This window comes from Ambystoma mexicanum, chromosome 1q (genome assembly GCF_040938575.1).
Source record: "Ambystoma mexicanum isolate Mex_15411 chromosome 1q, UKY_AmexF1_1, whole genome shotgun sequence".
Taxonomy (NCBI): domain Eukaryota; kingdom Metazoa; phylum Chordata; class Amphibia; order Caudata; family Ambystomatidae; genus Ambystoma; species Ambystoma mexicanum.
The window spans coordinates 1136222907-1136294995 of record NC_090922.1 but is presented as its reverse complement, the minus strand read 5'-3'; positions in this window follow the sequence as shown (position 1 = coordinate 1136294995).

Here is a 72089-nt window from a genome sequence, read left to right as displayed (position 1 = left end):
CATGTTGCTGCTGCTGCTGCTCTGCCTCTGCCCGTGCACTGCCTCCTGCTGCCTGCACATCCTCCGCCGGCTGGGGTGCACTTGTTGATGTGGCCACCCCTGCTGGACCTCCGACTCCCGACTGTGGCAGGGATGCCTCCTCCACCAGCCTGGCTGCACCGTCAGAGGCAGCTCCACAGGGCACCCAGGTGACTTATGGGTGGGAAGATGGCACAGAGGACCACTGGCGCGTAGGGGGTCCAGTTGAGCAGGGGGTCGGAGCAAGCCCCATCAGACGGAGGAATTCGGCCTGGGTGACCTGTCCCAGCAGGCTGACGTGGTCAACGAGCCATTCGAGATGACGTGCAGTCTCTCCATGAAAAGACTGCAGGTCACCTCGCATGGCCCGTTGACGCAACGCCACACCAGCCAGGACAGGCTCAACCCGGACCTGGATGGCCACGTCTGCAGGCAGAGGAAGGCCAGTTGACGTCAGCTCATCCCCTGCCTGAAAACGGGTCTGGACGTAGGCATCCCTGCTGGTGCAAGATGATGCAGGGACAGGATTGGGGACAGGATTGCACACAGGCACCTCCGCGGCCGCCTGTGCTGCCTCCTGTCCCTGGTCCTGCACTGTACCACTAGCACCAGTGGGATCCCCACCTCCAGACCCCGTCTCTGGTGCTTGCGCGGCCCCCTCCTCCACCAAACCCCCCACCAACCTGGATGACTCCGTGCCATCTTCCCCTGTTGGGCCCTGTGGGGTCCCAGCTGCCCCTTCTGCTGCCGAGGAGTCCAACTGCAACCTCCGCCTCTTGGACCTCCCCCCGGCAGCTGCGGCCTGGGACGCGGCACCGGACTCCTCACTCCCCGACGAGATGACAACACGGGAGGGGAGCCGGGCCTTGCATCTCCGGCTGGCGGTCGGATCCCCGCCGCTGTGCTCCACAGCACCTTCTCCGCCCTCTTCATCAGTTGACGCTGCAGACAGGGAGAAACAAAACACAGGCATCAGGGCACTGTACAATGGACACATACACGCATGACAGTTGCACATGAGTGGCATTGGCAAACCTCAGACATGTCATCACAATCCCCAACACACATGTCATTGCAACTGGCACACATGAGCCATACCACAGCCATATCGCAATTGCCAGCACCATCCCTACACATACAACAGCATCAGCAGCCAAAGGGGAGCCAGACATCACATGCAACACAGGAAGTGCACCACACATGTACACACACCACCACACTTGCATGCATGTCTACACCTCTGCCAAGTGTCGCACTGTTCAGACGGGCATCCATGTCACATCTGCCAATCAGGCTTCCACATACCGCTGTCACATGCATCCATGTTGCATCACTGTTGCACCCTTGACAAATACACACACATGCACATGTACACAGTGCTCATACATGCAGCCGAAAACAGCATACATGTCTGACATCACGAACATGTCTACTTACATACATTTTCATCCAAACATGTGTGCACGCACTACTGCATTTGCCATGCAAGCCCACACACACAAGCACCATCCATGTCTCACACATTACAGCCCTCGCATGTGTCAGCCCCACGGCCCTGTACACCCCCACCCATACTCGACCCCATACAAACAGATGTGCAACTGGCACAAAGGCGAATGATCACCACACGCACTGCTCACAACCAGGATGCATGTACACTCACCACTCGACTCCAGACGGGTCTGCTTCTCTAGGACCTGGACGTGGAGCGCTGGGGATATGCGTTCCAGGACCCCCATCTGTTCTTCCGACAAGTGGCCCCTTGGCATCCGCTGCCTTCAAGAGGCGCCGGGCCTTGTTCAGGGTCCTGGACCTGAAGTCATCCCAGCGCTTCCTGACATGTTGTAAATCCCGGACTGCCAACCCCTCCGCGTTGATGGCAGTCACGATGTCAGTCCAGATCCGAGTCCGTCCTTCCTTGTCGGCGCGGGAACTTCCAAAGAGGGCATCATACTGCCCCAGGACTTGCTCCACCAGGACACCAACTTCGGTGGCACTGAAGCTGGTGCCCCTCTTCCTCTCTGGCCGGGGGTTGTCAGTGGTCACAGATGATGTATGCCCCGACATGACAACCCCAGAGGCAGGAGTGTGTGGGCAACTGGGTCCTGGGGCTGGGCTGTGGAGCGATGGAATTCCAGTCGGGTGTCTTCGGTTCCAGCAGGGGTGGTCACAGCAACAGCACCCCTGGCTGATGTGCAGGCAGCAAATGGCAGTGCACGTGGCCAGCAGGCAGTCAGGCAGCAGCAGATGGCAGGTGGGAGCGTGCTCGGGGCTCTGGGGGGCAGTAGTTCGGCCTTCTGGGCAGGAGCGTGGTCTTCCGTGTGCTTACGCGTGGCCAGCTTGATACGGAGTGATTTAGCACGTGAAAATCCTGCACGTCAGCGTGAAAACCGAGGAAAGGCCCTTAGCGCGTAAGCGCGTCAGCACGCATACGCGAATCCATTGGACCAAAGGCCCTCAGCGCGTAAGCGCGTCTGTGACGTGACCCGCACGGGTGTTTCCCACACAGCACGTAATGACAGAGCACACGTGGAAAGACTGCACGTCAGAGTCTCATCGCGTGTAATTGGACAGCACGTCAGAGTCTCATCGCGTGTAATTGGACAAAAGTGCGTGTACACGCGATTGGCCTATGTACGTTTATATCAGGTGTGCGCGGACACTTACACACACAAGTACGTCAGCGCACCTGTATCCCGATGTGCGCGCCAATTTCCACACGCTATTGGACTGGGCACTGGATTTGAGGGGTGCGCGGGTCACACGCTCGCCTACAACACGCGCAATGCATTAATTTGCACGCTAACAAAATAACTAGCTCAGACCCAGGATGAACATACCGTTCCTAGCAGCAGTGGCCGTGGCCTACCAAAGGAGGAGGAGGAGGATAGTCAGGGCCACAATATTCACACCCAGAACCAGCCTTTTCGGGATGCCTGATGACCAGGTGCATGGGAGGTACAGGTTTCCACCACACATCATACTGGACCTGGTGAGTGAGTGGGAGGACGACCTCACATCACCCACCCTGTGCTCCCAAGCACTCAGCCCCCTGGAGAAGGTCCTCAATGTACTGCACTTCTTAGCCACTGGATCATTTCAGCGGACAAGTGCCATTGTGGGTGGTGTATCACAGGCCACCCAGTCACGCTGCCTACACCAGGTCTTGAACATCATCACTGCACGCCCATCAGTCCGCAGGCACATATACCTGCCCAGAACCCCTGCAGAAAGGCATGCTGCCGCCCTGGATTTCTACGCTGTGGCACGATTCCCCAAAGTGCTAGGTGCCATTGACTGCACCCATGTGGCTCTACGTCCCCCCAGGGCATCTGAGCACATCTATAGGAACCGCAAGCACTGGCATTCCATCAACGTGCAGGTAGTTTGTAATGCCAAGGGAATCATCACCTCAGTATATGCCAACTATCCTGGGTCAACCCACGACAGCTTCATTTACCGAATGTCCACCCTAAGCCGGGACCTAGAAGCTGGCCGGCATGGCGATACATGGCTGCTTGGTGAGTATAAATGCCACTGCACATGCATGCATGTCAGATACTGAGCAAGGTCACAACCCCACCAATGATACCAATCACCACCTCCACAGGGTGCCTACCCTCTCAGCCCCCACATGATGACGCCAATTCGGAACCCCACCATGCCACCCCAGGTAAGATATAACACAGCCCACATTACAACCCGGGGCATAGTGGAGCGCACATTTGGAGTGCTGAAGTCACGCTTTCGCTCCCTTGACCGTTCTGGCGGGCAGCTGTTGTACGCTCCCCCAGTAGTGTGCAGGATCATAGTGGCAGCATGTGTCCTGCACAACGTTGCAACACGCCGGGGCCTGGCCGTGGACATGGTGGTGCCCCCCCATCCCCAACCACATGCACAGCCGCTGCGCATGGGAGGGGAAAGGGCACGGGGGGAGGCAGCCCATACACAGCTAGTGGCTAATTACTTCACATAGAAATCACACCCCTGTGGAGTGCACACTGCCCTGGCACATTCCATCTGACAATCAATGATGACTCAACCTCACACTGATCCTGAATGTCTGGAGAAAGAACCGTGAAAACCATATCAGCCTGAGATTGTTCACCTGGAAGTGTCACAATGTGTGCATCCCTACCCACACTGACACCACCAATGCAGTTTTGTGAAGTTACACATTCAAGCAGCTGAAATGAATACCCACTTGCAAAATGCAACAAGAGGACAGTGCCATGTCAGCCAACCCAACCCCAGCACCGCCACACGACACACTGTGCCATGTCATGCTATTTGCACGTAAACAAAGTAATACCCACAACATGACACTAGTGTCACAATGTACAGTGTCCCTATTAGAAACTTGCAACACCTGAAATGCTCACAGTAATGACGGACCAACAACAAACTTTAGCACATACTACCATTAACATGACATCAGTAATGTATAATATTAGTAGTCTCACCACCTGGAAATGGCTGCACTCCCACCACTACCAACTGTGCAGTGTTGGCGCCTGTAGAGTTGTAGGTGCACTGCTGCCAACATGGACCACATCTCCAGACTAGAGGTCCTTGTGTAGACATGAGGAAGGGACCTGCAAATTGGGAGGTAGACACAGAAGATGAGTTACACATCAATGCAACATGCAGTGTACAACACAACAGCAATATGCACTAGGAATGTATACACAGTATTGACTACAGACTGCCCACACAGCTCATGGGAGTCCAACGTCACTGTGTAATTCACTGTCACTTGGGCACACCCTTTGCAAGCCCATGGAAACGGGAAGCAGGAGGGGTGTGTGTGACTCAAACCCAAGCATCTGAACCAAATACATTACAAGCCTGCATGTGCCCAGCCACAATGCAGCGTATGCCCACAGGAACCACGGAAGCCAACAAATCGTCCCAAAAAAATTGGGAATAAAAGAAATAAAAATTAAAAAAAAATAATAAAAATAAAAATCAAAAATGGCCATTGAGGCCCGGGGGGGTTGGGGAGGCCACCCAGGAGGTCCGAGGACAGAATGCACACCAGAACCCACCTGCGTGGATCCTGGGAAAAAAAACACCTCCATGGGCTCATGGCCCACACGGCTACCCTATTGTGGGAGTATCACTGCTGTCGCTATTATCACCCTGTGCAGCTGCATCAGGAGGTGGTTGCACTATGGGAGGCAGCCCACGCAAGGCCCTAGTCTGCTCCTCCATGGCTGCAAGCATGCGGGTGTGGTAGGTGTGGTTCTGGAGGATGAGTGTGCCGAGGTCCGCATGCAACAACTCACGGGATGCCCGGACCTCCGCCCTCGTTGCCTGCATCTCAGCTGAGAGCGTACGGGTGAGACGCTCCAGCTGCTTTTCTGTCCTTTGGTGTGTAGAAGCCTCAAGCTCAACAAGAGTCGTCCTGAGGTGAAGGAGCTCCTGCCTCAGGGCTTCCCTGTGGCCCTGGGACTCAATGGAGATGGCTTCCTGCAGATTCGCCAGTGCCGCCCGCCTGTCCCTGTTGGACCCCAACATGTCCTCCCTGTGTGACTGGCAGATGGTGTCGGTTGCCTGCTCTAGTCGCTCCATCAGCCTTTCAGGGGGGACAATGGAAGTGGCCACCCTATCCATGGCCTGAGCCATCATCTCGGATGATGCTGCCTGTTGGGTTGCCATACCGTAAATGGATTGCTCCCATGCAGTATTGCCAGGTGCCGTACGGCCACCACGTTGGCGGGCACCACACCTGTCTGGGGCAAGGCGAACTGCGCCTTGCTGTGCCGGCACTGCCTGAGGCTGCAGGACTGCATTCCCCCTCTGATGTGCTGGCCCATGAACAGGATCAGATGTCGCCCCTGCATCCGTAACAACCAAAGGAGTAGCTGCCAACACTGACATGCCCATTGAGGGTTCTGACCCTGGTGCAGGTGGGTGAGACAGAACAGAATCCCTCCCTGGAACACTCACCTGCGACGGCACGGAGGTCTCATCCGAATCAACACCTGAGTACAGCTCGGGGGAGGTGCAGACAGAGACACCCCTTGAGAGCAGGACCTGCAGCACTTGTGGGTTCTCACCCACCACCACACCACGTCCCTCACTGGTGGTTGGTCGGCCCTCGGGCCCCTCCTGGGTCTGCACCATCTCCACAACCCCAGCAGTATCAGGTGCGTCTTCCCCTGCAAAGACATAAAAACAAAGAAATGGAAACAGGCATTAGCACCATGGCACACAATGAGGGCTGAGAAGCAAGAGAAACAGTACTTGTTTGACACATGTCCCACATGACTAAAACCCTCCCATGCATGCACCCTCACTGCGTATGAAGGGCAGGCAAATGGCACACACTGATGACACCAAGATTGAAGATGAACACATTTTCTGCATGCTGCCTGGCAGTGGCATCACACATTGGCCTGTGATTGGCAGGTGAAACACACATGCCATCACACAGATGGCATGTACCATTGCTATTGAGTGAAGATGGAGAGGAGGGCAGCACCTATGCATACTGTCCAGTTCCCGCATGTAATAGCTTTTCTAATTCTAACAGGTCAGATTCTTCACCTGGAGCTGCCAGTCCGAAATGGTGCAATCGCACAGGGACATGTTTGAACAAATGATATCCAGGTAACAAAGTCACTCAACTTTACCATAGCCATGTCAGACATGTTACTAGAGGACTGCCACATGCCTAGTAAAAGTAGTGGAATGGAAAATATCTGACTAAATGAACTGTGCTAAATTTTGCAACAATGTTGTGGCAAGGTGACACTTCAAGGGCAACTGGCGTGCAGTTGGCCTACATGTCTACTGTTGGCAGAAGGGATACAGCTATGGCCAAATGCAGCTGCGCAGGATGTATTGCATGAAGCACATGGATGACCCATACGACTCAGGCGCACACACTCTCACCTGGCACACCAACAGAAGCCCTCACACACACCATGCACATGGATGACACACACATGCATGTGCACTCACCGGACAATGCCTCGTAATCAGGGAGATCTCCCACGCCTTGGATCTGTTCCTCCGTGACGTAGGTCCCAGCGACTGACTCATGTGGAGTGAGTTCCATGTCTACTACTGGAGACCCACCTCCAGTCACTAGAGTTGCGGCATGACTTGAGGCCAGCTTACTCTTTGCCCTGCGCTTTAGGTCATTCCAGCGCTTATAGCAATCATTGGCTGTGCGCCTCACGATTCCAAGGGCACTTACGATGTCCGCAACGGTCTGCCAGTGTGCCTGGCGTTGTGCAGGTGTGGTCTTGGATCCTGCAACAATGACCATCTCGTTGTCATGTGCGGACACATACTCGACAAGTGCATTCAGTTCGTCATCCGTGAAGCTGGGCTTCCTGGACGGGCCGGACTGTGTAGCCGTGTCTGGGGCATCAGCCTGTGCCGGACGAGCACTCTTCCTCTTCCGCTTGGAAGGTGGTGGTGATCCTGAGTGTCCTGCGCCGCTCTGGACACTAGGGGCAGGAGCCCTGGTGGACTCTTTATCAGGAGTGTGGGATTGCACACTCAGCATGGGAGTTGGTGCAGGCATTGGCTCTAGTGTGATGGTGTCAGGGGGAATATCAGCAGCATGGACTAGGACCGACACTGTCCGGGCTGGGTGTGTGAGGGCTGGGGTAGATGGAGCCGCAGCTGCCCCTGCAGCCTCTCCGCCCTGCCTACTTGGTGCAGCAGATGACCTTGCTGCCCCAGATGCACGTGGCATGGTGACATCAACGTGCACCAGCGCACGTGTCATAGGCCTGCTGACCTGGAAGTCAGCCATGGAGTCAGCCAGGTCTGGTGCCACAATGGGCTGGTCCAACAAGGGCTGAGCATGGATGGTGTCAGCCACATCAGCCTCAACCGGGGGGGGAGGGGATTATGGGTGCCCTTGACTGGTCCTCCACACATGGGGGGACAGGCTCACCCTGCAAGTAACGACCACGTCCCCTACCGGATCCACCACGGCCACCACTTGTGGCTCTTCCACCTTTGCCACCCTTACGGAATCCTCGCCTCCCAACCATGGCACTGATGTTGATGTGTGTATGGGAGTGGCTGTAAAATATTGTCCTGGGCAATTGGGGGTCAAAGGGGTTGGGTACCAGATGGTAATTGTACCCTAGTGCTCTTGCAAGGCTGATTGTAACCCCTGGGGAAAGATGACGGGTCACGCTACGCACAGGAGCCCCAAAAAAGGGAGATGACGTGCACGCAACCCCTCCTAGACCACGTGTGCAGAAAGAAAAACCTGCACTACGCTGTGGCACCCAGTAACACAAGAATGAACGTATGCGTGTCACACGCACCCTAGAATGACCTCTGAAGGGGTAGGCTACACACGGGGAAAGCACAGATGTTAGATACGTGCGTGACTCACCGTCTGCCAGGTAAAAGAGCGTGAAAAAGGAGCGCGTTTGGTTGGCAACACCCCCGCCAAAAGAAGATTTGTATGCTGTCTGAGGAGACAGGACAACAGTAGAAGGGAACACTGTTTGAGGGAACAGGCCCAGGTAAACCAGTAAAAGAGAAAAAATAGAAAAATCTGTCAGAGGTAACAGGGAATACGAACTTGAAACGCCGTGAAGTAAATCGCGTGTGAACCGACAAGAAGTACAGAATTCACCCACTCGCTCTCCACGAAAAGCACGTACAAGGAAATGGTGTTCTACGCGTACCTTTTATACAGGCCCACACGTCCAATGTCACTTACGCGGCGTGTACGCGCTAGGGCCATTTCCACCAATTACACGCTTTGTGACTTATGCGTGTACGGCCATTTCCACCAATTACACGCTTTGTGACTTCTGCGTGTACGGCCATTTCCACCAATTACACGCTTTGTCACTTCTGCGTGTACAGCCATTTCCACCAATCACACGCGATGAGACTCTGACGTGCAGTCTTTCTACGTGTGCTCTGTCATCACGTGCTGTGTGGGAAACACCCGTGCGGGTCACGTCACAGATGCACTTACGCGCTGAGGGCTTTTGGTCCAATAGAATCGCGTATGCGTGCTGACGCGCTTACGCGCTAATGGCCTTTCCTCGTTTTTCACGCTGACGTGCAGGATTTTCACGTGCCAAATCACTCCGTACCAAGCTGGCCACGCGTAAGCACACGGAAGACCACGCTCCTGCCCAGAAGGCCGAACTACTGCCCCCCAGAGCCCCGAGCACGCTCCCACCTGCTATCTGCTGCTGCCTGACTGCCTGCTGCCCACGTGCACTGCCATTTGCTGCCTGCACATCAGCCAGGGGTGCTGTTGCTGTGACCACCCCTGCTGGAACCGAAGACTCCCGACTGGAATTCCATCGCTCCACAGCCCAGCCCCAGGACCCAGTTGCCCACCCACGCCTGCCTCTGGGGTTGTCATGTCGGGGGAAAACACCATCTGTGACCACTGACAACCCCCGGCCAGAGAGGCAGAGGGGCACCAGCTTCAGTGCCACCGAAGTTGGTGTCCTGGTGGAGCAAGTCCTGGGGCAGTATGATGCCCTCTTTGAAGTTCCCGTGCCGATAAGGAAGGACGGACTCGGATCTGGATTGACATCGTGACTGCCATCAACGCGGAGGGGGTGGCAGTCCGGGACTTACAACATGTCAGGAAGCGCTGGGAGGACTTCAGGTCCCGGACCCTGAACAAGGCCCGGCGCCTCTTGAAGGCAGCGGATGCCAAGGGGCGCCGGGGCCACTTGTCGGAAGAACAGATGGGGGTCCTGGAACGCATATCCCCAGCGCTCCACGTCCAGGTCCTAGAGAAGCAGACCCGTCTGGAGTCGAGCAGTGAGTGTACATGCATCCTGGTTGTGAGCAGTGCGTGTGGTGATCATTCGCCATTGTGCCGGTTGCACATCTGTTTGTATGGGGTCGAGTATCGGTGGGGGTGTACAGGGCCGTGGGGCTGACACATGCGAGGGCTGTAATGTGTGAGACATGGATGGTGCTTGTGTGTGTGGGCTTGCATGGCAAATGTAGTTATGCGTGCACACATGTTTGGATGAATGTGTATGTAAGTAGACATGTCCGTGATGTCAGGCATGTATGTTGTTTTCGGCTGCATGTATGAGCACTGTGTACATGTGCATGTGTGTGTATTTGACAAGGGTGCAACAGTGATGCAACATGGAAGCATGTGACAGCGGTATGTGGAAGCCTGAATGGCAGATGTGACATGGATGCCCGTCTGAACAGTGCGACACTTGGCAGAGGTGTAGACATGCATGCAAGTGTGGTGGTGTGTGTAAATGTGTGGTGCACTTCCTGTGTTGCATGTGATGTCTGGCTCCCCTTTGGCTGCTGATGCTGTTGTATGTGTAGGGATGGTGCTGGCAGTTGCGATATGGCTGTGGTATGGCTCATGTGTGCCAGTTGCAATGACATGTGTGTTGGGGATTGTGATGACATGTCTGAGGTTTGCCAATGCCACTCATGTGCAACTGTCATGCGTGTATGTGTCCATTGTACAGTGCCCTGATGCCTGTGTTTTGTTTCTCCCTGTCTGCAGCGTCAACTGATGAAGAGGGCGGAGAAGGTGCTGTGGAGCACAGCGGCGGGGATCCGACCGCCAGCCGGAGACGCAAGGCCCGGCTCCCCTCCCGTGTTGTCATCTCGTCGGGGAGTGAGGAGTCCGGTGCCGCGTCCCAGGCTGCAGCTGCCGGGGGGAGGTCCAAGAGTCGGAGGTTGCAGTTGGACTCCTCGGCAGCAGAAGGGGCTGCTGGGACCCCACAGGGCCCAACAGCGGAAGATGGCACGGAGTCATCCAGGTTGGTGGGGTTTTGGTGGAGGAGTGGGCCGCGCAAGCACCAGAGACGGGGTCTGGAGGTGGGGATCCCACTGGTGCTAGTGGTGCAGTGCAGGACCAGGGACAGGAGGCAGCACAGGCGGCCGCGGAGGTGCCTGTGTGCAATCCTGTCCCCGATCCTGTCCCTGCATCATCTTGCACCAGCAGGGATGCCTATGTCCAGACCCGTTTTCAGGCAGGGGATGAGCTGACGTCAACTGGCCTTCCTCTGCCTGCGGATGTGGCCATCCAGGTCCGGGTTGAGCCTGTCCTGGCTGGTGTGGCGTTGCGTCAACGGGCCATGCGAGGTGACCTGCAGTCTTTTCATGGAGAGACTACACGTCATCTCGAATGGCTCGTTGACCACGTCAGCCTGCTGGGACAGGTCACCCAGGCCGGATTCCGCTGTCTGATGGGGCTTGCTCCGACCCCCTCCTCAACTGGACCCCCTATGCGCCAGTCGTCCTCTGTGCCATCTTCCCACCCATCAGTCACCTGGGTGCCCTGTGGAGCTGCCTCTGACGGTGCGGCCAGGCTGGTGGAGGAGGCATCCCTGCCACAGTCGGGAGTCGGAGGTCCAGCAGGGGTGGCCACATCAACAAGTGCACCCCAGCCGGCGGAGGATGTGCAGGCAGCAGGAGGCAGTGCACGGGCAGAGGCAGAGCAGCAGCAGCAGCAACATGGTGGGAGACATGAAGGCTCGGGGCTTTCGACATCAGAGGGGCAGGCATCGACCGGAGGGCAGGGGGACCCAGGACAGAGAGTGTCTTCCGTGTGGCAGCGGTTGGGCCACGCCATAGGTGCGGACGGCGGGGGGGGGGGAGAGGCGCGGCACACAATGGTCAGGGCGGAGAACTCCATGTGGAGGGCCCTGAGGCGGGCCGAGTGCCTCGAGGCAATCCGCAGGGGGTTGGAGGAGGACACAGCGTCGTCCCTGCGGACCCTCGGGGCCATGGAACTGGACCGCCTCCAGGACATGGAACAGGAGTTCGATGATGCCCTGGCCCGGGACACCACAGAGTGAGCCGCTGGACTTGCCCGCCGCCTTTGTATATAGTTCTTTAGTTTTAGGTTTCCTTTCGTTCTTATTATGATTTGGAGTCGACGGACACTGCTCCAGTTTTTGTATATAGTTGATATTTAGCTAGGTTTTTTAGTAGGTTTCCTTAGTTCAGTTGGGCTCATGGACCCTTGTTATTTTTGTACATAGTTCTTTGTTGCATGGAGAATTTTTTACATTTGACTTTGGACAAAATTTTTTAGGATTTGGATTTCCAGTTTTGTGTTTTTATGCGGACATGCAGCTTATTTTTTCACATTTACATTGTAGTTAGTTTTCTTTCTTTAGCATTATTTATTTTTTTCAATACAATTTTGTTGGCATAGTTCACTGTGTGGTATCATCTCATTGGTTTCATGCATGTCATGTTGTGTGTTTTCCCATTCAATTGCAAAAAATGTGTGTGACGGACATGGGTTCATTAGCTTCATGAACATTGGGGGTGTAACGTGATTTCCATTTCCATGTGGGTGAATGGGTTACTTGGTAGTGCTTTTTGGCTGTGGATGCTGACCATTACGCACATGATTGGGGATTGTGAGGACCTGGTGGGGGCTGCACATGGTGGCAGGGGGGTCGGGGTGGTGGGAGACATGAGTGGGGGCCTGGTGGGGGCTGCCCATGGTGGCAGGGGGGTGGGGGTGGTGGGAGACATGAGTGGGGGCCTGGTGGAGGCTGACCCTGGATGCCGGGGGAGTGGGGGTGCAGGGGGACATGAGTGGGGGCCTGGTGGCGGCTGCCCCTGCACTGCCGGGGGGTGGGGGTGGTGGGAGACATGAGTGGGGGCCTGGTGGAGGGTGACCCTGGATGCTGGGGGTGGGGGTGCAGGGGGACATGAGTGGGGGCCTGGTGGAGGCTGCCCCTGCACTGCCGGGGGGTGGGGGTGGTGGGAGACATGAGTGGGGGCCTGGTGGGGGCTGCCCATGGTGGCAGGGGGGTGGGGGTGGTGGGAGACATGAGTGGGGGCCTGGTGGTGGGTGACCCTGCACTGCCGGGGGGTGGGGGTGGTGGGAGACATGAGTGGGGGCCTGGTGGAGGGTGACCCTGCACTGCCGGGGGCAGGGGGTGGTGGGAGACATGAGTGGGGGCCTGGTGGGGGCTGCCCATGGTGGCAGGGGGGTGGGGGTGGTGGGAGACATGAGTGGGGGCCTGGTGGAGGGTGACCCTGCACGGCCGGGGGGTGGGGGTGGTGGGAGACATGAGTGGGGGCCTGGTGGGGGCTGCCCATGGTGGCAAGGGGGTGGGGGTGGTGGGAGACATGAGTGGGGGCCTGGTGGAGGGTGACCCTGCACTGCCGGGGGGTGGGGGTGGTGGGAGACATGAGTGGGGGCCTGGTGGAGGCTGCCCATGGTGGCTGGGGGTTGGGGGTGGTGGGAGACATGAGTGGGGGCCTGGTGGAGGGTGACCCTGCACTGCCGGGGGGTGGGGGTGGTGGGAGACATGAGTGGGGGCCTGGTGGGGGCTGCCCATGGTGGCAAGGGGGTGGGGGTGGTGGGAGACATGAGTGGGGGCCTGGTGGAGGGTGACCCTGCACTGCCGGGGGGTGGGGGTGGTGGGAGACATGAGTGGGGGCCTGGTGGAGGCTGCCCATGGTGGCTGGGGGTTGGGGGTGGTGGGAGACATGAGTGTGGGCCTGGTGGAGGGTGACCCTGGATGCTGGGGGGTGGGGTGCAGGGGGACATGAGTGGGGGCCTGGTGGAGGCTTCCCCTGCACTGCCGGGGGGTGGGGGTGGTGGGAGACATGAGTGGGGGCCTGGTGGGGGCTGCCCATGGTGGCAGGGGGGTGGGGGTGGTGGGAGACATGGGTGGGGGCCTGGTGGAGGCTGCCCATGGTGGCTGGGGGGTGGGGGTGGTGGGAGACATGAGTGGGGGCCTGGTGGAGGGTGACCCTGGATGCTGGGGGGTGGTGGGAGACATGAGTGGGGGCCTGGTGGAGGGTGACCCTGCACTGCCGGGGGTGGGGGTGGTGGGAGACATGAGTGGGGGCCTGGTGGGGGCTGCCCATGGTGGCAGGGGGGTGGGGGTGGTGGGAGATATGAGTGGGGGCCTGGTGGAGGGTGACCCTGCACTGCCAGGGGGTGGGGGTGGTGGGAGACATGAGTGGGGGCCTGGTGGGGGCTGCCCATGGTGGCAGGGGGGTGGGGGTGGTGGGAGACATGAGTGGGGGCCTGGTGGAGGCTGCCCATGGTGGCTGGGGGGTGGGGGTGGTGGGAGACATGAGTGGGGGCCTGGTGGAGGGTGACCTTGGATGCTGGGGTGTGGGGGTGGTGGGAGACATGAGTGGGGGCCTGGTGGAGGGTGACCCTGCACTGCCAGGGGGTGGGGGTGGTGGGAGACATGAGTGGGGGCCTGGTGGGGGCTGCCCATGGTGGCAGGGGGTGGGGGTGGTGGGAGACATGAGTGGGGGCCTGGTGGAGGGTGACCCTGGATGCTGGGGTGTGGGGGTGCAGGGGGACATGAGTGGGGGCCTGGTGGAGGCTGCCCCTGCACTGCCGGGGGGTGGGGGTGGTAGGAGACATGAGTGGGGGCCTGGTGGGGGCTGCCCATGGTGGCAGGGGGGTGGGGGTGGTGGGAGACATGAGTGGGGGCCTGGTGGAGGGTGACCCTGGATGCTGGGGGGTGGGGGTGCAGGGGGACATGAGTGGGGGCCTGGTGGAGGCTGCCCCTGCACTGCCGGGGGGTGGGGGTGGTGGGAGACATGAGTGGGGGCCTGGTGGGGGCTGCCCATGGTGGCAGGGGGTTGGGGTTGTGGGAGACATGAGTGGGGGCCTGGTGGAGGGTGACCCTGCACAGCCGGGGGGTGGGGGTGGTGGGAGACATGAGTGGGGGCCTGGTGGAGGGTGACCCTGCACTGCCGGGGGGTGGGGGTGGTGGGAGACATGAGTGGGGGCCTGGTGGGGGCTGCCCATGGTGGCAGGGGGGTGGGGGTGGTGGGAGACATGAGTGGGGGCCTGGTGGAGGGTGACTCTGCACTGCCGGGGGGTGGGGGTGGTGGGAGACATGAGTGGGGGCCTGGTGGGGGCTGCCCATGGTGGCAGGGGGGTGGGGGTGGTGGGAGACATGAGTGGGGGCCTGGTGGAGGCTGCCCATGGTGGCTGGGGGGTGGGGGTGGTGGGAGACATGAGTGGGGGCCTGGTGGAGGGTGACCCTGGATGCTGGGGGGTGGGAGTGGAGGGGGACATGAGTGGGGGCCTGGTGGAGGCTGCCCATGCACTGCCGGGGGGTGGGGGTGGTGGGAGACATGAGTGGGGGCCTGGTGGCGGCTGCCCATGGTGGCAGGGGGGTGGGGGTGGTGGGAGACATGAGTGGGGCCTGGTGGAGGGTGACCCTGCACTGCCGGGGGGTGGGGGTGGTGGGAGACATGAGTGGAGGCCTGGTGGAGGCTGCCCATGGTGGCTGGGGGGTGGGGGTGGTGGGAGACATGAGTGGGGGCCTGGTGGAGGGTGACCCTGGATGCTGGGGGGTGGGGGTGCAGGGGGACATGAGTGGGGGCCTGGTGGAGTCTGCCCCTGCACTGCCGGGGGTTGGGGGTGGTGGGAGACATGAGTGGGGGCCTGGTGGGGGCTGCCCATGGTGGCAGGGGGGTGGGGGTGGTGGAAGATATGAGTGGGGGCCTGGTGGAGGCTGCCCATGGTGGCTGGGGGGTGGGGGTGGTGGGAGACATGAGTGGGGGCCTGGTGGAGGGTGACCCTGGATGCTGGGGGGTGGGGGTGGTGGGAGACATGAGTGGGGGCCTGGTGGAGGGTGACCCTGCACTGCCGGGGGGTGGGGGTGGTGGGAGACATGAGTGGGGGCCTGGTGGAGGGTGACCCTGGATGCTGGGGGTGGGGGTGCAGGGGGACATGAGTGGGGGCCTGGTGGAAGGTGACCCTGCACTGCCGGGGGGTGGGGGTGGTGGGAGACATGAGTGGGGGCCTGGTGGAGGGTGACCCTGCACTGCCGGGGGGTGGGGGTGGTGGGAGACATGAGTGGGGGCCTGGTGGGGGCTGCCCATGGGGGCAGGGGGGTGGGGGTGGTGGGAGACATGAGTGGGGGCCTGGTGGAGGGTGACCCTGCACTGCTGGGGGGTGGGGTGGTGGGAGACATGAGTGGGGACCTGGTGGGGGCTGCCCATGGTGGCAGGGGGGTGGGGGTGGTGGGAGACATGAGTGGGGGCCTGGTGGAGGCTGCCCCTGCACTGCCGGGGGGTGGGGGTGGTGGGAGACATGAGTGGGGGCCTGGTGGAGGGTGACCCTGCACTGCCGGGGGGTGGGGGTGGTGGGAGACATGAGTGGGGGCCTGGTGGAGGCTGCCCATGGTGGCTGGGGGGTGGGGGTGGTGGGAGACATGTGTGTGGGCCTGGTGGAGGGTGACCCTGGATGCTGGGGGGTGGGGGTGCAGGGGGACATGAGTGGGGGCCTGGTGGAGGCTGCCTCTGCACTGCTGGGGGGTGGGGGTGGTGGGAGACATGCATTGTTGATCAGTAGTGCAAGGTGACATGTGGGTTGGCTGGGGGGCATGCCCATTGTGAATTGGCTGCCTGCGGGACATGGGCAGGGGTGCAGGGTAGTCCCCCGTGGTGTGGGCTGCCTGCAGGGGCCGTGGAGGTTGTGGAGCGTACACCTGGGAGGACCCACACGGCCAATTCACATGTAGTACTCCCCAGAACCCCTGAAATACACATTCCCTGCTGGTATCGCATGTGGAACTTCCCGCGCACCCCTGAAATACACGTACCCTGCTCGCACTGGGACTATCGCGTGTGGAACTTCTCGCGCACCCCTGAAATACACGTACCCTGCTCGCACTGGGACTATCGCGTGTGGAACTTCCCGCGCACCCCTGAAATACACGTACCCTGCTCGCACTGGGACAATCGCGTGTGCAACTTCACGTGAACCCCTGTAATACACGTAGCATGCTCCCCCAGGCCCGATCGCGTGAGAAAGTTCCCGCTAACCCCTGAAATACACGTAGCCCGCTCCCCCAGGTCCGATCACGTGAGAAAGTTCACGCGAACCCCTGAAATACACGTAGCCCGCTCCCCCAGGCCCGATCGCGTGAGAAAGTTCACGCGAACCCCTGTAATACACGTAGCACGCTCCCCCAGGCCCGATCGCGTGAGAAACTTCACGCGAACCCCTGAAATACACGTACCCTGCTGAAATCGCGTGTGGAACTTCCCGTGCACCCCTGAAATTCACATACCTTGCTCGCACTGGCCCAATCGCGTGTGGAACTTCCCGCGCACCCCTGAAATACACGTTCCCCGCTTGCCGTTTGCTGTTTGCCAGCCCGGTGAACTGGTCCAGGGTTAGCGCAGCCCTTTGCGATGATTTAGCGATTTTGATGGCTTTTCCTTGCGCGAGGACGTTCTTCTGGGCGTTACTGGCGCTGCTGCAGGGTCGCTGCGATTCTCTGCGCCACGGCTGGTTTGGGAGCCTAAAATCCATGAATACGCTGTGCGCAGAAATTGGTTTTAGCGCACGTGCCTGGCGCAGACAATCGCACGCGGACACTCTGCGCCAGCCGCTTGCGACACTTTTCTGCAAAATTCTATGAATTACCCTCTTAATTGTTTGTGCACATGATATTTCATGTCCTCATAATCATTACCCCAAGACGGTGAACAACTTGTTGCATCAAACAGCCTATCCATTTCTGCTGCTAACTTAGATTGTGTTCTGTCACCCATGTCCTTCTTTAGTGATTTTAATAGTGCATTTGTAGGGCTATTCCTAATTTTGATGTAAAAATGTGCCCTTTTCCCCAAAACAATCGCTTTTAACGAGCAGATTCCCAGTTCCAACCTAAGGATAGCGATGGTTATGCATTGTGGAAGACCAAATAGCCTCCTCCAGAATTTCCCTTCAATGATCTGTAGCCACTCAAGATTCATAGTAATTAGAGACTCCAAGCCGTACGTTATCATGGGAACAAGGCACTGTACATATAGATGACATGCACTGCTCCCCATATGGAGTAGCCACTCTGATTATATGTGAACTTATAAATCATAGCTGTTAGTTGTGCAGCTTTAACCTTACAATGTTGGATGCATATCTCGGAGTTACCCTGGCTCTCAAATTCCACTCCCAGATATTTATAAGAGTGTCTATACCTGATTTCTACTGATCTCAAGAGCATACATGGGTGAGCAACCTTACCGGCAGAGATCAGGATGAGTTCCATTTTACTATGATTTATAACTAGTTCATTATCTTCAGCATGTTGCTAGAGTTGCGTAGCAGATCTACATAACCCACTGAATGTGTGATCAAAGATCACAATATCATCCGCATAGCCCATGATTACGCATTTAGAAGTGCCAACTCTGGGTGGGCAGTTGTGAGTACCCAATATAAATTCTGGGACATCTAAAATGAAAAGTTTGTAGAACAGGGGGGCTGTTGTGCAGCCCTGCTTTACACCTCTATTTTGTTTAATCAAGCTAGTCATTGTCCCCTTGTGATCTAATTTGAGTTGGACAAACGTGTTAGTGTGGAGGAGCTTCAGAGCTTTTAACTACCAGAATATGTTGGTAGCTGCATACAGGCATGCTACTCGTGGTATACCATGGTAGCAGCTGCGAATGTGGGGCAGAATTTATAAAAAAATTCTACACGTATAGGGTGTGGCTCTTACTAACATATAATATCAATAACTTAAAATATGAGAGCCAGTACCGGCGTATAAATCATTGCGTCCAACCTATGTTTTCTTTTTTACTGTGCATATGTAAACCCAACTCATGGCAGCTGAAGGCAGCAACTTAGCTAAACAAAACCTTGGGTAACTAAAATAGTATTTTGTCTATTTTAATTGATTTGTTACATTTAATCTTTTTCAAATGTGGAAGGGTGAGTTAGTTGCCAAGTGAGGAATGAAAATTAATGGGAGATGACGTAATTTGTTGGCAGTGCAGAGAGTTAGAAAAAATAATACTGCATGTTCATGTCTCTCTCTCCACGTTTAAAAGTGCTGAACACCAAATTCTTTTTTTTTGTTGCAATGTGCCTGTTGTTTTCTGTTCTCTTTTATATTTTGTAGGCCTGATACCGTGATACCATGTGGTAAAATGTACCTATGTTTATAATGGTTGTGTAATACATAGTCTACAAAAAACAAGGCTAGGATTTTAGTCTCATTTCATGCGTCTGTGAATCATTTCTATACAAGGGAATCACAAGGGGTTGATTTTAATACCAGAGCGGTAATGCATTTGCTATTTTACCACTGTAGTTCGAGCTGAGACGGAGGTACAGATGGTGCTTCCAAGGAAATGCTGCCGGACTCCATGTGGGTGTGAGCGCTGGCTACAAACTTAAACAGCTGGGAGCCCCCCTAACAAAATGCTATGAAAAGTTGCCTGCTAGATGTTACTGAAAACTGCTTTGCACCTATTGTGCACCTATTTTGAAATAGCTGCATTTAGATATTGCATACTGCATACTACCAACAAACTAAATGCTTTTAAAAATAATGCCTGCATTTTCAGAAACTGTGCCTGGCTGCATTCCCATACTGCATACTGCATACTGTCAATAAAATCCCCAAATATATCCTTACATACCCTCCTTTTCCCTACAATTCTGGCTAATTGGAGGAAACTCTTTTTCCATTGTTGTTAGATGAATCACGGTTGAAATAATAGCATCTTAATAAAATGAAGATTTAAATATTTCATAACAAACCATTGCCTAATCATAACATAAGTGAAGCAGATCCCAAATAGGACCCATCAGTCCTCACACACATATGCATGTGCATGTATAATGAAACATTGTACGCGCACATTTCCAATCGAGGTGTCCACGTATGTTTGCAACTTTAATGTCTTTTTCAATTATAGTCTTTATATATGTATGAAATAAACATTTCTCATTAGTATATATGTAAAAAAACCAAACAATACAATAAAATAAATAAATAAAACAAATGGCTAACATAAATAACTAAAACAGTTAAATAAAAAAACCTTGTGGGTCTCAACGCTGCAAAATTAAGTTGAACTGACTACTGTTCCATTGATGGCAATCACCATCTTCATGACCGCAACTTTGAGATGTCGTGATCACCATACTTCCACTACATCATCCCTCAGTGGAATTCTTCCAGCCTGGTAGCCTTGGGCGTCTCGCCACAGACATCATCTCTTTTAACATCCCAGTCTATTTGTCTTGCCCTCCATACTTCGGTCCAGAGGCTTTACTAGGGCTTCCTCCAGTGGACTCCAGGAATTCATCATCTCTCGCGTCCTCTGGTTGTGTGACCTCTGACCCCTCTGACCTATGACCCCTGCAAATCAAATAGAAAAGGAACAGATTAAGTACATAGCACAATACCAATTTTACCATTTCTACTACTTGGCCAACAAAAATAAATGTGGCCTAAAACATTATAATCCTTTACTTTTGAATACCTGCAATTAAGCACATGTTATAGAGAAACAAGCAACATAAATATCCCACCTTATTACACATGTCCAAAGATCTGCATGTATAATAACTTTATCACATTGTGCTAGAATAGATTGATTTGACTCAGCACTTTTCATAAACACAAAGTGTCCCACTCTTTTTTTTAATGTTTTTTTTAACATTGCTTTTTTCGATTTACTACTATACTACTATACTACTATACTACGATGTTTTTAGTTTCTCATGGAATAAAACACCACCTTGTCATTTTTATTATGCATGCATCATATGGTCAACAGTTCTTCAATCATTCATTAACATAGAAATTTACTGTGTTTTCATAAGTTATTTTACTGCTAGCTATCTTTCCCATGCAGTTAGTACACCTAACACGTCTCCACCTGCTCAAGCCTCTTTATTTCATGCTTTGGATGACAGGGCGTAACTTGATTGACGTGAATAAATATCTCTGTTGCTATTTCACCCTCTGTCTTCAAGATTTTGTACACTACTGGGGACACTTTATCTATTATTTCAAAGGGACCTTGCATGCCACAAGAAATTTTGAGTTTTTATATTTATATTTCCCAAAATGAAACTTATATACCCGATCACCTATTTTATACTCTTTCACAGATGTCTGTTTATGTTAGTAGGACTTTGCACTAGCAGCAGCTCTTTCCAAATTTAGCAGCGCAAATGCATGTTGTAAATGCTTTCTCAATTCTTCAACATACTCGTGAACTGTAGATGCACTCACAAGTGTTTGCTCATGCCTCCTGTATAATAAATGTTGTGGCAGTACCATTTTCCTTCCTGTCAACACCTCATGAGGCCTGATACCTGTCGCTTTAGCAGGAATCAACCTAATGCCATCAACACTAAAGGTAATCGCAAATCCCAACTCGAACCTGCTTGCGCTACAAACTTCTTTAGTATCTCCACGACAGACCTATTGCAACGTTCAACATTCCCAGAAGATGCAGGCCGATATGCGATATGCAATTTCCTTTTTACCCCCAATATCTGCCACACCTTGCTCATTAAGGCACTCGTGAAATGACTTCCTCTGTCTGACTCTATCCTTTCTGGTAATCCAAATCTTGAAAATATGTGATTTACCAGCAATGTAGCTACTGTTTGTGCTCTACTTTCTGGTGCAGGAATACATTCTACCCATTTCGACATTAAAGACACCACCGTCAAAAGATATCAGTTTCCCCTACTTGATCTCTTTGCAAACCCTACATAGTCGATTTGTAAATCCGACCATGGTAGGGTTAAACCTCCTTTCATTAATGGAGCTCTATGCATTGGTGAAGCAGGTTTAAATTGTGCACATACCAGACACCCTCTGGTATATAATTCCACATCTTGGGACCTGTGTGGCCAGTAAGTATAATCTTTCAGTATCTCTAAAGTTTTTGTGAACCTCTGTGTCCTGCAGTTATTGCATCATGTGCATGGTGTAACATTAGTCCTCTAAATGAAAGGTGTACCACCCACGGTATCTGCCCTGTTATGGATTCCCTAATCATCAGACCATTCTGTAGTTTAACTCGTTTTTTGTTCTTTAACAACACTCTCAATTCTTCTTTTCCTGTACAATCATTTTCAGTTAAAAGATTTTGTTCGGGGTCCAACAAATGATTATAATAGACCCCCAATACGGGATCTTCTTTTTGTGCCTTAATCACCTGATATGGTGTATCATAACTCCATTACACTACAGGTTGTTCAACTTCTTTTGGAGATTTAGAGCGTGTAACTGCATTTATTTGTATGTCACCAATTAAGTGTTCAATGTGCAACAATTCTCCCATAACAGCCCCTATCTTGGCTAATTGATCTGGTCTATCATGTCCCTCCTTATCCTCTCCTGGTGTTTTCAAATGTCCACACATTTTTCTCCAATATATTGTTAAATCATTCTCTGACACCAATTTGTCTATAGTTTGAATCATGTTCCCATGTTTGAGGGGCTTTTTTGTTATATGTGAGCATGCCCCTTTCCAGCCAGGCAAATATTCTACAAAGCTATTTTGTGCATAATCAGAATCAGTCACCAGGACAATTTCACTGAATTTGTTATCAACTGCAGTAGTAATTGCTTTATAAATGGCAGTCAACTCTGCTATCTGACTACTCCTAGCCCCAATTCTCATTCCTATACTAGGAATGTCCTCACATCTCAACCAGACATTTCCTATCCCCGACACCAACTGTTTATTGCTGTCATTTGCAATGTGAAAAGCACATCCATCAACATACACAATTGGCAATTCCTTGCATGTATTTTCATCAAAAGCTTTGTGTGTTGATTGTTCAAACTCCTGCAAACTGCACTCCACCTCTACCTCATCTGATACACACTCAGCTGTACAGTCATGTAGATCTGCCATCCCTTGAACAATTGGGCTCTTTTTATTCTGGCCATATCATACTTCTACAGGAAAGCCCTGCAATGCCAATGTCCATGATGTAATTCTGGACTGTGCTAAATTGCATGATCTAATCCTTTTACTCTGTAAAAACTGCAATGGTTGATGATTTGTCTCAATGATCACCTTCTCCCCATGAACAATGGGACGGAAATGTTGCAATGCCCATACAGTGGTCAGAAGGCCCATTTCACGTTCACTGAATTTAATTTCAACATGAGAAAATACCTTACTTGCATAAGCAATAGTTTTATGGTTCAAATCATGTTTTTGAGATAACACTGCTGACATACACTGCTCATTCTATAAAAAAAAAAATCTTTATTCGTTATGGGATGGCTAAGCATGGTGCCTTTATGAGACATTCCTTCAATTTAGCAACTGCCTCAGATTGCTCCTTTTCCCATTTCCAGGGTGTATTTAGCTTCAATAGTTTAGTCAATGGTTCAGTGATTTCAGCATAATTTTCAATACATTTCCTGTTATATCCTGTCATTCCTAATAGACTTTTTAAAACTTACATGTTTCTAGGATCTTTCAATTTCTGTATGGCATCAACCTTTTTCTTTTGTGGATTTAACCCATGTTTAGTTACTTCACGGACTAAGAAATTCACCTTTTTCTTGCACCATTGGGCTTTCTGTAAAGATACTTTGATACCCGCCTTCTGCAATTGGTCAAGTACATGTCTAATTTCATGAAAATTACTTTTTTTTTATTAGGACATCATCTACATAATAAATGGTGCCTCTTTCCACTGCATCTGGCATATTTTTTCTCAGAAATATGCCAAATTCGCTCCCACTATTGACATACCCAAATGGTTTTCTGGACCAAGCGTATTGCGTTTTATCAAATGAAAAAGCTAATAAATTCTTAATGTCTTCTGCCAATGGCACACGCCAGTAACCAGATGTAATATCTAATGTGGTAAATACCTTTGACCCATGCACCTGAGCAAGGCCTTGATCAATGAATGGCAGTGGCCATCTAGACACTGGCACTCATTTATTTAATTCCCTCAGGACTGCACACAGACGCCATTGACCATTTGGCTTTAATACACCCAAAATGGGAGTGTTGGAGGTACTATGAATGGGTCTGATAATTCCCCTAGACTCCAAGTTTTTAATTATCTCTGCCAATGGCTCTAAGCATGAGAGTGGTAATCGATATTGTTGCACAAATACTGGATTTCTACCACAGCCCTCTGGTAATGTGGCAACATGCAAATCAGTTAGGCCGCAATCATATGCGTCTTTGGCAAAAACCTCCTTAAACTCCATAAATATTTTTCTCAATTCATTCTTATCCTCGTCGCTATCACAGGCGTCTGCTAACAGAATCTGCTCCTCTACCATTTTTGAAAATTCTGGGAAATCCTCCAATGGAGGAACCTCTGTGCTTTCTTCCAACTGTGTGGCTTTATCTCTCTGCAGAGTTGCCCCTTTTAAATATTTTGCATATCAGCCTCCATTTCAATGTGCTGATTTCCTGTTTCGTTTTCATTTAAATCAAATAATATACAATTCTCCTGGTGACAGCACACTGTCTCATTGGAATCATAAGGGTACACAGATTGAATTTTGAACATCCCTTTGGGTTGAGAATCCGGAGACTCTGGCAACACACCCTGTGCATCTTCATATCTCTCAGGGATATTTCCAATTACCATATTGTTGAAATCTGCAGTATAATGTGATTTTTCTATTGCCATTTTTAGCACAGAATTCTTTTCTAAATGAACATCTTGACATCCTTTATTATCCACCATGATTGTGACCGACCCCTCCCCAATATGTACCAATGGGGTATATTCATAGTCCAGCCCTTGCTGTTTCATGGACTCATTCAAGCACACAAATGCATCAGAATCTTTCATTTGCTGTCCATTTCTGGCTTTTAGTGTTATAGAAACCTGCCTGGTGAATGAGGAATGGTAGTATCCTTTTTCAACTGTAGCTCAATTGCATATGGCACCAATTGGGCACAAAGATAAGCCTTTCTTTTGTCTTCAAATTCGGGCGCAGGCTCGCCTAGCCAGGACCATAAATTTTGGTTAAAGAAATCTAACACCATTCACATTCTGTGCATGATATCATTAACCAGGTAAAAGTCATTTTGTGTTCGACTCACTGTCCACACATTGTGGTAGATGGTTTTTTGTCCAACAGTAATCTTTAGCATACACCTTCCTGCAATTCGATTTTCAAAATCTGGATTGTCCAATCCAGAAATTTATTGGTTTTTGATTCTAAACTTCAGGATCTCCTGCCTTTCCATTATTCTCTGAAGTAATTTCTCAATACCAAAACCCCTTTCCTGTTTAAGTGCCAAAGTGGCTTTTACCACTTCAGAATGGCCATTTATACCAATATGAATCCATGGTTGCTCATCTTCCATATGTATTTCAGCAAGAGTGGTGATGTGTTTTTCTGTGTCTGCTTTAGGAATGGTGTTCTGTTTGCACTTCTTTTCTTTTAAATAGAAGCGCAATGTGTGTTCATCTATTTCAGTTTGCCATTTCTTCCTAGGATCCAAATAAATCTGCACATATTGTTTTTCTTTTTCACTTTGCATAATCTCCTGGTGGCGGTGATTGATTGTATTGACGTGGAGCATAGTTCATATTCTGCCTCGTGTTCTGTCTCTCATTTTGTGAGTACTGTTCCCTATGCTGATTCCCATTTTCAGTAAATAGATCCACATACCGTGATTTGTCCTGGTTAACATATGTCATGGTGTTGGGGTATAATCTGCTCTGTGTCCCCAATGTCTGGTAGTGACTATTACTTCTTTGATCTTGATTTTGTCTCTGATTGTTATTCATGCCTGACATATTGGGTCGATATCCTACTCGGGGTCTGTCTCCTAGGTACCTAAGGCTAATGTTACTAGGCTCTCTATTTCTAGGATCATGTTACTGAAACATCGGTGCTGAGGGCGGCAACCTCTGTGGAGTACCCCTCTGTTCGGGTGTCATATTATTTTTTGCCAGGGCTTTGAGCGGATTCAAGTGACATTTTAGCTGACCTGATCTCCAATACTGTTGCCAAGGATTGTTTAGTTTTTTAACTTGTTTCTTTCATTTTATCACCCTCTCTACCCTGACAGCAGAGCACTTCATACAGTTTGGTACTTTGGTGCACAATCCATTCAAGGGACTTCTTACGATCAAAATCATGGACTAACTATGATATAATGGGGGTAATTCATAGAATTCAGCGCACAAGTGGCGCACGCGGCTGGCGCACAGTGTGCGCGTGCAAATCCCTTCGCCAGCCGCATGCGCTAAAATCCATTTCCGCGCACAGCGTATTCATGGATTCCAGCCACCAAAACCAGCCGTGGCGCACAGTGGCGCAGCGACCCTGCAGCAGCGCCAGTTACGCCCCCAAGAACACCTCTCGCGCAGGGAAAAGCCATCAATATGCCCAATCCAGCGCAAAGGGCTGTGTTAACCCTGTACCAACACAGCAAGCGGGCTACGTGTATCACTGGGGTGCACGGGAAATACCTCACGCGATTCCATCAGGGTACGTTTATTTCGGGGTGCGCGTGAAGTTCCACACGTGATATCAGCAGGGTACGTGTATTTCAGGGTGCAGGGGAAGTTACATACGCGATTTCCGCAGGGTACGTGTATTTCAGGGGTGCGCGTGAAGTTCTACACGCGATTGGGCTGCATGTGCGTATTTCAGGGGTGCGCGGGAAGTTCCACACGCAAATGGCCTGCGTGCATGTATTTCAGGGGTGCGCGGGAAGTTCTACACGCGAATGGCCTGGGTGCGTGTATTTCAGGGGTGTGCGGGAAGTTCCACACGCGATTGGCCTGGGCGCGTGTATTTCAGGGGTGCGCGGGAAGTTCCACACGCGAATGGCCTGCGTGCTTGTATTTCAGGGGTGCGCGGGAAGTTCTACACGTGAATGGCCTGGGCGCGTGTATTTCAGGGGTGCGCGGGAAGTTCCACACGCGATTGGCCTGGGCACGTGTATTTCAGGGGTGCACATGAAGTTCCACACGCGATTGGCCTGGGCGCGTGTATATCAGGGGTGCGCGGGAAGCTCCACACGCGATTGCCCTGGGCACGTGTATTTCAGGGGTGCGTGGGAAGTTCCACACGCGAATGGCCTGGGCGCGTTTATTTCAGGGGTGCGCGGGAAGTTCTACACGCGAATGGCCTGGGCGCGTGTATTTCAGGGGTGCGCGGGAAGTTCCACACGCGAATGGCCTGGGTGCGTGTATTTCAGGGGTGCGCGGGAAGTTCTACACGCGAATGGCCTGGGTGCGTGTATTTCAGCGGTGCCGGGGAGTCCTACATGTGATTTGCCAGTGTGGGTCCTCCCAGGTATTCCCTGTACAACCTCCACGGCCCCTGCAGGCAGCCCACACCACAGGGGACTACCCTGCATCCCTGGTCATGTCCCGCAGGCAGCCCACCCAACATGGGCATGCCCCCCAGCAAAGGCACATGTCTCCTTGCACTAATGATCACCAACTCATGTCCCCTTGCACCCCCACCCCAGAATTGCGGGGCACCTGCCAGCAGGCCCCCACCCATGCCCAACTCATGTTCCCCACCACCCCCACCCCCCAGCAGTGCAGGGGCACCCTCCACCAGGCCCCCACCCATGTCTCCCACCACCCCCACCCCCAGTATTGCGGGGCACCTGCCAGCAGGCCCCCACCCATGTCCAACTCATGTCCCCTTGCACCCCCAGCCTCAGCATTGCGGAGCACCTGCCAGCAGGCCCCCACCCATGTCCAACTCATGTTCCCCACCACCCCCACCCCCCAGCACTGTGGGGCACCTGCCAGCAGGCCCCCACCCATGTCCAACTCATGTCCCCTTGCACCCCCACCCCCAGCATTGCTGGGCACCTGCCAGCAGGCCCCCACCCATGTCCAACTCATGTTCCCCACCACCCCCACCCCCCAGCAGTGCAGGGGCACCCTCCACCAGGCCCCCACCCATGTCTTCCACCAACCCCACCCCCAGCATTGCGGGGCACCTGCCAGCAGGCCCCCACCCATGTCCAACTCATGTCCCCTTGCACCCCCACCCCCAGCATTGCGCGGCACCTGCCAGCAGGCCCCCACCCATGTCCAACTCATGTTCCCCACCACCCCCACCCCCCAGCACTGTGGGGCACCTGCCAGCAGGCCCCCACCCATGTCCAACTCATGTTCCCCACCACCCCCACCCCCCAGCAGTGCAGGGGCACCCTCCACCAGGCCCTCGCCCATGTCCCATCCATGCCCCCCTGCACCTGGGTCCCAACAATCCCCAATCATGTCCGTAATGGCCATCCTCCCCTGCCAAAAGGCCCAACCAACTATCACATCCACCCACATATCAAAGGCAATTACATGTTACACACCCAATGTAAATAATGCAAATGAACACATGTCTGTCACACACAATGGCTGCAAGTGAATGTTAAAACACCCAACATGACATGCATGAAAGAAATGAGATGATACGACACATTGAAGGATGAAAATAAAAATGTATTGAAAATCAACTTGAATGGAAATGAAATGAGAAAAACCACAAAGCAAAACAACCAAAAGAAGATGAATGTCCATAAAAAAAATCCAAAAAATAAAAAAATCCATTGAAGAACTATTTACAAAATAATCCCGGGTCCAGGAGCCCAACCAAATGAAACCTAACTACGACAACTAACTAAAAACTGAACTATATACAAAAATGTGGCGCATTGTCCAATCGCAACCAAATAAAAAAAAAAAATTAAAGGAAACCTACCACTAACTATATAACTATATACAAAGGCAGCGGGCTAGTCCGACGGCTCACTGGTTGTTGTCATGGGCCAGGGCATCATCGAACTCCCGTTCAATGGCTTGGAGGCGGGCATGTTCCCTGGCCCCGAGGTCCCGCAGGGATAATGCAGTGTCCAGCTCCAACTCCCTGCGAAGACCCTCGAGGCACTCAGCCCGCCTCAGCGCCCTCCGCATGGAGTCCTCCGCCCTGACCATTGTGAGCCGTTCCTCCTCTGCCCGCTGCCGCTCCGCACCTATCTGCTGGCCCAACCGCTCCCACACGGAAGCCACTCCCATTCCAGGGTTCTTCTGCCCTCCGGCCGATGCCTGCACCCCTGATGTTGATGGCCCCGAGCCATGATGCCTCCCACGTTGAGCCTGCTGCTGCCCCCGACGCAACTGCCTGTGCCAGCACGACGGCATCCAGGCTGATGGAAACCACCAACGCCGTCGTGCACGTGCCCTGCCCGATGATGCCGTCACATCCTCCATCTGCTGGGGTCCGGTTGCTGTGGTGTCCACCCCTGCTGGACCTCTGACTCCCGACTGTGGCAGGGATGGGATCCCCACCGAGCTGGCTGCATTGGTCAGGGCAGGTCCACAGGGGGCCCTGGTGGCATCTGGGCCGGATCACGGCAAGGAGAACGACTGGCGTATAGTCTCGACAGAGGAGGAGAGGGCCGCCAGATTGGCCGACACATGCAGGAAACCCCCGAACATGGACGATCCCAATTGGGCCACGTCGGCACGGTGCTCTACGTGATGACGTGCGTGCTCCTCCTGGGAAGCACGCACGGCATCATGAATCACAGCCGTGCGCATCGCGACCCTAATCAGGACCTTCTCCATACGGCCAGGGGTCCCCTCGTCCGCAGGTGGAGGGGAGTCAGATGACATGGACATCCCCTCTACCTGCGGACGGGCCTGGGACGGGGCATCCCTGCTGGTGCATGGTGGTGCACCCACAGGGTCAGGGACAGCGACATGCACAGGCCCCTCCATGGTGACCTGTGCTGCCTCCTGCCCCTGGACTGCACCACTTGCACCAGCAGGGATGCCCCCACCAGGCCCCATGTGTGCCTCAGTGGCGGCCTCCTCCTCCTCTGTGGAAACCACCAACCTGGATGGCTCCTCACTGTCTTCCGCCATAGCAGGCCCCTGGGGGGCTCACCCACCCCTTCCGCTGCAGCCGTGGGGACATCCCCGCCGCCTTGCTCCACAGCGCCGTCTCCGCCCTCTTCTTCACTAGCCGCTGCGCAGAGGGAGACATAGAACACAAGCATCAGGGTACTGTACAATGGTCCCCTAGACAGGAAGCAATAGCAGATGAGTGCCACTGTCAAAGTACACTTCCATCATGTCCCTCCACAACACATGTGTCAGTCCAGGCAAAACACACACAGTGACAGTCATGGTGTATGCCATGGACATTTCCATACATGTCCAATGGACTCACAAAACATACAATGTAATGGTACTCACATGCACCATGGGTCATGCCTATCACATGCACACACTTCACCTCAGTCACATCCATCTGGCCCCGTACACCCCAATCACAGTGGATACAAGGATGACTAGGCTGCATCAGTGAATCTGTACATTGTCACAGACATGTGTCATGCATGCATGGCATTCACAAGTCACAGACACGCAGGTCAGGCACACAGACATGGATACCATATATGTACTTGGCATCAGCACCCATCCCTCACCCCCACCCATGTCCAGGAACAGAGACTGCCATGCTCTCATGTGTACAATCTGCATAGGGCTCCCCATGTCGCATTTAAACACATGCGACGACCGTGCGGTTCACACATTACTGGTCGCACATGCATTACCATGATGTCCCTGCACACATACATGCGTACATGGCCTATGTCACACATACAGGCAAGTATCAGACAACCAGCACACTGCAACATGCCCTGTCTCACACAGCAATGCTTGGCCACTTACCGCTCAACTCCAGATGGGTCTCCCTCTCAAGGACCTGGGCGTGGAGCGCTGGGTGTACGCGTTCCAGGACCCTCATCTGGATGGAACTCATGCGGCCCCGGCCCCCCTCCACGAGGCGCCGGGCCTTTATGAGGGTCCTGGACCTCAAGTCTTCCCAGCGCTTCTTGACCTTCTGGATGGTGCGGGTTACCACCCCCTCTGCGTTGATGGCAACCACACAGTCGGCCCAGATCCTCTCCCGTCCTTCCTTGTTGGCGCGGGTTAAGTGAAAGTATTGTCTGTATTGTTCCTTGGGTATGTTTAAGGCTTTAAATATATTGTGCACGGCTGTAAGTGGTCCTCTATACAGAACCCCGACCTTTTTTGAACAGTTTGTTCAGGGCCTTGATTGACTTCATTATCTTGAAAGTGCTTCTTGGCGTTATATTTGGAATTGCATTACGTTGTGGTTCAACCCTTGTCTCAGGTGTATGGGATTGGTGGTAACCCCCAATGGGTGAGTGAATCCCCCCCAAAAGTGCTGCAACCAAGTCCAGACACGGCCACAGCCACCAGGATGCTATTTCCCCATGTAGAAATGGAATTCACCTCAATACCATTAAAAGTGGTGCCCTGTCGCTTGTCCTGAGACCTGAAATCGCATATCTGCTGTTCCAAATCTTTGCACTTTTTAAGGATTCGGTCTGCCTCCTTACGCATGTAAGAGTTTTCATCACCCATTTTATTAATCACATCTTGCATATTGCTCATCTGCATTTGACATTCATTAAACTCTTTGTCCCTCTTGCCCCTTTCTTGAAACATTTTAGCTATCTCTTGTACAACAGTCTGGAGCTTACCTTCTTTCTCTAGATTCTCTTTGTAAAAACTTGTATTTCTAAAATATCCTCCTCTTTATATTATCTCATGTGACCCACCAACCCTTTCAGGTATTTTAATTCTTGTTCACTGTCCTCAAACTGTTTTCTCCTTTGAGACAATTGAATGTTGAATTATTTACGCTTTGATTGCATGTCTTTTTGACATACCTCCAGTTCCGCTCTTAACCTTTTCTCCTGTTCACTAGTTCCATCTAATTCGACTTTTAGTCTACTAATTACCTTGGCAACATTTTCCTATTTAAAATGAACATGTATTGGCACAGAGTCGTATCAAACAGTCTTTCTCTGAATTTTTGTCAGCATTATTAAATAATCTCAGAAGACCTGAATTATGCTACCTTCTTCAAAAATGCTGTCCAGTGGTTCTTTCTGAACTTCCCCATAGATACGGTCTTGCCAATATGTGGCATTATTTGATGACGATGCTCAATGTGCATGTAATTTTGCCTCCAAATATTTCACTAACTCTGACATCATGTGGCATCAACTTGAGACATTCTGAGATTCACTTTCAGTGTCACACTGCTCTCACAAAATGAGTTCTCTATAATGCACGTATGGCGGTGTGGAACACACTTGCCACACCCAGTAGTTGCTCTACAGTCTGTTCCCACAGGCCCAATGCACCATTTTGTTGGAGGTTTTGTCCTATTGGAGAAAATTTGGGATTTGGTGGTATTTTCTTACCATGATATTTTGGTGGTATACTGGCCTTACCATTAGAGATAGTTCAGTATTACCCTATTCTGGTGATAATATAGTGTTAGCTTGTGTTGGTGGTAATTTTAGTGGTATCTTACCTTGTGGTATTTTCAGAATTACCGTATTTTTGTGGTATAGTGGTGACCATATATTTTTATACTACAGCCCCATCATAAAACAAACCTTTCCTCTCTATTAGAATGTTTCTTGGTCATCTGTAGATAACTTCCTAGACCTATCACACTTTTAGAGAACCCAGTGCGTTTATTCATAAGGCTGGTGTTCTGGTGACACCACTCTCTCTAATGCATGCAGAGAAGAGCGAATTCGAAACACATACACACACCTTCCTACCTTGCAGGTATTTATTCACTCTTCTTTGCTTTAGCTACAGTGGTAAAATAGCAAATGATTTACCGCTCTGGCATAAACATCAAACCCTTGTGATTCCCTTGTATAGAAATGATTCACAGACGCATGAAATGACACCAAAATCCCAGCCTTTGTTTTTTGTAAACTATGTGTTATACAACCATTATAAACATAGTTACATCTTATCACATGATATCTCAGCATCAGGCCTACAAAATATAAAAAAGAACAGAAAACAGCATGCACATTGCAAAAATAAACAAATTTGGTGTTCAGCACTTTTAAACGTGGAGACATGAACATGAGTATTATTTTTTCAAACTCCCTGCACTGCCAACAAATTACATCATCTCCCATTCCTTCTCATTCCTAACTTGGCACCTAACTCACCCCAGACAAGTGAAGTTTGAAACTCTCGTTGTCAGGACCTCATCTGCACAACCTTGCCACTTCGCAGACCCAGTGCTAAGAACTCCTTCGCATCAAAGCCAGCAACTCGACCTCCTGGTGTGGAGAGCACCCAGTTGTTTAAGTTTGTAGCCAGCGTTCACACCCACATGGAGTCCAGCTCAGCTCGAACTAAACTCTTCCCACTGCCCTATTCATCAAGAAAACTCCTCCTGTCTATCACCCCTAGGTCAGCCCTCTATTGACGTGGCCCATCCACCTGCAATCCCTACCAGAATATCAGAATAAAAGAATGTGCCCTGTACCAGCCCTTGTCTTTCAAGACAATTAAGATTTCAGCCCTGCAAAGCAACTGTTTCCATTTGCCTTCCTGCCAGTGGCATATTTCTGCTTTCCATGGAAACACTAACATGGTATGCATTTCAGAGTGTGCATCTCTTCATGGAAAAAATAAAGTGTATTTTAAACCGTGCATGTCAAATTGCATTAACATGTTAGAGGGGCAGTTAATATATTAGTATGACAATTAGTATAATTCTAATTAATTATGTATTTCTAATGCAGTTCGCACACATAAAAACATCCACTTTGTAAAAAATGGGCACCTCTGCATTTTAAAATGACAGCACACTGTGCTAAAACGTTTTCCTAAATGCTCTGAAAAATATCCTGCTGGCTGTTACTGAAAACTGCTTTGCACCTATTGTGCACCTATTTTGAAATGGCTGCATTTAGATATTGCATACTGCTGCTGCCAACAAACTAAATGCTTTTAAAAATAACACCTGCAGTTTGAAAAACTGTACTTGGCTGCATTTCCATACTGCATACTGCATACTGCCAATAAAATCCCCGAACATATCCTTACAGAGCATACATGGGCGAGCAACCTTACCGGCGGAGAACAGGATGAGTTCCCTTTTACGATGATTTATAGCTAGTTCATTGTCTTCAGCATATTGCCACAGCTGCGTGGCAGATCTACATAACCCGCGGAAATCAAAGATTTCCGCATAGCCCATGATCATGCATTTAGAAGTGCCAACTCTGGGTGGGCAGTTGTGAGTACCCAATATAAATTCTGGGACATCCGAAACAAAAAGGTTGTAGAGAAGGGGGGCTGTTGTGCAGCCCTGGTTTACACATCTATTTTGTTTAATCAGGCTAGTCATTATCCCCTTGTGATCTAATTTGAGTTGGACAAAAGTGTTAGTGTGGAGGAGCTTCAGAGCTTTTAACAACCAGAATATGTTGGTAGCTGCATACAGGCATGCTAGTCGTGGTATACCATGGTAGCTGCTGTGAATGCAAGGCAGAATTTATTATAAAATGTTTACATGTGTAGGGTGTGGCTCTTACTGACATATAATATCAATAACTTAAAATATGAGAGGCGGTACTGGTGTATAAATCATTGCGTCCAACCTATGTTTTATTTTTTAACTGTGCATATGTAAACCCAACTCATGACAGCTGAAGGCAGAAACTTAGCTAAACAAAACCTTAGGCAACTAAAATAGTATTTTGTCTGTTTTAAATAATTTTTTCTGCCTTTAACCTTTTTCAAATGTGGCATTAAGTGTGCAATGTTGCTTGCTGTAATGCCATTGCATTGATGCTCGTATGCAAATGCAGCCTCCCAAACATGATGGAAGGTTCAGATTGCGTACATTCTATTTGCAAGGAGAGCTTGTTATTTAGTGTCAGTATTTTCGCCGTTTGGTTTAGCATTTCTGCACACATACTATTTGTAATTTAACATACTTTAGAGAGTATCACACAGTGAAAGGAGGAGCAGCAACAATATTGCTGATTATATTAAGAGTATTTCAGAGGGATGGTGGAGTGGTTTTCTATTATGCCCAAGGATTGAGTGATCATGATTTGCTGGCTATCCATATTGCGGGATGGGGGGCCTGTAGACCATTAACAAAAATGGGAGAAGTTGAACTGGGATGGGGCAGTAATCGATTGAGATTAAAACATCAAGAAGTTACCAAAGTAAGGAGTCTATACACGGCCCAATTCCAGGAAGACCCCAATAAAATTGAATACCTAGGAATTCTTGAGGAATTCAATGTTATAGGTAAAGTTAGGGGGTGGAAGATTGGTCCCAAAAGCATGTGTATGACCCTGAACTGGTGCCTAGTTGAAGATCGATGAGAAAAGCAGATAAGAGTTATTAGGAGAGATGTTCATCTTGCCAAATTGGAATGAATCAGGAATACCCAGCAGAAATGTAGAAATTGCTGCAGGAACTCTAGGGCCGTCAGAATACAAAATGATGCTGAGTAAGTCCACAAAGTGGTGTGTGCAAAAAAATCCAAGGGCATCTGGGAACTAATTAACAACAGGGGCGTGTTTAGAGAAGTGAATGCTTTGAGCATGGTGTCTGAATGCGACTGGGTACAACATTGTTCCTTCCTATTTGCAGATCCTGAATGGAAGGAAGGGGTATTGATTAAGGCCTCACCGACGAAGTAAAATTTTGCGTTCGATGAACATGATGCTAACATGATGATAGGCAACTTGAGCTCCTTGCAGGCGGCCGGGCCTGATGACCAGTCAAATCAGGAGCTGAAAAGAACAAATAACAGTGGAGTAAATTGCTAGTCATTATGTTTTCTCAATCATGGTGAACCGAGAGATTCCAGCTTCTAGGAGGGAGGCTAACATAGTTCCCATCTTTAAAAAAGGTAGTTCAGCGGAGCCTAGGAAGTATCATCCCATTGCCCTGCTCGACTGAATTGGGAAGCTTTTTGCAACTATATTGCTGTGAGATCTAAAAGCTCGGGCCTTGAAAAGTGACATTCTGGATCATAGACAAACCAGGTTTGATAAGGGGAGGGTACGACCCTCAATCTCTTTATTATGAATTGACTTAAAGAGAGGGTGTTGGATTCTGGTAAAACACTCAATCTCTCCTTCATGGACCAGAACAGGCATTCGATGAAGTCATCAGGGGGAAGTTATGGGCAAAGTTAAGAAAATGGGGATGCCCATTAGACCTGGCTGAAGCTATGGAAGCCCTGTATACCGACACCTATGTTCGGATCCGAATGTCTAATAAGGGGTTACTCTCAGATAAAATCTACACCTTCTGTGGATTAAAAAAGGGGTGTTCCCTGGCGCCACTTTTGTTTTGCCTGTATATAGCTGGTATGGCAGAGTCACAAGGGGCGGTAAGGGCCTTTCCTCCAAAGATAAATGGTAGGGAGGTACTGCGGATTCTCTTTGTGGACAATCTCGTCTTCTTAGATCAGATGCAGACCGGATTGGAAAAGAGACTGAGTGCATTTGAGACATTTCTGACCCTGAACGGCATGAAAACCAATGTTGGGAAATCTAAAACAGTGGTCATGAAATCATCTGGCAAAAGAAAGTGTGAGAAGTTCACCTGGAGCGTGGAGGGTACCCCTTTAGATTCAAAAAATGGGCTCCTGGTTATGGACCTATTCTACCCAGGAGGGTTACTTTAAGACAAAAATTACAATTGAATAGGTACAAAGAAGAGTGCTCTAATGAAAACACACTGTTTCACCCCTTATTACCCTCTGCATTAAAGGAGAAAAAGAAAGAAACTCACTTTTTTTGTTGTTTGGAGAAAATAATAGTTTGTTTATCTATGCAGTTGTAAAAATCAACATAGAGTGAACAGTTCTCCAAACAACATAACATCACACGGTTTAATGAAACCAACCGTACAGGCTTATAGGATATATTTACAAACACATGGGGTCACATAGTTTGACACAACAGTCGTGTAAGTAATACAAACTCAATCAAAATACATAGTTTGTTATGGTGATTCATATACTTCAGTATAAAACAACACAATTAGACAAAGTAAGCAACAACAGACAAAAAAAGGGGTTCGTGAATTGACAATTGGTAGTGGACAGTGACAATGCACTGTTGTTCGGGGTGCGTCTACACCAAGGTGTTTCGGACGTTTAGGTGGACCAATTATGTCCCAGCATATGTACGGCCTTCATCAGGACGAAGTGCTGCACGGGGTGGAATAGGTGCTGTGGATAATTATTTCCACTGGCACGAATTTCTAGTATTACGCCAGACGTGGGAAGGATCTTAGTGTAATCCTCACTTGTGAGGATCTTGGAGTGGGATGGACTCTGATTTAAATATGCGGTCCTCACGCGGGAACCTTTGTGCATGAATCACAAATAGCGGGCCAGTGGAGAGCGCTGTAGGGATGTGCTGACTCACTCCGGGGCTCGAAAGGGGCCTGGCGGCATAGCGTTACCCCTTTAGACATGGTCGACTCTATATTATATCTGGGAGTGACAATAAATAGGAGTAGAAGTGAAATAGATCACTACCAACATTTAAGATGTAGGCTGTCAATACTGATAAAACAGAGAAAGAGCTTCCCTCGGAAATTCGGGAAATTCACTCTCATTCCAATAGTCTCAATCTATAAACAAAAGTGGCCCAAATTTTTACTTATGGAGTTGAAGGCATTCTCCATATTTCCTTCTTAGTGTGGGAGAAGTTGGAGGATTTGTTTGGCAGTACGGTGTTGAACTTTCCGAACGGACTGCCGACATGTGCAATACGACAAGATCTGAAACTGCAATCATTAGAATCCATGGTTGCATGGAAAACAATGGCTTTATATTGAAAATGCACTGAGGAGACTCTAACTCGACCATTTGTAATTTTTGAAAGTTGCTCCGGAGCATTTGATAAACATCTAGGTTGCTGGAAATTGAAAGCAGAGAAAATCTTGAAGGGGAGAGGTATTGAGGTTGGTGAACTAATGAGTAATCCGTCCAAGATTAAGAAGAAGCTCCAGGTTTGGGATTGGGATTTGGGCTACCATAAAGCAATGTGAGAATGATAAATTGGGGCACCTGAAAATTGAAGATGGGAAAGGTCTTAACTGCTCCCATGTTACTTGTAAAACACCAAAAATTTGAGATTTGCTGCTCAGGTGTCGTTTAAACATTTTGGACAATAGGGAGTTGCAGTGGATGTGGAAGATATAAGGGATGTTAAATCCGCAGTGATTCAGTTGAACCTCCCATGCATTTGATATTGGTTTGTGAATCATTAAATCAATTGAGAAACTTCTTTTTGGAAAGTTATAAGAATGTGGGGGGTGACCCTATTTCCCCTGGATTGGTGGAAATGGGTGTTGATGGGCAAGCAAACAGGTTTGGTAATTGCAGCGATGAAAATGTTGGAATTAGCACTAGCAGGGAATGGAGAGGGAGAGAAAAGATTTTGGTTGCCAAGAGGTGATTGATTACTGAGATTAAGGATTGTGAAAATGAAAGATTGAATTGTCTATGAACGTGTAAATGCTGGATTGGTTAGGGGATTGCCCATTTTTGTTTTGTTTTGTAAATTGATTGTTAAGAAGATGAGGTTGTATATGTTAAAGGTTAAATTGTGTCTTGCTAACAATATGTTTATGCCTAGGATACTTTAAGGGCTTGGTAGCTTGCATTAGTGAGTTAAGTGTGCTTTGTTTGTATTTAGGAGAGCTCTGAATATGTTGCTTTGGTAATTGGTGAAAGGGTGGCTGAAGTGTCATATAGTAGGAGGATAGAGGTTGATGTTTTTAGTAAAATGAGGGCTGTTGGCTAAGTTAGCAGGAGTTCTGCCACTTTGAGTTAGGCCCTGTTAGAGGTTGCAGCTTCTGTCTTTCAAAGAATTAGGCTGCATCTTGGAGCTTCAGTTCTGTTCATTTATTAGATTGTATTCCTCCTTCTCCCCAGTGAGTGTTTAGAATGTCAAGGTGCCTGAATAAAAGGGGCAAGCACCATGCAGGTAGTAGTTAATGGTGCAAGGCAGTCAACAGGAGCTGTGAATGGAATACATTATATCACTTTGGTCCATGTGATTACATTAAGTGCAGCAGCTGTGAAGGACAAATCTTACTGAGAACAAAGGCCTGGTGTCCAGATATTGCCAGGGTGTTGAACTAGGATGAAGTGATACTGCACCAATTGATAAATAGCAGGTCAATTAGAACTACAGGTGGCAGTCAAGCTAAATAGAGCAACACAATCAGAGAAATGAATCCCCAAGAGTACTGCCTCAGCTACGTTTTTTATAAAGTCACATGGTTCCCAAGAGAGATAGGGAAGGATGCGTTCTAGGAAAGCAACATGCTTTAAGATGGGAGCCACAAGAGGTTTTGCCAAAGAGTGCAGCTGCAAAGTCGAAGAGCTGTTCCGGGTTACCACATTGTGTGGTTTCAAGAGAAAGAGCACTTTATTGCCATAGGGTATTGACTTCATTGTTCATACTTGCTCATAATTGGGTCTCTTCGAGGGGCATGCACCTCACAAATTATCTGAAGTTGTTTAACCCAATAAGGAAAGTCCATTGTTGCAACAGGTTACCTGAATGTAATGGACCAACCAGAACAATTTGCTGACTGGACAATCAGGTCATTCACAGGGGGATGTACTCATGCCATCACAGATACATAATTGAACAATAGGGTAGTAAAATGTAGGTGATGTTTAGATTTTTGTATATGGGACAGCCATTTGGAGTTGTGGGATTAATCCGTATTACATACATGTTGTTATTGTAGTTCTTGTATTTTCTTGTCTTTAAAAGCTGCAACTAACGTGAGCGAGTAGACTGAGCTCTCAGGTTTCAGTTTTCAGTCCCGGCCATATTTGCATGGAAATAACATGCACTTTTAATTGACCCCTTGAATTGTTTTTTTATCAATCCATTTTTGGGCCAGGCCTACCCTACATTGGCCTGTATAAACCCAACAACAGACCTGTTGTAAATGTGTCCTTGCTTCAAGATGGGGATAATTTATTGGCACAAATGAATTCCTGAGAAACTTGTGACTGTTACCTTCATCTAACACAATGATCCATTGTCCAGTCAATAACTGAGGACCTTGTGATACATGACTAGTTTATTTGTCTGGTTTGTGCAGCCCGTCTTGGGTTATTTGTTGAATTCCTTCAGATTCATTCAGCTAATAAGAGACTGTTAGGGAGAATTCTCTGTTTAGGCTGAATTTCCTAACCTAGTGAGTCCCCCAGCGGCTTTGCTGGATTTCTGGAGTTTGTTTTTTCCATCCTGCCAAGAGTGAGACTCTTTTCTTCCCACTCTTGGACATGAATGTGTGTAATTCCTTTGAATGTCAATGTGTTCTAGACCTAAATTTACTAACAGAACTAGTACAAACCATCTTATTGTGGACGTGCTAGTAGGGGTAATTCGATTACTCCTGGGTCTGTTACTCGAGGGGGCACTGTCCCGTCCCCCCTCGTCGAGTTTTGGCTGGTGGCAGTGGAAACTACTTGTTATGTTTGACCCCGGACATAACCCTATGGGATTCGTCCCATTGTTGGAGAGTGATAATTTTCCTCGTTAATCTCTAACGTACCACCGGTCTACTTATCTTAAATAAGTTTATCGGATGGTATTTTCTGCCAGAACTCGGTTTTTAAAATGGCGTCGGTGTTCGTCTCTGTGACTCCTAAACCAAAGGTTGAGCCCTTTGTTCCACTTTTGGCGGGCCTCTGTACAGAGACCCTCCAAAGTGGTGCCATTCTGTCTGGGTTACCACAGGGGTGTGGGAGGGGGTTTAGGCACCCTGGACCGAGTTGCCTTGCCAACTCCAGTCGCACTCTGGAGTGATTGGCCCAAGTAGTGAGCCTCCCCGCTCACCACTTAGCGAGTGTTGATTGACAGCTAGGCTGAATGAATGGGGGTTTTCTGCATAAAAGCAGGGCTTTTGGGACTGGATCTTCAGAAGTCGCCACAGGACCTAAGAATCCGACGAGGGTAACGCTGAGCCGACCTGCAATGACGACACCTCCGGTGGAGCCCTGCTGAACCGACTCACCACTTCCCGACGACAGAGGAGATCTCCCTGCCGGAGAGTCTCTTCCCCTGACTGGTGGGAACAACCAGTCCCCTTTGCTTTGTCTTCGCCTCAGGACATGGTGGTCGAATTGCCTGTGCAGAGCACCCCGGCAACCGGATAGCCACTACCCCTGTACCGCGACCAAAAGGTGGTGCCTTGTGATGGAGCACTCCGCGGCTGGTCTCTTCCCTGGTGGTGCACCGGACTTCACTTTTCTTCGACGACGAGATCATCTCTACTCTTGGCAAAGACCCGACGTGCATCCACCACCAGGAACAACTGCCCCCGCCGGCGCTGTCTCTCCACAACAAGGTACCGTGTCCGCCTGGCTTCCCTTTCAATCGGTTCGAGTGAGGTGTCTTAATCCTCGCCTTTCCGTTGGGTCGCCTCCAAGCTTTTTCTAGCATGTTGTTCTGAACTGGTTCAATCTGCCGATAACAATTTGCTACAAAGACTCGAACGCATTTCCACTAGAGACTTTTTGGGACTTATTGCTTTGCCTCTCTCCGAGTGGGCCTGGCCTCTGAACTTTATGATCTAATGTGGCTCTTGCCTTCTTGCCTTGCATTTTATCCGTGAAGTATTGAACTGTGTTGATTTCGTAACCTGCCTATTTTTCTCTCCCGTCCTAACTAATATTAGAGTGCCATCTAGGTTGAGGTATACACCTCTGTCTGGAAATAAGTGATACCGGTAGAAACTAGACTCGTCGAAATATCGTTAGGAGGATTGATCGTTTTCTTCTACGTAGAGTAATTGTAATTGAAGTGTTCGCCGGGATAGTGCCATAGTGTTTTCTATAGATGTTCCGTTATAAATAAATACCTTAATATCTTTACACTGAAGCCTTGTTGCGTGTTTGCTTGTCATTCTGTGAAGAATTGTCCTATCTTGTATAGTCCGCATGCTGCTTAACTCTTCTTGAGAGAAGTCTGACTGCTCAGCCACAGCTACCAAGTGAATCTGTGTGGTACAGGCTGCTACCAAGTGGGTTCACCGCCAAACACCTGTAGTCCTAAATCTTTTGCAGTGGTCCCAGAGGGAACTGCACAGGGGTCCGCCTAACAGAGACCACAAGTCTCGTAAAACCTGTTAGTCCACATATTCGAGGAGAAGCTAACTTCCTGTTTATTTGCATGGTTTTCTTGGCTGTGGTGGAAGGTGGTGCACAGGGTAGGGTCACACTTGAAGGGTGGATGGTGCATTTTGTGGCTTTGTGAAGTGCATTGAAGAGGTTGGGGGAGTATTATCTGTTTGTTAATGGTACGGTTTGTAGTGTCTTCCTGTTAAGTCTGTTTTTGAAGCACATTTCTGATCCCTCATGTGTTAGTTTCCCTATATAAAACCTGTTTTTCTATTTTGTGACCACCTTGTATGTAAGATTAAAAATACCAAAACAAGTTGCAAATACCCATGTTTACCTCAAAAAATAAACTACACAAAAAATGGTTTACACTTCCCCTCTGTGTGTTCGTCATGCACTGTTTTGTATTGTATTGTTTTAGATTTTGTATTTAGTAGAGTTTTGATTTTAGTTGTTGTTTTTAGGAGTAAGATTATATGGGTCTGTTAGGCAGAATTATATGCAGTACCCTTTGGGAACACCACACACAATTAAGACTACAACTGACAGTACAAATTCATCTTTGGTACAAGCCTGTACTACACAGTAAAGTGATAGCGATGGCTGAGCAGCCAGACTTATCTCAAGCAAGTGACCAGTATCAGCAGTTAGACAAAGGACAGCAATTACTATGATTCAAACAAATACTGACTCAAGGTTCCTGCGTAAAAGAATATACATTTATACATCAGTTTTATAACATCTCACTAAAGTAAAGCAGTTGAAAAATCACACTCTTAATACACCACACTACTCCCAATAGATTCTGGACAAGTTAAACTCAAGATGAAGTATGAGAAAAATGGCACTCCAGTAATTACAAAAAGAGGAAAAGACAAGTTTAGGTAAAAATTGAGCAGCACCAACAGGCAAGTAAGCAGGGCAATCTAGAAAGAGGATTTACAGTGATGGAATCAAATCAAAAAGACTTAGGGCCAAAGTCAATAGGACAAAAGAAACATTTGTTTAAAAATTAGAGAAGGACAAGCCCTCAGATTGGCGAAAGGTTTCACACACTTTCACCGCGGCTGGACGAAACAAACAACCAGATTTGTACAGTACCTTTAAAGGGAGAAGAAGCTGTAGCTGAGGCGGGCGTTCCTGGCAGTTCCTGCAAGCTCACGGTTCCTGAAGCGACTGTCCTACTGAAATGAAGTAGGAAGACTGGAGGGTCCTGCACTGCCCAGGGAAGAAACCAGCAGCAGAGCAAAGCAACAAATAAAAGGTGCGCTCCTTAATACCCATGCAGGGTCCGACCTTCCTGGCTATCCGGTTCACTGTAGCTCTGTACAGCAAATTCGACCAGAGGAGGGAGTCCTGGCTTGCAGTTTGGGCGAACCCGTTGGTCCTACCAGCTATGGGGAATAAGATTCCAAGTAGATCTTCTCTGTCGTTGGAGTCTGAAGATTCTGACCTGCAGCAGGGCTTCACCGGGCAGTTCAGTCGTTGAAGGGGTCCTCTTCTGTCAGCTCCTCATCGGTTCCTTTGTTCCAGTGGCGACTTTGCCTTTACAATCCCAGAGACCTGCTTTTTATGCAGTTTTCCCCATTCACACAGCCTGGCTGTCAATCACACAGCAGGGTGGCTGTCCCACCGGGACAGTCAGTTAGCCAATCAAAGAGGAGTGCGACTTCGTTACCAAGGGAACCCATGGCAGGGATCCTAAAACCCCTCCCTCACATCCTGCCTACCCAGACTTTCAGGCACCTAAGGAGGGCTTCTGTGGAGAAGCCTGTGAAAAGACGGTGAACAAAGGAACCAAACCTGGCTTGGCACGCAGAGTAAAAGACGAGAAATACATTTTTGAAATGAAATGGCGAATAAACCCAGCAGAACTGTATAAAACGTATATGGTGCAGCGGGTTTAAGTTTGAAGCTACCAAGATAGCCTAAAACAATACCAAGGTTATTTAAGATAACCGTGGTAGGAAAAATAGGGTAGTTACCACTGCCACCAGCCAAGTCTTGATGAAAAGGGAGCAAAACAATGCTTCAAGAGAAGCAGACAAAAAGGGAGTAGTATTTACCCATTCCATTACTTTATGTAAAATCATGTGTAAGGGTCTGTGGATTTTGTAAGACTAATAAAGTTAATGGCAACTTTACATGTTTTGGGAGACAGTAGTCAGTCCCAGAAAATGGAGTCTGAGTTGGGAAGCCTAAATGACAACCCTGTGTTGTCACTGCATTGTGCACACAATAACAATATGGTGCCTATGGAGTGGGTGAGGCTCTACAGTCTATGAACACAAGAACATGTAAAACACACACAACAAAACACATGTAAGAGTGGGAAAAAAGGCTCACTCTCTTACCAGGTGAAAAAAATAAATCCTAGAAATTCAGCAAAGCTGCTGAGGGACTCAGTAGGTAAGGGAAATTAGCCATTCTGGAGAATTCTCCCTAACAGGGTCCCTGGTTTCCAATTTGAATTTACTTGGGTTGACCTCTGGTTCTCTCTGGTTCTCAGGCTACACAATTGTGGGTTCTCAGGTTGAGCAGTGGACACACGGCATTGACATTTTTGGTCATTGTAATGGTGTTCCAGATGTGAGGCTAAGAGGTAGGAAGGAAGAATGCTGGGGGAGGGGAGAGCAGATGCATTTCTCTGCCCACACAGAGGGGTATTCCTCCATAAACCCTCGGAAGAGGACAGGGCATGACAATCAGCACACAGCAGGGGATGGATGGGCTCATTTTAATGCCCATTACGATACTTCAGAGGTATGGCTTCAGCGTTCATCACACAAAAGCTTTGGAAGAGAAAGAGAGCATGTTCCTCCCATGGGTGAGGATGTGGAGACTGAAAGCATGCTGGCAGAGGTTTTCTTTTAAATGGGATTTGAAAGGATAGGGGCCATAGAGGAGGAATTGGTCTCCATCCAGCAGAGCAAGGGTGCTGCTGCAGGTGTTGGGAATGACTGACATTGGGAAGCTCAGCGGAAGGAACAGCTTGGGCATGTGCACCAACAGGTGGTGGATGACTGACATTGGGAAGCTCAGTGGAAGGAACAGCATGGGCATGTGCACCAACAGGTGGTGGACCTACATGAGGATGAGGAAGAGAAGGAAGAGAAGGAAGAGGAGGGGCAGGCAGAGGAAGAGATGGTGGTGGGGGAGCCTGTTCCTGTTCATGCTGTGGTACAGGGGACAAGCCATGCACAGGAGCTCAAGTAGGCACCAAAAACTGGGGATGACAGCAATGAAGAACCACAAGAGCCAGTGGCACAAGAGTGTGAATCAGGCACACACGTCCTTTAAGTCTGCTTGAAACCATGAAAGCACCACCGCATCCGACAGTAGTGGTTAGGTGTAAGGTTGTACCATGTCCCAGAGCCAGGATGTAGCATGGTAGTGACATCAGGCAACCCATGTCTAAAACACCAAACCCATCAAGCCTACCAAATTGGCATCTATGACACTGGTAAATGCGAAGTAGGCCTCTTTTTCCAGCACCATCACCACAAGCAGTCAGAGGGGGTTGGCTGTGTCACTAATAGCATGCATCTTTGGGCAGAAATCTGTGGACTACATCAGGCAGAGAGGGGAGTGTCAGCCTATATTGTGGCTGTCTACTAGTTGCGAGTAGCTGCGCCATGTAATGGTGGTGGGTAACCTGTGGAGATGTACAGAGCTCCAGCACACTTCACTCCTGTAGGGCTTTGTACAGGGAAAAGGAAGGAATACAATGTGGGGGAGGGACTTGGTTCACAGACAGATGTGCCCACCTGCAAGGGTCACAACAGTCTCTAGCAGGGAGGGACATCATGTTTAAATGCTCTGTGGGAGAGTTTAAGAACTTTAATGGATGGCTGTGCCCTGTGATAGCACTCACGATCCTTAGTGGGTGGATCCACCCTGTACAAAATGCCTGAGAAGCTTAAGGAGGGGCTGTGCCCTGTGGGAGAGCGACTGAGAGCCTATAGCGATAACCACATCCTATGAATAAACCCAAGAAGCTTTAGGAGTTGCTGTAATCTGTGGAAGATCCTGAGATACATAAAGGGTTGCTATGCTTTGTGAAAGAGCCTGAAAAGATTGTGGGTGGCAGCAATCTCTGTAAAAGCCCAAGAAACTTATGGTGACCTTGTAGGAGAACGAGAGAGGGGTGACTTTGCCCTGTAAAGGAACATACCATGTTTTGGCAAGTGTGTGATAAGGATTTGAAAATATTACTTGTATCATACTCAAAACAACAAAATATGTCAGACAGCAACTGCTCAGGCTCTCTCATTCATAGTAACTAGTACAGCTATCAGGATTGCAACCTCACACCATGAAGCAACTCGGCTTCACTTTTCAGTGTCTGACATGTACCAGGTAGCACATATTCAACAGCATTATCAACATCATCAAAACATATTATATTCTTCAATTAAGTACTCATTCAGTTTTATAAATGCCAATTGTTAAAAGTGCAGCACTGTGAGGCTGATCCTTTGGTTAGAGATAATAGCCCTAGCTCCATTAAAACTCTGCTAGACCGAATACATTTAGGGGCAGGGGCAACTTAGCAATTCTTCAGCAACTTTGACAGCTGTCACTGGAAAAAAAAACACTTGATGTGCAAATACTGTAAAGTGTTCAATAGATAGGCATCAAGCATCCGTGTGGCTGATGGTGTGCTGTCTGCTTACATTATGACCCATCTGTATTCAAGATGGCAAAGTACCTCAGGTGGATGATTCACAGATGCACCTCCTTGTAGGCTGAACCCGCACTGCTCACAAAGCTTTCAAAAGGGGTCTGTGATGTAAGGCTTGTTGAGGGCTTCATCTTCAATAAACTTGACATGCATTTGTGCTTGGCATAATTTGGGCTGGTTCGTGTCGATCCTGCTGCCACCGTTTCTTTTCTAATTGATTTTGTAAGCACTGCTGCAAAGCATCCTTGTACATTTGCAGTGTTTCTCATCCGTGTGATGAATGCATTGTTCTTCCCGGAACCATGGGGATGAAAAGCAGGCACTTTTACTTTGAAACATGGTACCACCAACGACAATCTGTTCATCAATTACTTTTTATTTATAGGTGCTGCTCCTCTTCTAAAAATACTACAACCTCCTAGATAATGCTTCTGACTAACAGCAGAATTGTTCACTGCCAGAACTCTTTTGGAGCGTAGTCTTTGTCATGCTCATCATCATTACTGTTTGACCCTCTAGATTAGGGTGGCAGGGATAGATATCAGGAATTTTAAATCTCTTCCCGCTGTTCAAGTACTCCATCTGTTGATCTTTCATGATCTTTGGTAGATAAGATCTACACACCTCCCACTTCTGCCCATGAGGTAGTGGATAGATGAAAAATTAAAACCCTACTCTGTCAGTCTTGGTGTAATTGTATTGTCATGGTGCAATACCCATTTAGTTTCTTGTATAAGCACATATACCTCATGGCGCTCTGTGAGAGCAGGTTTAGACCTGTAGTGTGCTACCCTACACTCACCATTGCTGTTCCTGCTGCTGTCGGATTTCATCATCTGTACGTTTGTGCTATATAAATAAACAGTACCATACCTATCAATACCATCTACTGGCTGGTCCTTGCTTGCCATCTGGGGACTCGAGGGAACTTTTTTTCCTTGCCACCATATCATCACTGCTGGTGCCCTTGTTGGCCACGCCCGCCCGCCCCCTGGCGAGCTGAGCGGTCACATGCAGCCATGTGACAGCTACATCAGGAAGTACTCCTGGTCATTAGAGATGGCACTCTGTGAGAGCAGGTAAAGACCAAAGGTTTGCGCTGCCATGCACTCTCAATTGCTGTTCGAGCTGCCGCCTAATTTAATCTGATGGTTGGCCCCTGCTTGCCATCTGGGGACTCGAGAGGACTTTGTCTCCCTGCTGCCATACCATTGCTGTGGGTGCCCATGTTGGCCTCGCCTCCACTGACGAGCTGAGCAGTCACATGTGGTCACATGACCACTACATCAGGAATCAATACTAGGGCGTTCCCAGCCCTGGGTGTTGTAAGAGATACAAGTAGTGCAAATTTCAAATAGGCTGAAAATGTCACTGTCATCCCAGACTCCAGTAGAAAATGGATGTCAGTGCGCAATTAGTGATTATGTGTACTTCTGCATGGGCATAATCATTAGTGCTGATGTTAGACAATGATGAGAATTCATACAATCCAAAGACAGGTTAGCTTGAATTTGTTAAATGGCATAGTTACCATAGCACACTATTGCAGTGTAGGAACTAACAATATGAACTCCTAGTATACTAATCATTAACCCTTAACCCTTAACCCCTAAACCATTAACATAATTAGTGATTAGCATGAGACAGTTTAGTACATGACTAAGGGTGCAAACTTAAGGATCAAACTGGGGATGTGAATAGGATTGCAGGAACAGACTCTGCTGTGCTGTTTAGAAATAAAAGGAAGGAATTAAACTGTGGATTAGGATGAGGAATTTGAAGAATTACTCTGTTTAAAACAGTTCATTGTGTTTGAGCTGCTAGCACAGAAAACGGGAAGGAAAATGTTGCAATTATTGAAGCACCCTGTATAAAGGTGACAGGTTTGGAGCACACTTAATTTCTGGAACGTTACTGGGAGTTCACTCCAGGTACAAATTTGATTGATGTATGACATCACTTACATTGGTTGGGAGATCATATACCTTTAAGGGAGATATACAAAAGGTGGAGAGGGAGAAAGGAGGGGCTTTTGGTTGCTGTGAGAGAGAGAAAGAAGAAGAAATTGGAGAAAAAAGAAAAAGAAGGACTCCAGGGCCTAACTGAGACAGTGTGTGCTGAAGGCTTTAGTGTCATAGCTGAGCCAGGGAGTGGAGGGGTGCCAGAGAGGCTGCTCCAGTGAGGCAGACACAGAAAGAGAGAGACTGCCGAAGTGGGCACAGCAACTCACATGCAAGCTGCCTTCCCTTAGTGGATGAGGTGACCATGGACTTTCGGTAATGATAATAATGAACAAAGTTTCTTATTAGAAGGACCCCAGGCCTGGATTGGGGAAGTGTAGAAGTGGGATAAAGGAACAGACAACGCAAACATAGTTATCTATTTTGTTAATGTGTTTTCTTCCGTGTGCAAGGGGCCAATTTCATATGCAAACTGAAAGATTGCAACCCTGCCAAAATAGATGATACTTTTCAAGGCTACAGAAAGTGGTGTGCTTCCAGTAACACGGTAAAGTGTAAGTAAAATTTGCTAAGCGATAAAGAACTTTATCGCAGGGAGAGCAGCAGCCATGAAGTATTTTGCATCCCTGATGTTGTCTGAAGAATAGAGAACGTTCACTCCAATAGTAAAATGTGAAATTACAATTTGTGTTTTCATTTTTATATCATTGCAAATGTCATGCTCAGTTTGTTAGAGTGCATTTGTTATTTTTATCTTGAACACTGTGTGCTGAGATAAAAGTCTCAACTGCATATCAAGTACATGAAATAATTAGCTCAGTCCTGGCCTGTTTCTTGTGTGCTCCGTTTATTTGTGATTAGAATTTAATACAGCCTGCGGTAAAAGTAATATGCACCACAACACGAAATCTGGTGCTGTCCTTTAGTCAGTGCCCCGAATAAGATACTTTTTTGCAGTAAGCTAATCATCATGTTAGAACTCAGAGACAGCACAAGAGGTTATAGGTGCCTGGACATAAAAATGTCTAACACCATCCCATTCAAAGAGCAACCCTCTAATGGCATTGTCTTTCTCGGTTAGCCCCTGATCACATCTGATCATGCACCGATCTGCAATCGATATGCTCCTTTCCCTCTGTTTTGCATGCCCTGCCCTATTAAATCTTGGATAACCCACCATTCCTTTCCTCAGCCACTCCTCCTGATATTCACCCTATTTTGCCTCTTCCCTTTCTTTCTAAAAATCTAAATCTAAATCCTCATTCTCTTGTACTACCTTTCCAATCTGGATTGTGTCCTTCTCATTCTACTGAAAGTGCTCTTTTGCATGTCTCCAACTCTCTTTTGTCTGCTTGCCACTCTAAACTCTCCTCTATAACTACTCTTCTTGATATATATGCAGGGTTTAACACTGTTGATCACCCTCTTCTATATCCGTTACCTCTTCTCCACACAATCTGGTGTAATTTGTATCCCTTGCATTCTTTTACATTGCATATTTGCTCTGTTACTCACTCCAGCCACTACGCCCGTTTTAACATCTGCCATGCTTTCCCCTATATCTCATTTCATGCTACTAAACCTCTTCTGTTCCGCTTGGTCTTTTCTCGTATTGACTACAGCTCTTCTCTTCTTTTTTGCCTCTCTACCACACATCTTCTTCCCCTTTGATCTGTTTATAATACTTCGGTTTGTCTTCTGTTTTATTTACCTTTTTGCTCCTCTATTACATCTTCTTTAGTGTCTATATCACTACTTCCCTTCGAATCGTACATTCGCTATCATTCTCTTTTAATTGTCTTAAAATGTCTTTAAATGTACTTGCAGTTTGGCTCCTCCTTATCTTTCCTCGTTGGTCTTGTTCTATTCTCCTTCACAGATTCTCTGAACAAAGAATTTGCTCCTTCTACTGTTCCAAATTCTCCCTGCGCTCTTTTATGTTTCCGATCTTTCGCTCTCTTAGCTTCTAAATACTGGAAATCTCTCCCTCTTCTATTCACTATTCTTCTTTGTATTTTTCAATCTAATTTGAAAGCTCATCTTCTGTCCTTTCTCTCAATTTAGTGATTCTGTTCCTTTCCCCCCTCCTTCTGCTTTAAGTTGATTTGAATTATCATGTAATTGTACTGTTTTGTAACATTTTTTAATACCGCTTTTGGCAAAAAGCCCTCTATACATCCAATAAAATGAAATAAAAAATAGTGACATGTGACGTGAGTTGGATGATATCCCTAATTGACCAGGTGCATCCATAGTACATGTGGCAAGTGGACCTGCAAGAATGAAAGCATATCTACATCTGCCTTTCTTTCGCTCATTTAAGTGCAGATATTATTTTACAAATGCATGTCACCTGCTTCCTAACTGAATCACTTTTGATCCATCCCAGAAAAATAAGGTGAGTAGGCCTCTTCAACAAGCTTCCCTCAGGGATTACCATTTCCTCCTGGTGCTCATCCAAGATGTCACCCGATGGCATGTATCTTTTACATCTCCTTCAAGAGACAGACACTCACTGGTGTGTCACCAATTGACTCTGCAAATCTCTTTCACTCCTTCTCAGCAAATACATGCCTCTTCCACAAGCTGCCCTCAGGGATTACTGACTCCTTCTGCTCCAGCTCCCAGGTGAAACCTGATAGCATATGATTCATCCACTTGCTTCAAGAGATGGATGCTGAATGATGTGTCACCTGCTACCTCCCTAAATCTATTCTCCTCCCTTGCAGCACAATCGGGCAAGTGTACAAAAAATGCAGGTTCTGTACGGTAATAGGTGTGCACACATCAATTTGTGAGAGTAGCACTGTAAAAGGGGAGGGGGCTCATTTTAATCATTGCACAAGTCAAACCCAAAATAAAAATAATTTACAGTTAATAGAAATGTAATGGCACCAGTGATTTCTTTTCAAATTTGTTCATTGGCATTTAGAAACAAAATAGGTACAGTCAGGTAAACATTTATGCAATAGTTCCAAGCATGTTCAACTTACAGTCCAAGCCAATCGTGAACACACTTAACAACTAACAGAGTTTAACAAAACAAGTTCTCCACACATGTGAACTAGGTCTTATTCTTATGCAGTGATGTGGTGGTCATGAGTATGAGGACCATTGAGGGGCCTGCTTCACTTGCCCGGGGCGGAGCCCATGCTCGTATTTAGTCTAAGGGCATTGGAGCTCCAAGGAGGTGTAAGGAGAGCAGTCCGGTGAAACAGTGTAAGACAGTAATCAGTAGCACAGTGCTCATGGTGGTTTATCATCCAAGGGGTGAAACATGTCCCAGATTAGCATTTACCAAGACTTATATGCTCCCCCTAAGGTTGCATCCAGGTTCTACATTGACCTAAACCATACCATGGTCTCCAATTCAGCCCAGGTCTTAAAATCCCTGTGCCAGTGTAAGTATTTCGGTCGCCCAGCTGACTTCCAGGACATGGCAATACACCATTTAGCGAGGATGCAAGCCATGTCCATAAACCTAATAACATGGTTATGCTTGCTATTTCTCGGGTATGCCCCCAGTAAACACTCATTTCGATTCCCTGTGTATCTCGCAACCCCTGCCTTTTTACATGCTTGCTCGATTCGGGCCCAGAAGCCCTGAACTTTTGTGCAGCTCCAAAACATGTGAACCAAATCAGCACCGTCACCACCAAACTAGACACATGTCGGCTGTTTGTCTCTGTTAAACTTGGCCACTTTGCTAGGTGTCATGTAGGTGTCATGTAGGTGTGGTACAGTACTTTCAGTTGGATCACTTTCCTAGACACTTCTCTGGGGAAGCTAAATATGCGTTCCCACTCCTGCTCCCCAATATCCACCCCGAGGTCTGTCTCCCAATGTAATTTCAACTTGGAGCTTTGAGGGGTGGGTCTATTAGCTAGACTACCATACAATCTGGACACAGGTTGCCAGCCATCCCCCAGAGAATACATTAAAGTCAGTAGCTGAGTCTCTTCCTATTTTTCAGGCCACCCATTCCATTTCCATTTAGCCACCCCCGCTTTTCTCAGATATCACAAGAATTGCCCACTGGGCAACCCGGTCTGCTTGTTTATATCTAGTTCTTTAATGTTACCTTTTTAGAACATGTCACCCCAATTGGTGACACCCCAGCCCTCCCATCGCCATGCCGCTGCAAGATTGTGCCTATTCCTGCACGCATCTGCCACTATTGGGGCATCAGGCGAGTAGGGGTTGTCAATCTTCAATAGTTTCAGTGTGCTACGCCACACCATTCTACCCATATTGACCAGTAAGGGTGTAGAGTCCAGGCAGCCCTGCGGTAGTCACATTACTTCCTTAAGGTGGGCAGGGGCCACCATCTGCTGTAGCAGTGGTGACTCAGATGTGGTGTACTGCCAGGTTGTAGCATTCTAGATTCAGAAGTTGCACACCTCCCTCCTTATAAGGTAGGTACAGTGTTGTAAGGACAATCCTTGTGCACCCCACAAGAATCCTCTGATCAGCAAATCCAACAAGCAAAAGAAGAAGACAGTAATATATTGATGTATGTTGGTAAAGAAATACAAAAATCTAGGTAAAACTATCATTTTCATGATCGCCACCCTTCCCATCAGTGACAATGGGAGCATAGACCAAAATGCCATTCATCTATTCACACCTTTCACCACCCCAACTGTGTTTTGAGTGTGCATATCCACCAGCGTGTGCACGATGTGTACCACCAAGTATTTAAAGGAACCCAGATTCCACGAGAGCCCCAACTCAGTAAAGCATCAGCCTCAGCCCCGTGGAGCACCGACCAGAGGGAATACGCAGGACTTCTCCCTGCTCAAAGAAATTCCCAACAATTTAGCTAAGCTGTCCAATACCTCCATATCAACAGCAGATTGTCCGCGGGCTCTCCCACAAACATGAGGACGTTGTCAGCATATAATGATACTAAATGTGTGACACCACCAACCCAAATACCTGTCTCCAGAAATTCTTGGTCTAGGTAAACCGCTGCAGGCTCCAGCACCAAAAACATACAACATAGGTGATAGTAGACATCCCTGGCGTGTTTCCCTTTGTATATCCCAATTCGCTGACACCTGCCTCCCAGTCAGGAATGCATATAGGATCTTTACACATTACATCAACTGCTCACCAATCCCAAATTCCTCCAGTACTGCAAACAACCATTTCCAATAGAGTGAATTGAATGTGTTAACCGCTTCCAGGGACACCACCACACACTGCTTGGGGCACTCATTAGTCTGTGCTATCACTATGTATCAGATCCACAATCACTTTGATTATCCTCCCTGCCAGTATCGTAGTTTAGCATGGCCGAGGGCCGATAGGATTCGCATCTCTCTGTGGGTTTCCCTGGCTTGGGGATCGGGACCACCAGAGAATCTCGCATGCGTGCTGGTAGAACCCCTTTGGAGTAGGTTTCCTCAAAAACCTTAAGCAACACCAGGGCAACTGTAGAGTTATATGTTTTATAAAATTCTGGTGGAAGTCCATTGCTCTCTGGCGTTTTGCTTGTAGCCAGTGAAACAATTGCAGTGCTCACTTCCTCAACCGTGATGGGCTGATCTAGTGCGGCCTGCTGCATGTCTTCCAGTTTGGGGAGCCCAATGTAAGACAGGGCCTCCCTCACATCTTCAAGAGGGACCTGCTCCTCGTAACTGTATACTTGGGCGTAGTATTTGGCAAAGATATTATGAATTGTAGCTGTGTTCAACATATGTTCACATGCTTTCCCCTAATCCCATTGGTCAGATGCCTAGGGTGCTCCCTCTTACAGAGCCATGACAGAAGCCTACCCGGTCTATCCCCCTCAGCATGCGCTCTGGTAGTTCGTGCCATTTAATCTAATTTAGACAGCCTTTCCCATGCCTCAAATCAGCAATATATAGTTTCGTCCAACTTCTCTTCATTTAGGTGCTGGCTCGGATTCTGGGCCACCTTATCTCGAATTTCATCCTCTTACTTTTCCAGTTCAGCCCTCAGCGTTCTGTGAATACCTCCTGCACTGGCTATAACATCTCTCCTTACCACCACTTTCAGGGTTTCCCACACAGTATTCCACTCCTCTGCGCAACCCACGTTCTGCTCTAAAAAATCGACCAGCGTCTTCTGCAGTTTATCCCTAAAACTTTGATCCATCAAGGCATTTTCCGGCATATGCCACATTGAAATTGGGGGCCTAGGGCCTTTAGGTTCCATGTCACCAGTAGCGGGTAGTGGTCCGATATTGTTCAGCTCAGGTACACTACATTGCCTATATCAGTCATCTGACTCCACCCAACTAAGATGTAATCAATTCTGGTGACGTGGGGATGGTGTGAAGAGTAAAAAGAATAACCCCTGTCTGCAGGATGCAATTCCCTCCAAGTATCCACTAAGTCAAGGTTGGTCAGTTCCACATTGAGAGCTGCTGGGGATTGTCTCCCTTTGGGGGAGAGGATCTGTCCAACAAAGGATCTCTAGTACAATTAAAATCACCTCCCCAGAGGAAAAAGTATTCTCGGTGTTGAGCGTGCACAAAGGGTGCAAATGTGAGATAGGATGCCTTGATTTGGGAAATAATAGTTAACTATGTCCACCTCAATGTGGTCTATGTAGCCCTGCTGCATGAGGTACCTCCCGTCCCTATCCACATCTAACTACAGCAGCCGGAACGCCACAGTGATTTCTATCCATGTGAACACCCCTCTAGCATATGTAGAAAATGCCGCCCTGTACCCCCCCAATGCTCCTGGACCCCCTTCAGTTCTTCAGTAGTCAGGTGGGTCTCCTGCAGCAGGGCAATGGATATCTTCTTATGTTTTAGGAAAGATTTCACCCTATTCCTATGTAGATATGTGCCCATTCCTCATATGTTCCAGGTCAGTACTTTAACAGAAGCCATGCTGCAGTTGTCCACAATACAGACTGCGCCCCGGAGCCGCCACCCCCGATTCTGCATGGTTAACACCAAATCCTGTGCCCCCATTCGATTCCCAGTCCCCCATCTCCCTACCGACCACAGAAGCCATATGTGTGTGTGGTATATGTACCAGACTGCGGGGAAGAACCTGAAACCAAATAACCAAACAAAACAAACAGTATACATTCGTCCAGCAACTGCCCGGTGTGTGTGCAGATGTACCTGTACCGCTAAGGCCCACCCAGGCCATTCTCTAACGAGAAGTGAGTGTCAGCAACAGGCCAGCCCCAACCTATGTGCAGAACCGACCAGCAAGGCCAGTGGTAGGTGTATCAAAGAAAGCTGTATGTTCAAGCGGAAATGGACTTCGCATATCCCATTCAGTACAGCAGGAGGCTCATAATCTGGTACATTAAATGCATCGTTCCAACAACAGAAGCAACCCTTCTCATTGGTGGCACCCTATGTGTCAGGTGTTGGGTTCCTCCATGCCGGCCAAATTATTATGTTCCAGCCACATTTTAGCCACTGCAGAGGTCTCAAGGAAGTGCGCACTGCCCTTATAGATAATTTTGAGGCTGACCGGGTACATAAGCATGTATTTATCATTGAGGTGCCTGAATCTCGCCTTTATCGGTACTAAAGAATTCCTGGCCCTCCAGATAAATGGCAATTTTGGAGTTGTCTCGCTGGATCTCACTCCTTCCCTGGAGTATTTCAGAATCACCTCCCTATCTTGAAAATTCAAGATCTTCGCGATGACACGCCTGGGGTGTGATCCCGGTGGGGTCCTCTTCTGCAACGAGCAGTGAGCTCGCTCAACTGCGAACCCTTGAGACAAGTTCCCAGGACCCACTTCTTGTAGTATTAAGTTCCTGACATACTGAGTGGGTTCGAGCCCTCAAGGCCTTCCGAGAGCCCAAGACACCTGAAATTATTCAGGCGGGCCCTCCCCTCAGCATCTACAGCTTCCAGCTCCAGGGCAGTATTCCTTCTAGTCCTTCGTAGACTCCTCTGTTTCTTTCAGCTCCATCACAGGTGACATAACTCTCTCTGCTAGATTATGGACGTCCTGTCGCAGTAGTTGAACATCTACTTTGACCTTGTCTATCTTCATTTTCACTGAGGATCTCAGTGCTGCTACTGCAACCAGCACCAGGTCTTCTTGGGTATCCGTGTCTTGAACACCTGCTTCTGTCTGAGGCCCTGGCACACTCTGCACAGGGTACCGGGCTTGTTTGCATTATTAAATGAGTCCATGATTGTGGATTTACTTTTGTCCATGGTAGGGGACATGCTTCAGGTGAAAGTGAAGTAGGCTGTGACCAAATTCCCAATCCAGTCCCAGGCGCACTACCATCGGCCAAGGCAGCGCTGCGACCCTAGGTGCTGTAAGTCCTCTGCACTCCTGTGCCTCAGTTTGCATTTTCCGTTCTGAAAACACAATGCCCAGCAATCTCTGTAGCAACCAGACAACAGGTGATGCTTAGCGCTGTCCCCACTTCCTTCGGTGACTATCAGATGCTCCCAGTGGTCACTAAGATGCGTTCCACCAGCCATGCTGCTATGCCCATCTCTCCCGCCACTCCTCAGCCAGCCCAGGGATCCATATATCCCCTCAAATTGTGTGTGACCAGAAGTTGGGGTGCGCACGACGCTGCACCTTATTTTCCCTTCACAGGGCGGACTGCAGATACATCAGCAGTACAGTGCTCAGGAGTTCAATGATCGGCACTTGATATGCTCCTAGAAATGAGCGAGGGTGGGACTTCCCCTTCCAGTGTCTGAAGTACGTATTGGCAGCAAGTGCCCAGTTCCCGAGGCCCCAAGGTCCCAGTGATTGCCAGCCACTCAGCAGTGCAACTGCTTCATCATCCAGCCACTCTCCCGGCAGGCCTCAGTTTTCAAGCAATTCCGGGAAAGTCCAAGCTGCCCCCACAGTGTGTATTTCACAGTCTTGCACCTGCTTGTCCAGCCTCAGTGGAAGCATCAGCTGTTTCCCAGTGCAAGCCATTTGCGACTGGCAGGCACACGCTGAGGTCCCAGCACTAGCAAATGCAGTGTATACTTCACTACTCACGCACAGTGGGTACATTCCCAAGGGGCCCCGTCTTCGTGCTGGAGGAGTGCGAGTGGCGCGGGTCTCTCTCCTACCTTAAATTCCCTCTGTGCATACGTTAGAGTATGGAGCATTGCCAGCTACCAGTTTTGCAGGGCCCGTTGTCTCCCAGGACCTCACCCTCGCTCCCCACAGTCCTGTGCAAGGGAATTGTATCACTTATCATGCCTCCAGATGCCAGGTCTCCCCCATCATGTTGTAGCACATTTTCGTTATGGCCTCAGCTGCAGTGGGGCCCCGAGTGGGTTGCCCCACCCTCAGCTACCTCACATTAAATCAGGTTGCAGAGCCTAGATTCACACAAGGTGAGGATCAAGACCATCCTCCTGCCATTCTGTATCTCAGCAGCTTTGTCTCGGCCGCCCGGGTCCTGCAGCCAGTATGTCCGCTCTCCTCTCACACTTAGTTCTCAGGCATTCAGTGACCCGGTGACCCACCCTGGGTCTGCTCCAGGACCCCTCACCATAACACTCCTAGGGTGAAGTGCACAGTCAGCCACTCTCCTCCAGCCCGACACAGCTCCAGAGTTCTGGAACTTGCGAGTCACGGCCCGCTCACTCTGCTGTCCTGGTATTGTGCATTCAAACCGATTTTGGTCCAGACAACGCCAAACCGGGGGCATTGGTGTCCCTCACAGCTTGCTGGTAAAATGTGTGGCCAAGGGTTCCACCCGCTGCTGAACTTCAGCATCAATTAAGGATCATGATGGGAGCTGTACAATTTCACAGCCTCACCACAAGGGGCCAGGCCACGCCCCCAAGGGCACCGGTATGTATAACCAATCCTAGAGGTAGGCTAAAAAGCTGTAAATAAGCCTTGTAGCATCAGGCCGGTGTGCATCAATGAGCTATCTCAGCGTCAGAAGTGGCCGTGTTAGCGGTGCAGCTTGACGTGTATGGACGTTAGGTCCTTTCCTCTAGCAGACCATGTGGTGAACACAAAGTGCACGGAGAGTGCTTTGCTCTAAAGATCTATGGCATCCCTGCTCATTGTTTAGCCCTGGCTACCTGTACCTTGCCGTCCGAATGCCTCATAGTCACGTAGTGAAAGGGAAAGTGTTTCCGAGTGCGCCCAGAGAAACGCTGGGGGAACCTCGAGACACCTTTTTCCAGCTGCTTTCTATGTTTAGAGAGCCTGCAAGAGCTGTGTTGCTGTTTGGCAGTTAGCTTGATTCCCCTTTTGCCTCAATTTGGTAAGCTAAGATAGTTGCTGCCTATTAGACTCCTGCTGTTGTTCGCGCGTCTGCCTACATGCAGTGCTCTTTCCTCTATTGGCTTTGTCTTCCATCTGTTCATTGCCTCAAACAATGGCAGTAACCAGGGTGATTTTTTTTTTTTGTTGAGTAAATCGGGAATAAGAGGGATCTATTGACTAGGGGTATTCCTGGCACTCTGCCCCATACCAATTCTCCTGTCTTTTCAGGTAGTATGTTACCCCTTTTACAGCTTATGCCCTCTACCCCTCAATGGTGCAGCAGTGGTTTTTCCAAAGTGCTTGTATTAAGCGCAAAAAGGAAACAAAGACTGCAAAAAAACTCTCCCCTCTCTAACAATAAAGTCATGAAGAGTGACATTCCTAAGGATGATGATGTGTCAGTGGGGTCCTTTTCCCATGCGCAAGGGCAGTCTGGGAATATAGGGACTCCCCTTCTATTGCCCATGTGAGGGCAAAGGAGGATCATGTAGAGAGGGATGAACATAACAAACCTAAAGATGTTAGATCCACACAGATTCATTTAACCACTTCCCTGCTTGTTAAGTCAGGAGCAAAGACGGGGAAAGTACCCCTGCAACTCTAATAATAGGGCCTGGCGACCAAAACATTGTGGGAAGTTGGTCACTTCTTAAGGAGCGTCTTATGCGGGACCTTGAAGCATGCTCTAACATTGAAGACTTCCATACCTGGGCTGCTTCCTTGGCCTCAAAAACTCCATTGCTAACCCTCTCGAGTAGCAGTAAATGCTTTCAATGTGTGCCTACAAGCGTGGAAAAATTTTGGCAAACCGCAGATACCCTTGCTAGGGTGCACCAAGGTTGTCAAACTTACTCAGAAGAACCTTCTCATAAAAGTCTGAACACGCAAGCTTCCATTCCAAAAACTACTCCCGGTGTAGGAAACGAATAAAAAGAATAACCCCTGTCTGCAGGATGCAATTCCCTCCAAGTATCCACTAAGTCAAGGTTGGTCAGTTCCACATTGAGAGCTGCTGGGGATTGTCTCCCTTTGGGGGAGAGGATCTGTCCAACAAAGGATCTCTAGTACAATTAAAATCACCTCCCCACAGGAAAAAGTATTCTCGGTGTTGAGCGTGCACAAAGGGTGCAAATGTGAGATAGGATGCCTTGATTTGGGAAATAATAGTTAACTATGTCCACCTCAATGTGGTCTATGTAGCCCTGCTGCATGAGGTACCTCCTGTCCCTATCCACATCTAACTACAGCAGCCGGAACGCCACAGTGATTTCTATCCATGTGAACACCCCTCTAGCATATGTAGAAAATGCCGCCCTGTACCCCCCCAATGCTCCTGGACCCCCTTCAGTTCTTCAGTAGTCAGGTGGGTCTCCTGCAGCAGGGCAATGGATATCTTCTTATGTTTTAGGAAAGATTTCACCCTATTCCTATGTAGATATGTGCCCATTCCTCATATGTTCCAGGTCAGTACTTTAACAGAAGCCATGCTGCAGTTGTCCACAATACAGACTGCGCCCCGGAGCCGCCACCCCCGATTCTGCATGGTTAACACCAAATCCTGTGCCCCCATTCGATTCCCAGTCCCCCATCTCCCTACCGACCACAGAAGCCATATGTGCGTGTGGTATATGTACCAGACTGCGGGGAAGAACCTGAAACCAAATAACCAAACAAAACAAACAGTATACATTCGTCCAGCAACTGCCCGGTGTGTGTGCAGATGTACCTGTACCGCTAAGGCCCACCCAGGCCATTCTCTAACGAGAAGTGGGTGTCAGCAACAGGCCAGCCCCAACCTATGTGCAGAACCGACCAGCAAGGCCAGTGGTGGGTGTATCAAAGAAAGCTGTATGTTCAAGCGGAAATGGACTTCGCATATCCCATTCAGTACAGCAGGAGGCTCATAATATGGTACATTAAATGCATCGTTCCAACAACAGAAGCAACCCTTCTCAGTGGTGGCACCCTATGTGTCAGGTGTTGGGTTCCTCCATGCCGGCCAAATTATTATGTTCCAGCCACATTTTAGCCACTGCAGAGGTCTCAAGGAAGTGCGCACTGCCCTTATAGATAATTTTGAGGCTGACCGGGTACATAAGCATGTATTTATCATTGAGGTGCCTGAATCTCGCCTTTATCGGTACTAAAGAATTCCTGGCCCTCCAGATAAATGGCAATTTTGGAGTTGTCTCGCTGGATCTCACTCCTTCCCTGGAGTATTTCAGAATCACCTCCCTATCTTGAAAATTCAAGATCTTCGCGATGACAGGCCTGGGGTGTGATCCCGGTGGGGTCCTCTTCTGCAACGAGCAGTGAGCTCGCTCAACTGCGAACCCTTGAGACAAGTTCCCAGGACCCACTTCTTGTAGTATTAAGTTCCTGACATACTGAGTGGGTTCGAGCCCTCAAGGCCTTCCGAGAGCCCAAGACACCTGAAATTATTCAGGCGGGCCCTCCCCTCAGCATCTACAGCTTCCAGCTCCAGGGCAGTATTCCTTCTAGTCCTTCGTAGACTCCTCTGTTTCTTTCAGCTCCATCACAGGTGACATAACTCTCTCTGCTAGATTATGGACGTCCTGTCGCAGTAGTTGAACATCTAAAAGTCTGAACACGCAAGCTTCCATTCCAAAAACTACTCCCGGTGTAGGAAACGTTCATCTGCCTGATGGAACTCCTTTGTTTAAGAAATCCTATTATCCATCGGGCCCTTTTCTCACAAAGGACATTTTTTAAAACAAGTCTGGTATGACACAAATAGTCGATCCTTCATTAAGGAGCTTTGCCATGGATCCCAGAAATGGTGTTATTACCAATGTTGAGAAGCCACGGGACTATGAATCCAGGGTGTCACTCAAAAATAAAATGTTAGCTTAGCTTAACCAAAGAGCGGGCCGCAACTGTATTATAACTCAAGACTTAAAAGTTCTCCGGAGGACTGAGATTGACGGCTGGTGTTCTTTGGATAACACAGACTGTATAATTGTCGGATGTGGATACAGTAATCTACCCATGTTTCTGAGCAAAAATGTTACAGAACGTGTCATTTTACACTAAATTGAGAATTGTTGTTACTTGACCTTTTTTTCCTGGTTTTGTACATGTTTTTTTATAACTTGTCCTCTTTTTTCTCTTGATGTTATTATTATGGGTCTTATAAGTTGGTTATTTTTTATGTTTTGTTTGTACTGTTTTTGTTTTTTGTAAGCGCACTGAGACCTATGGGCGTGCTGCGCTATAAAAGAAATAAATCAAATCAAATCAAAGCATACCTGTGCAGCTAACGGGTATTAACTCGCATTAATGTGTAACAAAGTTGCAGCGGCTTGTAACACATCACAGGTCCCACGATCCCAGGCTGGCATAGTAAGAAGGAAACAGCATTTGCTATTTTTCAAGGTCACAGATTGGAACCCATTGGTCCCGCCGAAAGGCATAGAGAGCATAACCATTTAATAAGTCAAACTAATGTGCAAAACATGATTTTTAGATGTAACGGTTTCAAATTGTCCCTAGCACATTTTGCCTGGGAAGAGGACCGAAGAGTTCTTAATGTGCAACATTTGTATAACAGTACATCTTTGATTCAAGGCTCTGGCAGTGTCATGGAGAGGAACTCTTCTCACAAGAATTTAGAGAAGACTGGGGCAGTTGAAAAAAGTTATTCTAGTCATCTCAAATTTTTCAATGAATTGTCCTTATGATGTGGGACTGGGGTTGGAGTGACATCACATATTCTAATTGTAGGCCGTGTGGGAATGTTTGTGGACCCAATTACAGAATATAATGCATGCTTTTCTATAATTATTTCATGTTGCAATGTTAATAATGTCATTCAGCTTGACTATTATAGAAGTTTTGGATTTAGGAACATTTCTTTGACACTGCCTTTTTATGCAGTGCTGTTCCGCGATCTGTTTCAATATAGCTGTCCCAGCTGCCTGTGGGCCCTGAACAAACCTGTTACTTCTTCCCTGTGTACACTTTTTGACTACTTTTGTAATTTTATTGGTGAGTTCCGAGGCGCACCCCCTCCCCCAGCACACAAGCATGCCTCTCCCACATATCTCCCTCAGTTGTTCTGAGTGTCTCCTGTTCCTCATCTCAGTTGTAACTCAGTGGCATGTCTCATTCTCTCACCCACTCACTTCAAGAAATGTACACTGATGGGTGTGTCAACCTGCTGCATTATCAGATCACTTCTTCACCCTCCCAACAAAATCAGAGAGCATGCCTCTCTTACATGCTCCCCTCAGAGACTTCCAACTTTTTACACTTCTCATTGTAGGTGTCACTCAATGGCATGTGCCTCGCACACTCACTATATGAGATTGACACAGACGTCTGTGTAATGCTCTGCCGCCCCAAATCTGTATAGCTTCCTTCAGTAAAAGCAGGCAAGTGTGACTCTTCAACAAGCTAATTGCAGATATTCATGGCTCCCCCCACTTTTCCTCCAAAGTGATTCTCGATGGCCAACATGAAATGATTGATGAATCCAGATATTATAATCTCATAAATATATATAAAAGGGACATTTGTGAATATCTCTGTGTGTGTCTGTTCTAATTGTTCAGCATAATTCCCAACATGCTACAAACCTGAAATTAGGCATGTGGGTAGGTTCCATGGTGTAGACTATGTTAATAGAATAATATAACTATTGTTCATTTTTTTTGTAGGTTTTTTTTTAAGTGGTCTGCAATGCTTGGCTATTTGTGTGTGTCTTTCCAACATGCTACAAGCCTAAAATGTGGTATGTGGGTAGGTTCCATGGTGTAGACAATGTACAAAGTATAACATGTACATTTTTCTAATTTTGTTTTTTTCTAGTGTTTCTTTTTTAAGTGGTTTGCAATGCTTGCATGTATGTGTGTGTGTGTGGATGTTTGAAATGTTAAGCATGGTTCCCAACATTCTACAAACCTGACATTTGGAATGTGAGTAGGTTCCATGGTGTAGACAGTGGGCCTCATTATGACTCTGCTGGTCCGGAAACAAGTGTGCCGGTAAGCTTCTTATTGGCTTAAACTATCTGTAATACATTTGGGTGAGGGGAATACAAATTGAACAACTGCAGTTTGTTATATAACCCCTCTATCAGTTCACAGGACTGATTCTCAAAGATCCTCTCCATATTACTAAATAGTGTAACCTTCATATCAAGAGAGGCTTCATTTCGAATATATTCTGTAACTGCAAATCTGTTTTGCCATACAGTATTATAAAATGGCCAATACTACAAGATTACAGCAAGCCAGTGCAGGTTTAAACTAGTAATGTTTCCAGTGCCTGACGGTATATAATTAAAGGCTCTAGAGTTGATAGCCTTCAAAATAATAAAATGGATTCATCAAGGATGCTAATATTTTCTATGAGACCAATGCAATATAGTTGTGCTCTGTCAGCCCCTATCTCCCTATTCCTACTTTGGATCAGATTTCCATTGCTTATTTTATTTATTTATTTATTTATTCATTCATTCATTCATTCATGCATTTATTTATTTATTTATTTATTTATTTATTTATTTATGTATTGGGCATTTATAATGTGCTTATACAGCAAATGGTGTTTCAAAGTGCAACAAGATAGAGTGCAAGTTCTAAAGAGGGAAAGGAAGTGCAGGTCAGAGTGGAGAGATCACAAGTGCTGGGGTGGGAGAGGAGGAATGGAGGAAGAGGTCCCCTGGGCTAGGCAAATGCTAAGGGTAGGCCAGGTTGACAAGTGCCAGGGGAATGCAGAGGAGTCAAGGTCCACAGGCAGCCAGTCACAATGCAGCAGAGGTGGGACATTTGCAAGGGAAGAGTAGAGCTGTTGAGAAGCTTCCAGAACTTAAGGAAATCCAGTTCACGTCTGAGAGGGTCAGGGAGGGCATTCCAGAGGGAGGCTCCTGCGTATAAGAGAGAGATCTACCTTCCCCCCGACCGCCAGGCCCCAGAAAGTCTTGCAGTCCTATTTCAGATTAGGTGAAGGGGCCAAAGGGAGGAATTAGACCGATTGAGGAAGTGTCTTTTACAGTAATCCAGCCTGGAGAGGACCAGAGCTCTGGAGACATTGGGCCTCATTACGAGTTTGGAGGCAGCCATGGAGCTATTTCCTCCATGGCTGCCTCCATACCGGGCTCCATTACCGGGTTGCTGCAATGGGGATTTACCGGGTCATTCCGACATAGGAGGACCCGGTAAATCCTCCTTGCAGTAACCATTCCCCATTCCCATTTGAGCCCCCATTGGGCTCAATGGGAATGGGGAGCGAGGTAACAATGGGCACATTACAAGTGTCCCGTTGTTACTTCCCTCTTCCCCTCGCGGGACCCGGAAAAGACGTCTGGTTTTACCAATCGTCTGATCCGGGTCCCGCAAAGGGAACCTCGTAATCAGCCCTGACGGAATGAAGGGGGACAGTCCCGTACCGGCCCCATTCATTCCGTCAGTGCAAGCCTCGTAATGAGGCCCATTTTGTTTCTGGGGGAAGGTGAGGAAAGGGAGAATGCCTCTGAGGAGTTGCGGCTGAAAGTGGGCCTTCTTGGCAAGGTCTGTGATGTGAGGAGAAACAGACAGAGATGAGGTGTAGATAACACTAAGGTTTTTTCCTCACAGGAGGATGAGGGTAGGGGGCCCATGGAGGGTGGCCAGAGTGTAGGAGGGAAGGAGAGTGCTCAGTATTACTGACATTAAGGCAGAGATTGCAGCAGAGCACAATGCCTGAATAGCAGACAGACAGGAATGAGAGAGGAAGAGGGGAATGTCTGTGAACCCAATCATTGCTTGCAATGTATGGTTTTCTATATGGGTTCAAAGTGTAAGGTCCAATCAAACTTGTGTGGGGAGACTTTTTCATGTTGCACGGACACAAATTTCGAATTATCTTTTTTTCTGTACAAGTTATTAGCGTTGGGGCGTTTCTTTCACAGCGCCTTTTCATGCAGTTCTGTTCCGTGATCTGTTTGAATGTGGTGTCCCAGCTTCATCTGAGACCCTGAATAAAATTGTGCTACTTCTTGCACTATCATACACTCATTTTTGAGTTCTACCAGGTGCCTCTGATACATTATTATTATTATTATTATTATTATTATTATTATTATTATTATTATTATTATTATTATTAGAATATTGATTGAGCACAGGACTAGATTTGAGAAGCAACAGAGCAGCTTTATCATATGATATCATATCATACCATATCATACCATATCATACCTTTACAAATCATAGTGTGAAGGAAAATGTAAGTGATACAAGGGAGTGGTAGCTAACTATGTGGGAGGGAGAGGGCAGGCCTTTTGGCAGTAAGGGATCTACAAGCAACCAGGGGAGGACACAGGTGGGGGGCAGATCACCCAGTCTCTGGTTAGGTGAGGAGTGGAATGTGTGTAGACCTAGGTGTTGGGGAGGAGCCATTCCTTAACAAGCATTGAGAATGCCAACAGTTGTGTCTCTTGTGTGGGCATGGCAAAGGCATTTGCGAGACACTGCCTTAGTCAATATTATTACCTGACAATTAAGGTTAGCAGCTCCAAAATTGTGTGAGTGCCCTTGGCATATAATAGCACTGCCTGGCAAATGCCTAGCATTTATATAAACAATCAAAACTGCTGGCTTTGCCAATGCTGTTTGTGCCTATACATCGATTGACTGAAGGCAGACCTTGCTAATACATTATTATTACACCAGTAGTGCATTTACAGCTTCAGTTAAGTCATTAACTCTTAGTATTCTGCTTTGAAAAAACACTGGTAGGCACTTTGAGTACAAAGTTCCATGGTAAGGCTTGATTAGTCTAGCTCAAAGATATGACAAGATGATGAGTTCTGGGTGGGATGGGGCAGGAAATGGGTGTGAATGGCCATAGTGATTAACATGACCATGGTCAGTCACTGGATGGGTAAGTAATCAAACAACACCTACCACCTAATAGCCACAACTAAAAAGGAGGGCTTTGACCCCTTGGCAGAATTCTTTATTGCAGGTTTTTAATTTTGACTGAAGAAATACTTCTCCTGAGTGTGAATGACAATAACGTTGGGTTTGAAGGGATTTACTGTTGTGTATCTGAATGAGACTTTCTAGAATGCCCCATGTATCAACTTGGACTGGGTGCCATTGCCGATCAGTACATTCTACCAAACAAAGTGCTTTCACATAATTTCACAGCTTCTGCTGGTCTGGCCATCTGGTTGCTGTGAAGCCTTCGCAAAGGACTCAAAAAAAGGATACTCCATTTCAGGGTCTGCTTTTCTAGCACAGAAGATCCATTAGCAGTTGGTTCGTCCAGGTCCACAGCACTGCTCACGTCTGATGTTCCCTAGGAGTGGTTAGGAGACAGATCTTCCTTATCTCTTGGACAGCTCCTTCTTCACCTCTGGCGGAGGGCTTTGGACAGTGCAACTGTCCCACAGGGAGTCCAGGTGAGAATGTTCAGAAAGTCTCTTAGGCATTAAAGGATCCTTGAGGAACTGAGGGAATTCTGCCAAAGGTGTGCAAGACCCCTGCCCTTAAAGGCACATGTCCTTAGTTAATTGGCCTAACGCTGTCCTGTTTTAGGGGACCAATCCCTGCTTTTGGCTGGAGTGGACCTTTCCCTCTTGATCATGCACCCAAAGTGCTTTAATCCAGAAGAAGTGGAGGAGACAGGAAAGGCAAAGAGAGACAATGAAAAACCAGATGTTGGAAGGCTTCTACCAGTGTCCGGAGCACCCCTGCCTATCCTATGTTACCTACATATCTCCTACTGACAACAGACCTTTGGATATGCAGCACCCTGATGTGTGGCTACTCCTCCTGAATGAAAATGAATTGTGGTGGGCCAGGATCATGCCAAGAAGCATTCTACATTTCGTTTACCTTTTATATAATGGAAGGGGGTCACTGAATGTCAACAATCTACAGTAGACTCTACTGCTGGGCCACAGTCCCTGATTGGTGAAGTAAAAGTACAAGCAGCTGGTAACAAAATTAAGAAAGCAGCAGAAAAACTACCCAAATAATCTCAGAATATGAAATCAAAGACCACAGATAAAAGTCATGGACCATGGACATTTTAATTACTACTGAGTAAGTATTCCCTTAATGAACGAGGTTGGTTGAACTCCTTACCTGAAGAGATAGCTACCGAGATAAATGAGATCAATGAGGTCAATCCTATTCCTATTGAAAGGCCTACTAAAAGAAAGAACTGTAAGAAGAGCAAAACGAATCAAAGGCAATCTCAATCTTCTGAAGCCCCAGATGGTAATATTTTGCATTACCGAATTCCTAAAGAGGTAGACAAAGATGTTCCCGTTCAAGAGTCTGCTCAGGAAATTGACCCTTTTCCTGCTGATCTTATGTAAATGTCTGTCAATCTCTCATGTAGCATTAATAACTCTGGAGGTGAGTTGTTGACTCACTGTGTGTATATGGACTGACTTAACAAATTCTACAGGAGCACATAGGCCTCGCTTTGTCAGAACATGTGAGGGAAAATCCATTAGCAATATTTCCTCATCCTTCACAACTGGCAAACACTCTACGAAATCAGTTTGCCATGAACATTTAAGATCCCCCCACCGTCCCTTATGTTTTGGTATATATTCAACTTTAAAATCTGATCACTTGATGATTCTTAATAGAGGCAATGTCTTAAACGTGTTATATACCATGTGCACAATTGATTCTGGTGATATTGACTTTGTATATTTTGATCTGGATAATCGTACAGATTCAGAATTGTTATTCCTCAAATTGAAACTTGTTTATGATATAATATGGAAGGAATCAGAGGTTTTTCTGAAAATGGCATGTGAGATTACCATGCCTGCAAATCTATCTGGTACTTTAAAATCAAATCCTCTACTGTATCCTGGAGACAAGGTCCCAGCAAGAAATGTCCCACAGTAGTTAAATCAAATCACAGGGGCTCCTATCAGGTGTGTCAACTATTTGAATACAGGTTTGGTTCACAAGATCAGTCAAATGAGGACTGATCCTGGCATCCTTGTGCATTACTTGGAAACATAAATCATCCATCCAAGCCAGTGTTTAGTCTTTAACAATGATTAATTGAATATTGGCTCTTGGAATACTAGGATAATTTCAAATCCTGAAAGGAAAGAAACATTAGCTTTTAATCCTAAGGAGATTCATATTATGTTTCAAGACGTTTGTCTTGTGGATTGCTGCTATATTGATGGATGTATCACTTACTTTCAGCAAGCACAAAAGGGAAACAGAGGTAGACCATTTGGTGAAATGCTGATAGCCCTTTTAATAGGGTTCCTTACTATTCGGAAATAATACATAAAGAAACTCCTGGCCTAATGCCTGTAGCACTATTTAGTGATGAGCTAGATTGGTTAAAAAGGTTACTATTCATTAACATCTACCTAAACCCTAAATCCTCTAAACATTATCTGTCTCTGGTCTGGAAATAATGACAATGCAAATATTATCATAGCAGGTTACTTTAATACAGAGTATGTGGATTATTGTTCATTGATTCTATTAGATCACAAACTAGTGTGGACTACTAGTTCCAATAGATTGGATATCCATCAATCAGGGTTTTCTTAATGGTGGGGACAGGGCTTAATGGTCTACTTTTAATTCTGCTGATACAACAAGCTCTGAAGAAGCATATGCCAATGTATATGGCTTTCATAGACCTATTAAGTGCTTTCAACAAAGTTAATAGGGCAAAACCTTGGAGGAAATTTTAATCCTGAGGCATGCCCAATTCTTTGCTAGATATGGCAATCCAGAAGCACTCAAATTCTTCTCGTAGGGTTTGATTGGATAAATTAGGGGAAAAAAAAACAGAGAAATACCAACATTTGATGAGTTCTGACACCCGTATTATTAAATCTGTATATTTCTGATCCACATTCTTCTCTCACTAGGACTAATTCATTTCCATTCATTTCCACCTAAAATTGGATCAATAACACTCATTTTCGGAGCATATGTAAATTACCTTATACACCTTGATAAAATCCCTATAGGCCTTCAAAGATCTATTGATGCACTTGAGAATTATTTTGGTAGACACAATCTTGTTATTAATAAGAATAAAATGAACATCTATCAAGGAATATTTACAACTAGAATCCAAGATGGTAATAGGTTGATAGTTTGAGGGATCCATCCACTCGCTTTTTTTTAAATATTTGGACTACAAAAGTAGTCTGCCAAGAAGGCAGAAACGTATTTCCAAGTAATAATCATGGAGTGTATTTATCTTGGGTTTCGTGTCTGCTGTAAGTCTATGATGGCTAAAGTATACAAACATTTGAGACAACTAGCAATGTTTTTTTCAGGTCAAAGGATCTGGTTGATCATAAATATGGGCGCTTCACAGTTGTGCCAATAAAACATTTTCATAAATTGAAGGCAACACGGTCCCTGGTCTATGGTGCTGAGGTCCTCTTAATCAGACCCTTTGTTTGGGAGCGTATTGAGGGCTTGATGTGGAGGAAAGTTTAGGTTACTTCTGAACTCTATTCCCATGGTGGTTATTCATTTTCAACTGGACCTTACATCCTTGGTTTCTATGATTAAATGGCAATATCTGGGACTGTGCTTCCAATTCACTTTTTCCATTATTGCAAAATTCAATCTTAGGGGTCTCAGAGAGTCTTTTAAACTGGGCAATGTCTTGTGAAAATATATTGATTGATGTAAATATGACCAGAAATTGTCTCAGAGGGGATCCTATGAATGTTAGGAAAGCCCTGTGGGATATCGATTGGTGCTTAATGTGTAATGAAATATCAAGCCATAAAATGGTCGGAAACTTGCACCTGGAAGAAAAGAAGTGTAATACAATTCCACCATACCTAATTATGTGCCCTTCAAAATGTGTCCAATCAAAGTACATGAGAATACGATTGGATCATGTGCGGCAGGAAGGCGAATTGAAACATTTGCCTGAAGCTTTCATTGTTCTTGAACAGAGAGAGTTTTTTTTACAAAACATTCTTGCACTATGATTGGTAGGGAAAGAGAGGTGGCACTGCCAGCTGATGTCTGTTGATAGACAGGGAGAGATTTTTTAATGGGTGATGTGAGATGAAGAGTTCAGAGATGCTTGGGAGCTGAATGCGAACAGCCAGGGATCCAGGAGCTGCTGATGTATTTGAATGGGGACTCGGGGAATGCAGCCATGAACACAGCTGGCAGCCCATAAAAAACGGCTTGCTAACATTGAAGACGAAGGAGTTCCGAATTCTGCCTGTGAACTGTGAGGTCGCGAAGATAAGTTCTGGGTGAGTGAAGTAATTGAGGAGTACATGAAAATGGCTGACATGTAATTAGATCAGCTTAGGGTGCTGAAGTTATAACAAAAACTGATGTATTTTGATATAAAATTTGTCAGATTTCTCCATGCATAGTTGCCATGCAAAGTACTTCTTTCTGTTGTCGTTTTTTTTCTCTCTTCTCTGTTATCTTTTGTAGGCTCGAGGCTATGACAAATGTGAAAAGAGCAAATGATTGTAACAATATATAATGTAACCTTGTTATTATGATTGTGTAATATATCGTCCACTGAAAGCATTTTGGGTTTTCTTTTTGTGCTTTATTTCATGAGTCTATCGGTCATGTTAAAGGGAAAGGAAAATAATAAAGGTTTGTTGTTCATGCTGAGGCGCTAAAACATTTACCATTTTATCACCAGTGCTAAAAGTAGTAAACAAGAAAAGGAAGGTATATATATGTATCTATCTGCGAGGTAGAAGGGTGTGTGGGTGTGAGTGAGTCCTTCTTTGCATGCAGAAAAGAAGGCAGTGTCATATAAAACACATAGGCTACTGGATTAAATAAGACAGTAACACAAGCCGCATACAATAGGTGGCATTCTGAATAAACTTGTTGTGTTCCCTGAAAATGTGGTAGGTCTGGGGGGTTCTCTATAGGCGACCAAGGCATATTCTAATAGAGAGGAAAGTTTTGCTTTATGATGGGGCGGTAGTATAAAAAGATATGCTCACCACTATACCACAAAAATAAGGTGATTCTGAAAATATCACACAAGCAAGATATCACTAAAAATTAATTACCACCAATACAAGCTAGCACAATATTATTACCAAAATAGGATAATATTGAACTATCTCTAGTGGTAAAGCCAGTTTAACGCCAGTTTACCTCCAAAATATCACAGTAAGAAAATACTGCCAAATTCCGAATTTGCTCCTAAAAGACAAAACCTCCTACGACTGTACATTTAAAAACAGTGCAATTGATGAGATTTATTAGATGCTTTTTTTTGAGTTTGCAGGTCTCCATTTTTACAGAGGTGACTTACAAATAGTTACACGAACTGTGGAGTACGGACCCCATGCAAGGCCATGCACCTTGTTGCAAGTGCAAATGTTGCTCCACCACCTCGAGGTCTCAGAAGGTAGATATAGGCCTGAAATACACCTTAATACTAAGTGGCAGCAGGTGTAATTTACTAAATGTAACACAGAAATGGTTGTCTATGCGATCTGGTCCACTTGTCC